Source organism: Vidua macroura, chromosome 21 (assembly GCF_024509145.1).
Source record: "Vidua macroura isolate BioBank_ID:100142 chromosome 21, ASM2450914v1, whole genome shotgun sequence".
In the NCBI taxonomy this organism is placed as follows: Eukaryota; Metazoa; Chordata; class Aves; order Passeriformes; family Viduidae; genus Vidua; species Vidua macroura.
This window is the reverse complement of record NC_071591.1, coordinates 11037860-11095679: the sequence shown is the minus strand read 5'-3', so window position 1 is coordinate 11095679 and position 57820 is coordinate 11037860. Positions and strand designations below refer to the sequence as shown.

The following is a 57820-nucleotide window of genomic DNA, read 5'->3' as shown; positions in this document are numbered from 1 at the left end:
AAACAACGAAGACACCAGCATCTGGCACCTTGCTCCTCTTCTTTGAGAAATGACAGCTGCATTTTATTCAAAGGCTCTGGTAGCAGGAATTTAACACTAGAAAATATTTGAAAGCAGCTGGTTAAATTCAAAGAAAATAAGCTGATAGAAAAGTGAAGAAACCCTGCATCACCAGCCAAGAAGAAGCTTTGGTGGATCCTCAGAATGGACAATCTTCTCTGCAAACACTTCAGAAGTTCTGTCCTACCAATGGAGAAGGGCAAGTGAGTAATAAAGACGGAGAAGATGACATTTCCAGACAAAATAACTCAAACATCACTGCAGCACCCCATCTGCTACTTACACTCCCTTTGGTGCCTTCTAGTTTTCACCAGACGATGAGAAGAAGAGAACGTGCCAGGCTCTGCAGAGGTGGTCAGAGGGATAACAGATAAGTAGGTCCCCTCGCAGTGTAGGAGATATACACAAAAGCTGCACTAAATGCCAGATTTGGTTGATGTCTCAGCAAACTATGACACAGGGCAGACTGAATGCAATTTTTGTGCCGGAAAATCACACCTCAGAAATACACCTCTCTGGAGGAGTCAACAAGACATGGGTGTTGGACATCCCCATGTCACCTGGAAAGAATCTATCAAAACTCACAGGGGACAAGCTGGCATAGATTAGGGAAGAAGATCTCACTAAGATAAATCACAGAATGATTCAGGCTGGGAGGTCATCCAGTCCAACCTCCTTTCTCAAGCAGAGTCCCTCAGAGCAGTCACTCAGGATTGTGTCTAGACAGGTTTTGAGCTCCTCCAGAGATGACTCCAGAACCTCTCTGGGCAGCCTGTCCCAGTGCTTGGTCACCCACACAGTAAAGAATGGCTGAGAAAGGGAAGAAAGTAACCCAGGGAGGTCACTGTGCTGACTGACAGATATCTGGTGAAACATCTCATCCAGGTTCAGTGAGTGCCAGAGGGGGCAGCTTGAGGAGATATTAGAAGATCAGAGAATAGGACAAGGCTCCATGTAAATCTCAGTTGAATCCTCACCTTTTCAGGGAGGTGAAGGTCCAGGTCTGGCCATGCAGCCCCAGCAGGGACATGGCCTGAATACGGGAAGAAGAGAGCAGGGTGAGAGGGGAGACTGGGAGGACAAGGAGGCTTGTCAAAGATTTAAGATGTGGAACAGCAGAAGGAGAACAAATAGAGGAGATGATCTTGCATCACCCGCAGCCATCAGCTGCCAGTCTCAAACTGCTCCTCAGCCATCAAAGGCTGTCCTAGCACTTCCTTTGCCCCAACACCCCTCTGCTCTCTCCATCAGTTTTTGGGACCCTGGTGTCTGGGCTGATCCCCACTGCACCAGCCTGGTCCCCACCAGCCCTGGTGTGTTCCCATGGCCCCTGGCTGAGCAGCTGAAGATGGAATCAGTATGACGAGCAAGAGGGAGAGCAGAGGCGAGTGAAGCTCCTTGCTGCAGGATGCCACCATTGCTGAGTAGGTGCCTAAACACAGGAAGTCCTTAGGAACATTCAGGGAAGAAAAGTCCCTTTTTATCAGATATATGATGACATCTGGCCAGATTTGTGGGGGGGATAAAGGAGCATTGGATGAGCAGCAGAGATAGATACAAGCTTGATGGAAGGGCTGAGGGACTATGGAGGGCTGCATGGGGACCCACTGCCTGCTCTGCACGGATGGGATTCACACCCAGGAAACACTGAACTGTCAGCTTGTGTGCCCTGGGACCCCAGCTCCAGCGGGGTTTTTCTCTGTGTGGTGCCCAGGGGCAGAAACCACCGGCAGCTCTCCAGGTTTGGCTCCAGAGGATTCAGACAGCCATGTGCCACAACAGCTTGCAGTGGAGCAGAGAGGTCCCAAATCTGAATCTCGCCCTGCCTTGGCTCAGCCTCAGCTGTTGGATGAGCTCCTGGGGCTCCCAGGGAGCAGAGACCTGCAGCCACTGCAGGGCAAGAGGAGGATAGGTGGTGGATGGTGCGGGTGGATGCAGCCCTCCAAATTCCAGCCTCACTCTCAGTGGCTTTTCTCCATGCATCCTCTCTTGCCCACAGGATTCCCAGCCTCACTGCACCCTTTGCCTTACCTCTGCCTGGCCTGGTCCTGCCCCTCTGGGAGGCACCCAGGAGGCAAAATCTTGTGGCTCTGAAACAGCCCTCACTTGGGCAAGCTCAGCTGGGATCACTCCTGGCTGTTCACCATCCACAGCCCCCAGGAGGAAAACAGGAGGGACCAGAGGGCCCAGCACCCCAGGTTCTCCCCAGACAGCTACACCAAGACCTGGGGAGGATTTCTGTTTATTTGGCAAAAAGCAGGGACTGTGTGCTGGAGGAGCAGGGGCTGTGTCCCAGTCCTGAGAACAGAGCTTGGAAGAAGGATGGTAGAGCAGGAGCCTGGAGCTTCAGAGCATGGGTCTTGCATTGCTTGGCAAGAGCATCCACAAGCCAGTCTGCACTTTCTGGAAAACAGGTGGGACAGGTGGTGTCTGGGTGAGGCAAGGAGACCAGTGGGACTCTCCATTAGGATCAATGCATTCTTCTCCAGTTCTCCCCAGATTTGTACGGTGAGGCATCTCCAGCAATGGATTTCTACTAACCCCTACAGCTGTGTGGTGGGAAAGCACAGGCTAGGGGGGCAAGAGCAAATATGGTTTGCATGGTGAGACACCAACCCACTGTGGCCAGGTTTGCCAGTCCACAAGCCCAGGGTCCCTTTGGCAGGAGCCAAGTCCTGGCCCTCACTGCTCAAAGGGCTGGCAGACATTTCTCTAGTGGTTTCAGCTCACGTGCCCATGTTGAGTGCCAGACACTTCCCACTGGGGGTCTCTGGACACTGCTCCTTGGGAGTCCCTGGGTACTGCTACCCAGGGGTCCCTGCTGTAGAGCAGTATCCAAAGGAATGGTCCTACCTGTGTGCAAGGTCCTGCACCAGTTCAAAGAGCTCAGCCCCAGAGGAATTCAAAGAGTTCTCGGTGGCCCTTGCCTTGGGGGCACCAAGAGGGTCGATTTCCAGGAGAGAACATTGCAAACACCGTTTTGCACTGTGGCAACTCACCTACAGTTCACCAAGTCTGCATTCCTCTGTGGAAACAAAGGGAAAGCCTAAGTCTGGCACTGTGGTCTGAATAGTCCCATTTAGCACCCAAAATAGACTACTCAGAAGGAACTTGTGGGTTTCTTCTTGCTCAGTGTGCCTAGCCAGAGCACTGCTGGCTGCCAGCACTCCATCCTGCCAGCTCAGACCACAAAGTGGTGGTACTGATGGGCTGAGCTGGTCCCTGCCTGCATGTCCCTGTATTGGCCCTGGGCAGTGCTCACCCTGCCTAGGCAAAATCCAGATTGTCTCGTCGGTGAAGCCATTCAGCTTAGCAAGTCTCTTGAACAGCAACTTGATTTTGGGTCTCACCCACTGGGTTCTGCCTAAAGACAAAGACATGAGTTAGCTCCAGGCTGTGCCTGACCCTGCATCTCTGGGGAAGCTGGTGAGTGTGTCCAGCTGAGGGTGGGATGGGTGGCAGTCCCTGGGAGAAGGCTGGAGGCACTGGTGGAGGTCCTGGACAGCAGTGGTGGCCAGGCACATGAGACACCCCACCCAGGGTACAAGATGAGCCAGAGGTCCTGACACCAGCACAGTGACTCCTCTCTTGGTTCCTGTCCCCACTGATTCTGTTCCGCCTGTGCAGCAGGACCCCCACTCTCCACCCTTCTCCACCAAGCAACTTACCCAAGGCCATGGACTTGCAGCAGAGAGCTGGGAGCCAGAGGCCCAGCCTCCCCTGCCACCCCAAACCACTGCTCCTTCCCTGCCACACAGGGAACACATGGTAGTCCCTGCCATGCTCCTGCACCTCACCCAGGGCAGGAGTGGAGAGAGAATGTCCCCTGGCTCCTGGCCTTGCAGGACCCTCAGAGCAGTTCACCACTGCTGGCTACGCACTGTAAAGTCTCAGCATGTGCAAGGTCTTCCCATCTTTCTCTCTGGTGGCAAAGACAACCATGTAGGAACTGCTGTCGGTATCCACCAGCCGCACCGTCTTATTGCCTCTGTCTGCAAAAGGATGTGGAGAAAAATTAATTACCTCCTCCTGGAAACCCCCATGCTGCAAAGGGGCTGTTAAAGATCATGAAGCCCACCAAGCCTGTCTTTCCTTGATATCTCCCCATCCTGGCTTTCCCTCTTGCTAGGGCTTCTCTGAAAGCCTGGAGAGCCCACAGACCACAGCAGAGCAGAGGGATGGGGAGGCGAGGGCAGAAAGGGCTGTGGCTGGTCAGTGCAGGCTGTTGGCCAGTGTCAGACTGGTCCTTGGACTGGGAATGGTGGAAAACCACTCCTGCTCCATCCCCATGGAACATCCACTCACAGCCTCTTTGCAGAAGGAACCTGCTTTTCCCTAGGGTTTAAGCTTGGTCTCAATGTGTTTATCCCAGAGGGAGGGATTACGGGGTCTGCCATGCTGCTGGGCCACCAACCCTGGGGTGTAGCTGGCTCCTGGACGCAGAGGGATGTCCCACCCAGGACACAGGAGGGGCAGGCAGTCCTGAGGGCCATGTCCCCAGGAACAGCCAGCTGCTTCAGACAGGGATGGTGGGACATGCCTCTATCCTGCCCCAAGAGCCAGGCACCCCCACTCACCAGAGCTGTAGTATTCACCAGGGCTGCCTGTTCGCGTGTAGATCAATTCAAACTTCATACATCTCCCAGGGCTGCAGAACAGTGAAGGATGCTCCAGCTGAGGTGAAGTGAATCCCTTTCCCCTCCCCTGTTCAAGGGTTGCTATCCCAGGTGTGAGACTTGCTGTTCCGAGATGGGATGGTGTGGCCAGCGGAAGAGGGGACAGATACCACCCTTGGAACAATGGGTACCTGGGCTGGCAGGGGACAGTGCTGGCACTTCAGAATTATCGATGCCCTCACTCATGCTCTGAGCTTCTGGAATGAGGCTGGTTCTGCTGGGAAAGTTGTAATTGTAGGGTCCCATCCCACCCTCTGTGGTGGCACTGGTCCTGGCCAGTGGCACAGATCCTGCCCTAAAGACGGGGTGCCCACAGCTGCCCCAAGCCCCTGGTGTTCCTGTCTCAACCCCTGCCCAGGTCTTTGGTGAGTGCACTGAGGTGGAGATCCACTGGTGAAGGTCCAGGGAGGAGGTTGGTCAAGTGAAGCCTGTGGAGAAAAGCATGTGGGACTTACGTGGGAATTGCAAAGGAGACCTTCAGGTCACCATTCCCCAGGACCTCAATGCTGGCCATTGCCATCTTCAGTTGGTCCTTGTTTTGGAGGTAGCTCTCGGAGTCAGAGGCCATAGCAGTGATGTACCATGTCCCTGCAATCTGGCAGTGAGAGTAGGCTGTGAGACCAGAGGAGCAGTCTAGAGTGTCCCCTCCTCAGGGACCAAGCCAGGACAACCTCAGTCCATGGAATACCCACATCCCATTCAGGTAACAAAATTCCCTTAGGGACACCAATGCAGGAGCTGGATGACTGTCCTCACCTGGGTGTGTCAGCAAAGCAATGGTGGCTGTAGTGACCCCAGCTGTCCCCAGTACCAAAACACCTCTACAGTCCTCCCCGCTCTGCTGCTGAGTAGAGAACAAATCCTTCCCTTCCCTTCCCTTCCCTTCCCTTCCCTTCCCTTCCCTTCCCTTCCCTTCCCTTCCCTTCCCGGGATGCTGACGGTCACCTTGCTCTCGTCTGGCTCCGCAGTTCCCAGGCCCCCAGCCTGCACACGCAGCAAGCACAGCAGGACCAGCCCCAGGCTCAACCCCACGGTCCTCATCTCGCCTCAGCTCCTCTGACTTCACTGGTGGGATGGGGAGCGGTGCCGGCGCTGTCGGATTTATAGCTCCGTGCTCCCTCCGCTGCCGCCCCGCGCTGGAGCCGTGCCGAGCCCCATGGGAATGCTCTTGGCGTTGGCTTGGGCAACGGGGTGGATCCGAAGGGCAGCAGTCAGCCAAGGGTGAAGAAACCCCTGGGGCAGAGCGGGGCTTGTGCCTGCCAGCCCCAAAACGGGGTTACAGGAACTGTTGCACCACTGCTGAAATTTGGGATTTCCCCCGTTCTTTTAGTTGCTTGTGAAAGAAAAAAGCGAACGGTTGTTTTCCAACGGGCTGCCGGAGGGCTGCCAGGAGGAGCGGGATGTTCTTCCCGGCACTGGCCCCGGGGCAGCCCCGTTGCCCAGCTCACCAAGGGCCTCGGTGACCTGTTCTTCTGGCCGGGGTGAAACGTGCCCCAGGGCAGCTGCTGGGATCCTGCCCAAATCCAGTCCTCCGCAGGCACAGCCTGACCCGCGGTGCCTGCGCCGGCCTCCCAACCTTTGCTGGGGCACGCAGGGTCTGCCGAGTAGGCTGCACCCTGAGCAGAGCCTGCTGAAGAAGGGGTTCGTGTCGCTGTGGGAGTGTGTCCCTCCTTCCCAGAGTGTGATGCCCCCTGTGGCCTGGCTCTACCAGGCTCCTGGGGTCACAGCCCAACACCTGCCTGGGCACTGAGGGACTCCGGGGCAGGGAGGGAGAGGGGGGACCAGAGGCTGCCTTCACTCTGCAGGAGGTAGAGGCAGATAAAAACTGTCCTTGGGGCTCATGGCAGCATGGCCTTGCTTTGGTGAGATAGGGGACCAAGGGAGATGGCAGGCATGTGGGTCCCAGTCCTGCCATAGGCAGCCCTGGTGCCACCCCACTCCCAGCTGGGTGGTCTGGGAGAGGACTGAGCAGGGAATGGGGTTTCCCGGGGGTGTCTCTGCAGGCAGCACTGACTGCTTAACCCTGTCTGCCCAGAGCTACTGACCACCCAGCTAGGCTGTGCCAGCCCCTGTCCACCCTGGCTCCAATCTTCCTTGCCCTGACAGCTGCTCCCCTGTACCTTCCCCATCCTCTGCTCCCCATCCTCCCCATGCTGGGCACAGCAAACATCACATCTAGGGAGCTCCCTAAAACCTGTGGGGGCCTGACAGGAAGGGTCAGCTCCAGGACTGCTGGGCTCAGGGTGCCTGGAGACCCTAGCAGCACCCTGTTCCCACCAACAAAGCACCAAGCTCTGGGGCAGCTTCTGCATTTATTTATTTAGGAGGTTGAGGGTGATCCTGGTATGGAGCAGGGGGTCTGGCAGAGCCTGCAGGATGGGAAGGAGCACCACGGAGTGGGGTGCAGAGCTCATCGTCCATTAGGTCTGGGGGACCTAGGTCCTTCAGCTGCAGAGGCAGGACAGGCAGATGACTGGTCAGAGCAGGGCAAAGCCAAGATGACAGAGCCCCAAGGCCAGTGGGGGATCCCCTGGGGCCTGCAAGTCCCTGCTCAGTCCAGGCCATGCTGAAAAGGGAGTCACAGCTTTCCCTGGCCACACTCACCTGATGTCCCTGGTGCATTGATCTGTTGGAAAGCAAAGAGAGGGGTGAGTGTGCAATTGGCAGCACCGTGAGCCCCTGCGCAGTCCACATGCAGAGGGGCTGCAGATGCCACCCTGTGCCCTTGGGCCACTCACCTGACTTGGGCAGGATGGCCAGCATGTCCTTGGTCAGGCCCATGATGGGGATGAGCTCCATGAACTTCTGCAGGAGCTGGGGGCTCACGTCCTGCTCCCTTGCTGCAGCCACACACCCAAAGTGGGAGCTGGTGAGTGCAAGGAATCCCAGCAGCCAGCCCCATGCTGGGGGTCCAGGTACTGCGGGGCAGCAGCTGGACCCCAGGGAGGGGCCAAGGGGAAGCAATGAACATGCAGGGTGGACACCAGGCAAACCACAGCTGCCCTGGGCTGGCAGCAAAGGGGCACAAGCCCCTTGGGATCAGCAACCCATTTGCTTGGGGTGGTATGGGATGGCTGACAGGCTTAGGTTGCTGCAATTGGGCTTGCACACTGCAGGGGGCTCTGGTTCAACCCGCAACCAGCTGGAGGTTTCTTTAGTGCAAGGTTTCATTCACCCCAAAATGAATTCCCTAGGTGATGGACATGGGGTGCTGCTAGTGGTGGCCCTGGGTAGTGGGGGGGAGCCCAGCCCCCGCCTGCTGCTGGTGACCCCATCCCTTCCCAGGAGCCCGGTCCCCACTCTCAACGCACTGAGGAGCTGCAGCGCCGTGCTGGGTTCTGCCTCACTGTGCTGGACCTCGTACAGGACAGCATAATGACTGTAGTCTGTCTCCATCACACGCAGATTCCTCTTCTCTTGTGCTCCTAAGGACCCCGGAGGTGAGCGGGTGGGTAACATGGTACAGTCTGAGCCCTCCTGGGCCCTGCTGGGGTACCCTGAGGGGGTTATGAGGAAGGAACCCCAGCTCTATGTGGAGGAGCCAGGTGCCCACCCACCCACAACCTCTCGCTGAGTCGTGGAGGCAGAGGGACCAATCCCATTTCCCACTACTCCCGAGGCATGGGGGCTGGAGTTGCCCTCGGTTTCGGGGTACCCATGGCTCCAAAGCCCCTCTCCACACATACCCATGTAGTGCCCCGCCTGCCCGCTCTGCTGGAAGAGCAGCTCAAACTTTTGGCATTTGTCCATCCTGGAAAAGGAACATGAAAAAGACAAATGTGTCTAGACACCACATGGGAAGGCAGCAGGGTGATGGGCACGGGGGGGAGCCCAGCCTGCCCAGGAGGATGCACTGAGGCAGAACTGGGCAATCCAGAGCAGTGGGGGAATTACTGTGCCGTGGCCCACAGGGAACACGGGGAGCAGGACAGACACTTACAGGGGCCAGACCAACTTCATAGCCAGGTCCCCTTCTGGCATGAAGCTGATGATGGCCATGGATGACTTTATCCCATCCTTGATCTTCAGGAAGATGGAGCAGTTGGAAGCAACGGCTGTGACATACCACACCCCTGCAAACTGCAGCAGGACATAACCGGTGGAATTCAGAAAAGTTGTGGGCACCTGCTAGGGGGACCTGCACTCCTCCATAGGGGACTTGGAAGCCCACCGCAGAAATTTGCCAACCTGCAGTGGATCTGCCACTGTCTGTGGGGACCTGTCACCCTCTTCAGGGACCTGCCACTGTCTGTGGGGATCTGTCACCCTCTTCAGGGACCTGCCACTATCTGTGGGAATCTGTCCTCCACTATGGGGAGCATGACAACCTACTGTAGAAACCTGCCAGCCAGTGGTGGCAGACCTGCCACCCTCTGTGGGGACCAGCCAGGCAAACATGGGGACCTATCACCTCCATCCATGAAGAACATCCTGTCCTGCCCCATGCTAAGAGTACAGGTGCAGAACCTGGCCCATGTTCCTGGGAAAGTGCTACACCCTTGCAAACATCATGGCCCCAAGTGCTGGTGTCCTTGCTGTGGGGCTACTGTTGGCGCTGGACACAGCAGCCAGGACTAACCTGGTTTTGCACAGGCTCTCCTGGAAGCTGCCCTGAAGCTGGCTCAGGGATGGGGCTGGCAGGTGCCCAGGGGTGCAGCACAGGCCCCGTGCCCCAGCCAGCTCCTCCAGCCCAGGCAGGATGTGCCAGGCAGCACCCTGTGCACTTACCTTCTCGGTGTCCAAGTTCGGCTGCACGGGGACCTGGGCTCCTACCTGCAGCAGGCAGAGCAGGGCCAGAGCCAGGCTGGGCAGTGCTTCTGTCATCCTCACCCTGGAGTGGATGTGGGTAGGAGAGGCTGCACCCACTTTATAGCCCCCACTTCTGGCAGCACTCCTGCCCACGCTAGCTTTATGCAACAGGTTACACAAGAGCAAGGATAACCTGTGCCCGGCTTAGGTGACAGTGCTGGCCCTGTCCCCCCGCCCCAGTTCCAGATGAATGCAGCCTTGTGTGAGACCCAGCCCAGAGCACACCAGGACCAAGTGCTGCCCTGTGCCTGCTCTGTGTCTGGGGAGGAGTATGACATGCATCCCAGGGGCCCCTCCTGGCTGTTCCCATTGGTTCTAAGGTCTGTCAGCAGTGGGATGGATCCTGCCTCAGGACCCTCAGTGCCAGAGAATGGTTGTGCTGGTGTTCTACACCAGGCTGAGCCACAGCCCGCTGCCCTCAGAAGGGGTGGTGGCTTCTTAGGCTGGTGGCAGCAGGCTCAGACCCCACTGCTGGAGAGGGCCCGAGTTCATGGGATGGAGCCCAGGAGGTGGCTGGAATCAAGCCACACCCAGAGCTCAGACATCCTTCTTCTTCATGTCCATCCTTCCCCAAACTTCTGGAGACCTCCTGATTGCCCATCACCCCATTCCTATGCTGCCAGCCTGCTCTCCAGCAGGAAAACCAAGGCAGGGAGGTTGGGGGAGCCCAAGGGGCAGAGGGGGAGCAGATGCCCCAGTGGGTCCTAGACTCAGGGACCCCTTTTTGTGGGACAGGGCAGGTTCAGTGGCCAGACAGCACTATGGGGCAGGGCTGTGAGTGCACATGGGGTCTCAGCCCAGCAGCTCCATAGCCAGGAGCTGGGGTCAGCCCTGACCACTAACCCCAGTCCCAACTCTACTGGCCATGCTTTCCCCTCCCCATTGCCTTGTTTGGGCCTGCCCCACAACAATCCAGCAAGCAAGGGCTGTTTTTTTATGGGCTTTAATTGAGACAGGGATACAGGTGTGGATTGTGAAGCCAGGGAGTGAAGGTGTGGAAGCCAGGGAGTGAAGGCTGCTGCAGTGCTGGGGGGCCACTGGGGGTCAGATGGGGCAGGTTGGTCACCAGCTAGCGGTGCTGTTGGGGCTCAGGCTGGCAGCAGCTGCTGGGTCTGCCTGGAAAAGATGAGGGATGAGCATGGCTGAGCTGTGGGAGACCAGGTAACACACAGGGGGGACATGGGCCTGGCTAGCCTCACACTGAGTGGGTAGGCACCCCACAGGGCTGGGTGGGGGATCCCCAGTTGGTGTGAGGAGAGCAGCAGCCCTGGGAAGGGTTGTGGAGGGGCTGGGGGCTCTGTGGGGTGATGTGGCTTTAAGCTCCCCCATACCATCCCACAGGGCTGGTCTGAGCCCCAGTGAAGGCAGGACTCACCTAAGCAGCATCTGCCATGCATTTGTCTGCAGGAGGAAGAAACAGGGAGATCAGCTCCTCTGGGGGCTGTGGGAACTCAGCCCCCCTGAGGGATCCTGAATGGGGGCACCCCTTGGCTGGCCCCATAGAGAGGCAGGGACAAGCCAGCAGGGTCTCCTCCTTCTCAGTCCCCCTGTGGTATCTCACCCCCTACTCCCCAACACCATCCCTGTGCTCCCTGCTCACCCGTCTGGGGCAGGATGAGGATCTCGTCGTCTGTCAGGCCCTGCTCCCTGGAGAACTGGGTGAACATCTCCAGGCGTTTGGGACTCAGCTCCTTTGTCCGGCCTGCAGTCAAGAGCAGAGTGAGAGGCAGTCCCCCCACACCCACCAGCACAGGGGCATGGGCAGCCCTGCAAGAGGGTCCTGACCCAGCCATCATCCCCCCAAGGTCACCCCAGCTTGGGAAATGACCCTAACCCTGCCCTTCTCCCATGAGACAGACATCTGGGGGGCGTGGACAGCATGGGGGTCTGGGGGCAGACATACTGTAGAGCAGCACCATGGTGGAGGAACCAGTGCTTTTGGAGATCTGGGTGGCCACCAAGGCGTACTCTTCGTAGTTGGTCTCCACCACATGGATGTTGTGCTTGCTGCCCCAGCCTGTGGGGACACGGGGCACAGCTCAGCCCTGAGCTCCAAATCAGCCACAAGGCAGGAGCAGGGACAGCAGGATTGTGAGCATGTCTGGGGCTGCCTCACGGAAGCTGGGCACTCACGTGGGCTGGTGTAGCTGAACCGCCCCGGCTGCTCTGTCTTGGTGTAAAGACTGTTCCTCGTCACGCACTGGTCACCCCTGGGAAGCAGAGCAGCAGGGGATGCACCAGTGGCCACCCCCAGTACCCCCTCCCCGCTCACCCTCTCCCCATGCCCCATACTTGGGGTACGTGGAGGTAACTTCCAGGTTCCCCTCTGCGGTGGTGGAGATGATGGTGGTGCACATCTTCATCAGGTGCCTCTTCTCCTTGAACCAGTTAGAGTTGGAGGCCAGACCGATGCTGTACCATCTCCCTGTGAGCTGCACACAAACTCCACTCAGCCCCAGCTGGGCACAGACCTTGTCTCACCCATCAGCACCACCAGCCCCAGCCCACACCATGTCCCTCTCCTCTGGCAGCCCATTCCCTACAGCAGGACAGTGTCCCAGGGCTCTCATTTTACAGGAAGATGCTACAGCTCTTGGCAACCACAAAACAAGGAAATCCCTGTTTCATGACATGTCGTTCACTGCCCTTGGGTGTTTCCTTCTTCTTCACCCCAAGCTCAGGGAGTGTGACAGGATTGCCTCACTCTGAGATACCATTTCCATCCCTCTGGGGGTGTGAGGATGGGTCAGGACACTGGGTCCAGCATGGCTCATTCCAGTCTGGTGTATGGAGCCAGCAGTGTGATACTCCTGAGGGGAACTGCCCCCCTTGGAGAGCAGCTGTGCTGGGATCACCCTTGCACCACATCCCAAACCCCTGCCCTTGCAGGAAGTGCCTCCCTCCATGCCCATCACCTCTCTGGGGTGGCTATGTTCCCCAGGACTTTTCCAGGGGAGAAGGGATGTAGGGGATATCCCAGCACAGCAGCCCTTGTTTTTTTGTGGCCCTGGGCTGGGGTCTTTGTTGGGGAGGGGCTCTCATGGCCCATTTCTGTGCTGTCAGACTGAGATTGCATTTCTCACTCTCCCCTGTTAGGATCCCGGTGCATCCACACCCACTCCACAGCACAGCAGCAGCTTGGACCCATGCCTAACCCGGGGTCCTGCCCCACAGCCTGGAGCCTCGATGCTGGATCCCTTCCAGAGCCACCAAACCCAGGTGCTGGGAGGTCCCCAGGATGGGAAGCTGCATGTGCACCAGTGCGAGCCTGGGCCCCCATCCACCTACACCACCCCCTCCCCACATTTTCAGGGCAAGGATCCCCCAAAACACCCCAAACCTCCACAGAGGTGATGCCGGTTGGCCTGGGTCACCTTGTCCTGCTGGAAGTCAGCCTGGACAGGAATGCTGTCCTGGGCGTGCAGTGTCCCGAGCAGGGCCAGCCCCAGGATGCCGAGCAGTGTGGTCTGCATGGCAAAAGCGAGCTGAGGCGAGCTGAGAGCTGGAGGCAGAGCGCTGCAGTGCTGGAGAGTTTGTCAAGCCCCTATTTATCATCAGGCGTTGCGGGGGCCCCCGGGGAGCCAGCCCTGCCCCAGCCCTGCTGTTATGCAAGCTGGAGCAGGACAGAGCGCTGAAGCCAAAGGGCAAGCAGGGGATCCTGTGAATGCTTCCCTCCTGTTAATACGACATATTTGTTACAGGGTGCCAAACTGCTCTGCAGTGAAAACAGCCAGCGGCCAGTGCAATGGCTGCCCTGCCCCCAGCGCTGCTGGGCTGGGGCGGAGAGCAGCCCACGGAGAGGGGCCAGCGCTGCCCCATCCACGCAGGGTGGCCTCACTTGGATCCAGAGTGGGGCTTCAGTGACATGGAGGAAATGTCCAGTGCCTGCCAGGTCCCAGCCCAACCCACAGGACTTGACACCTGCGTGTGCTCCTGCAGGACGCCCTCCTTTGCCTTGACTCAAGTACCTGCATCATCCAAGGAAGTATCTCTGCTGGCCTTAGCACCCTTGGGGTGCGTCCCACTGGTGAACCGGGGAGCCCCATGTTCAGCTCCCTGGGGACCAGCATGCAGCCAGATGCACCCTAGAACTTGACACCCCACCCGCCCCACCACCCTTTGCCAAGAGGGGCTGGAGACGCCCTCCCCCTTGGTTTGGGGTCAGCAGTGGGTGTTAAGGTGCCCCCTCAATCTGGGGACACCCCTGCAGGGTGAGGGCAGGGGATGTATGCTGGGTGCCAGCAGCAACGCCCACGGGTCTGGCAGGGTTTGGGCAGGGCTGGCCATGCCGGGCAGAGCCCCAGCCCCGCGGCGCAGCCCTGCCAAGGTGCTTTACGTAAGGAGCATGTTTTCAGAGCAGCTGGTTTTCCCCTGGCAGCCCCCCCTTAAAATTCCCTTCCCCGCGCCCTGCTGTGAGGCCGCCCTGCCCTGCGCACCCTGCGCCTGCCCGGCCCCGCAGATTTATGAAAACAAAACAAAAGCTGAGCAGGCAGGACTCGACATCACGAGCGCCTGGCTGGGGCCTCGCATGCTGGGCTAGGGCTGTCTCCCCCGGAGCTCACCCTCAGGGTGGTGGGGGGAACTCTCTCCATCGGGCACAGAGGCAGGGAACACCCGGGGTGTCACTGTCATCTGGCACTGCAGCAGGAACACAAAGTCCCCCCTGCTGCCAGGTACCCCCAGCTCCCTACCCAGGTGCCAGAAGGGGGTGCCCAATGGATATCCGGGTGGTGCTCGCCTGTCCTGGGGGTGGCAAAGCTGGGAGCCAGCCCAAGGACTTGGGTGGCAAAGCTGGAGCACTTGGGGGCATAGGGGAACATACCAACAGGTGGCAAGGGGCAGAAAGAGCAGGGCTGGGGGCAGGATGGGCTATCTGGACTGTGGGTCCCCGCGGCGGCTTGACACAGACCCTTGGGCATAACCTGGGTGTTTGCACCCAGAAATGGTTTAACCCCAACGACAGATGGGCTGAGCTGCTATGAAGGGTGTGGAGAATCCTTGGGGACCAGCCCAGCTCCTCGGGGCTCTCCCCTTACTCCCTTATCTGCCTGCCCGGTGCTGCCACTTTGGGGTGCAGGTAAAATGAGCTGGATCCACCACAGCCCAGATCTGTCAGGCTCGGGGGGCGGCCGGGCTGGACACGGCCGCCCCGCACCTGGGTGGTGGGAACAGGGGCTGGTTCTTGGCACATCACGTGGCTTCCCTTACATAATTCCCTGATAAACAACATGTGTTACCAGTTCCCGCTAGGATTGCAAAATGCTGGTGCTGGGGACAAAGGGCTGCTCCCCCCACCGGGGGCTGCGGCAGTGGGGGGGGCTGGGGCCCCGCACTTGCCTGCTGCTGGGCTGCTCCCTGTCCCCTCCTGAAGCCAGTGGCAATGGTTACAGCTCGCCTGCAGTGCGTGGCAGGATGGCCTTGGCCAGGCTCCACACACAGGGAGAAGGGGTCAGATGAGGAGCTGCAGCATTGACCCTGCAGCCCCCCCAGTCCCCTGCCTGTCTCTCTGAAAAGTGCTGGCTGTGCAGGCAGGAGTCCAGCACGGGCAGCAGCTACTCGGGGAATGAACTCTGCAGGGCTGGGGCAGGGGAATGGGGTGTTTCCCAGCCCTGGAAATGGGAAGCAGGATTGTGGGACTAAGATTTCCTCCCCTGGGGTCCCTGAGTGATCTCTCAGCTCTTTGGGGGAAAAGGCAGATGCTGTGCTCTACCTCAGTGCCCCTAAGTCCATGCCCCCTGTGACCCCAGGCACGGTGCTGTTCCACTCAGTGCTGGGCCCTCCCTTGCCCCTGCGAGCTGGACCAGGAACCACCACAATTCTGCCCTACTGTCCCATGGCTGAGGAAGGCTCACAGAGAAGGTGGCAGGGGTCTGCATGCACAGCCCCCCAACACCCCCATGGCAATTCCCAGCCAGGAGCACATGTCCAAGGCACTGGCAGCCCATGGTGGAGGCAGTGCTGGCCTGGCTGGGGCAGACCAAGAGGTGACTGGCCTGTACACAGGCTCTCTTCTCTGAGGCATTTATTGGGGTGTTACTGGCTCCTGCAGGAGAGTGGGGCACAGAGCAGAGGGGGGGCACAGGACAAGGGCAGACGCAGCTGCCAGCACAGCTGGAGGGGCTGAGGAGGCCCAGGGCTGGCTCCAGAGCTGTGGAGCAGCAGTGGGAACTGACAAAGTGTGGTTCAGGTCTGTGTGGCCATGGGCAGCTGGTTGAGGTGAGGGCTGAGCTCTGGGACCCCCTGGCAACTCCATCTGCACCTACAGCTTCGTTTCTGGAAGGAAGAGAAGTGCTGAGGGGCTTGGGGGGGTCCAAGCCCAGCACAGGGCTGGAGACCTACCTCTGCCTCACCAAGCACCAATGACAAGTGATGGAGCTGTCCCCAGGAACCCCAGCCTTCACTCCAGGGTGCCCCTGTGCCAGGACATCTCATCCCAGATCAGCCTTCACCCCAGGAAACACCAATATAGATCCATTGAGCCCAGTCTGACCCATGTGGGGGGTGAGTGGGGTTTGCTTTGCCACAATGTACCTGATGCCCATTCTGAGTGATGGTTTGCCACACAAGGGCACAGGCTCTATTCTGGGGAATGGTCTGGCATGGCCTTTCCTGTGCCAGCCCGGCCCTCCCACATTCCTGGGGCAAGACCACACAGCCATGGTGCAGCATGGATCTGACCCAGTGTGCCCACCCCACTGCCAGGGCACCCAACTGGTGCCCAGTGTGAAACCAAGCCTGGCACATGGGGGTACCCAGCGCATCACCCAGCATCCCCAACTCACCATCGAGGACATGAAACTCATCTGTAGAGTCACAAAACCCTGCAAGAGACAGAGCCCAGGGGGATTACCTTGTCTGGGACTGGCACCCTCCAGCCCCTGCACCCCCAGGACATTGCAGGGCACAGCCCCATCCTTGCATCTTTGTCCCTGGGGTGGCCAGAGCATTGGGACAGAACCCACACAGGTCTCCCTGAGGACCCTGTGCCACCCACCATAGGTGGGGAAGTAGTAGGTCACATCCTCACTCAGACCCACAGCCCTGACGCGCTGCTCGAACTTGTCCACGACGGCGTCACTGACCTTGCTGGTCCGACCTGCATGCAGGGAGACACCATCAGTGGCTTCAGGCCCTACCTGGCCCTGGCCCGAAGCCCCCCATGTCCCTACACAAGGCTCAGGGTGAAGGGGCCTTTCAGCTCAGAGAAGTGGGTTCCCAGTTCCCCCTTCACCCGCTCCCCCACTCCCCCACAGCATCTGGGGACAATTCTCCAGCTAAGAGTGACCCCCATTCCAATGTTGGGTCCTCCAAGGCTTCAGCTGACCTCTCCAGAGTCCAGCACAGGTTTCCCACCCCTGTCCTTCACCTGCCATGAGACCCCGAGCCCCAACCTACCATAGAGCTTAACAGAGATGCTGCGGCCCTTCTGGTAATAGAGGATGACGAAGCTGCTGGGGTCAGTCTCACCCACCACCACATTCACTTTGCTGCTTTTCCTACGGCCTGGGAAGGACGAGAGAAGATAGCCCAGTTAGTCCCAGTCAATCCTGGTTAGCCCCAGCATCATCCAGGGACTTCATTTCACCACAAGCCGGGTGTACAAGGGGTGAAAATCAGAGCCAGAGTGGGAGAACCCCACAGGCACCAGCCCAAGGTGTCACCTGTGATGGCATCCAGCACTTAGGGACCCAAGACATAAAATACTGGGAGTGCACTGGGAAGAGGGGCATTGGTACCAAACCCTGCTGAGACCAGGACTGGGGAGCTCCAGCAGCCTCCTGCCACCCCAGACCAGTCTCCCTCACCCTTCAGCAGGAAGTGTCCGGGGGCCTGGGCGGGAAGGTAGTGCTGCCTGATTTCCCAGCACATCCTGTCCCTGCATAGGGAGAGAAGGAGGAGGAGATGTCAGTACAGGCTGTGGAGGATCTTCCCGGATCCCTGCCCACCCTGCCTGCCGAGGCACACATGCTGTCTGTGTCCTTGGGACTTTGTTTTCTCCCCAGGGAAAGATGTCCCAGAACACCGGGGAGACATTGTGAGAGATGCTGAGCCCAAAATCTGCTGAGCCCAAGGAGTCCCTGCCACCTCCCTGCAATGCTGAGCCTGCTCAGGACCTCAGGACTCACCAGGCTGGGGAAAGTGCTCACAGTTGTGCTGAAGGTTCCCATCCTCAGACATGCTGCCTCTAGGATAGTCCTAAGAGCCAGTCCTGGGCTGGGCAGCCTTGGAGCCACCACATGTCTCAGTTTCGCCAGCCTGGCTGTCCTCACACTGACCAGCCTGGGCACCCCCAGCTCAGCTTCGGCTAGTGGATGTGGGGGTGGCAGGGTGTCCATCATGACCAGGGCGCCCATCGTGGCCACGGCTTTGACTACAAAACTCCTTGGAGGGTATCCCACCAACACCTGGCTCTGGGGCAGCTCTGTCCTCTTTGGAGTCTGTGGCCAGGGCACTGGCACTGCTTTCAGAGTCCCCATCCTAGGGCACTGGTCCTGTTCTGACCTGCCTGCAGCATCCCTGTCCCTGCCCACGGCCCCTGTGCCTGGCATCACTCACAGCTTCCTGAAGGTGCTGATGGCCAAGCTCTGCCCATCCAGGATGGTCATTGTCACTGTCGTGGCCTCCAGCTGGTGGCTGTGCTCTACCAGGTAGCTGCAGTGGGAGGCCATGCCGACCAGGAACCATTTCCCTGAGAGCTGCATGGCACAGGGTGGCACCATCTACAGGGCCATCAGCTTGGGGTGCCACCACTCAACCACCCTGAGCACCCTCCCCCTCACTTGGCACCTCTGCCCACAGCCTGTTCCTTAGGAACTGTTCCTGTTCCAGCCTTGCCACAGGGCACAACTGCCCTTCAGGTGCTGGTTGGTGGGATGGCAGGGCAGAAGGAGCCTGGCATGGGGACAGGCTGGGGGTATGTAGGGGATGTCCAAGGCACCTGCCCATGGCTCACACTGCCCACAACACTGTGGGCACCCCAGTGCCACACTGGGTGTGTCCTGGGCATCACATTACGCTGCAGCCCCAGCTTGGCCCCGCCAGCAGAGCCCCGAGCTCAGCCCAAGCCCCAGAGTGAGGGCACCTGCACCGGCCCTCCGGCAACTCCAGATGGGTGAGGACGGGGGTCCCTGTGAGGCTCCGGCCCCAGCGTCTGCTCTGTGGGCAGCTCTGCAGGCAGTGCCGGGACTGAGCTGGGCTCTGACAGCCCTGGCTCTGTGTGTGGGGCACTGAGGGGCTCGGGCTTGGGGGACGGGCTGGGAGGCTGAGGCTGGGGAGGACAGTGGGGGTCAGAGGGGGACACGGGACGGGCTGCAAGGGTGGGCCTGGGGAGGAAGGGCACAGGGGGTCAGCGTTGGACAGGGATGCAGGAGGATGGGCTGCAAAGCTGGGTCTGGGGGGGACACCGGGGGTCAGCCCTGCAGGGGCACACGGAACAGGAACCACCGCGGCTCCCTGCGGCCTACCCAAGAGCGGGGGCAGCGGATGCCCACAGACCCCTCTGCCCAACCCCTCACCTGGTGGAGGTTGAGCCCCTCCTGAGCCACCACTTTTTCCAGCGCACTCTGGGGAGGGGGCGGCCGTCGCCTCTGCGCCGCCCTCTGCCCCCGCGCCATAAGGAGCAGCCCGAGGAGCAGGAGGGTGCGCAGGGCCGCCATGTGCTGGTGTGCGAGGCTGGCGCTGCCGGGAAGCGGCGGGGCCAGGCGGGCACGGCCGGGAGCCAAGAGCCCTTGTGGCGGCCGGACGGGGTCATTGCCGGGGTCAGCGCGGGCCGGGCTGGAGCCCAGAGAGCGGGCTCGGACGGGGCCGGTGGCTGAGGAGGGGCCGGGCGCGGGGACGCCCGGGCTGGGCGGGGCCTGCTTGGAACGGGGCGTGGCTTATCGGGACATGGGCGTGCCCCATGGGGCGTGGTCCATGGGGGCGTGGTCTGACCGGGCGGGGCGGGGCCGCGCTGCCGTTGCAGGGGCACTCGTGAGCGATCGCGCTGCTCTCGGCTCGCTGCGCCTGGCACGCTGCGGAGAGCTCTGTGCTCGAGCCGTCGGGGCTGCGGCCGGACGTGCCCAGTGATTGGGGAGCGCCGGGAGCGCCGGCCGGAAGTGGCGCGGTGGGGCGGGGCCAGCGGAGCCGCTGAGGTGCGGGGGGACAGCGGGGACACCGGGCACGGCTCGGGGGGCACCGAGCATGGGGGACACCGGCCAGTGGGGGACACCGGGCACGGCTCGGGGAGAACACCGGCCATGGGGGACACCGGCCAATGGGGGACACCGGGCACGGCTCGGGGGGAACACCGGGCACGGCTCGGGGGGCACCGAGCATGGAGGACACCGGCCAATGGGGGACACCGGGCACGGCTCGGGGGGAACACCGGCCATGGGGGACACCGGGGAAACCGGCCACGGCGAGGGCGGGACATCGGCCACGGGCGCCACCAGGGCACCGGGCACGGCACGAAGGGAGCCGCGGGGAGGACTCGGGGGAGCCGCGGGCTCTCGGCGAGTGCGGGTCCCCGTTCCGGGCCTGACAGCAGCACCCCGCTCGGTTCCAGGCGCGGCGGCAGAATGACACGATGGACGCGGGCTGCCCCCGGCTCCCAGACCCCGTCCTGTTTGAGATCTTTCTGTATCTGGACCACGCTGACGTGCTCTCGGTGGGGCTGGTCTGCCAGCAGTGGCACGCCGTAGCCCGCGACGAATTCCTGTGGAAGGAGCTTTTCTACCGCTACTACCGCGTGTCCCGGGATGTGCCGCGGCACCCAGGTGCGCTCCGGGGCGCGGGGCTGATCCCGGGGGCGGCACCTCCGTGAACCCGGGACGGAGTCTGTGCTCCCCCTGCTCTGCCCGCCGCTGTCGGATTGGTGGAACCCCTGAACCACGTTGCCTCAGCTGTGTCACGGTGTCGTGGGCTGAGATGTGCACGGGAGGGGCTCTGGGTCTGCCCCTCAGAAACGAGGGTCTGAAGGGCTGAAAATGCTTTGCCTTTCCCTTCTTTTCACAGAAAGATTTCCTGAGCTCTCTAGGCAGGTGCTCTCTGTAGCTGCTGTCCAGGGAGAGTCCGGGAGTCTTAGTGAGTCACCAGATGCTGCTGCATCCCAACCTTCATGGGATCGGTGGAATCACTGTGGGCTTGGCCTTTCCGGGACTTGGCAGCCCCTCTGCTGCAGCTCTGTCCATTCTCCAGCTGGACCAGGCACTGCCACAAGCACCGTTGGCTGTGCAGGGACACCTGTGCCTGTCTGCAGGATATGTGGCTCTGTGGCAGCACTGGGGACATGTGCTGAGTCAGCAGCTGCCCCACAGCACCAGGGCAGGTTGGACTTGATCTGGGCTCACAACAGGAGCTGACAGAGCCTGGCAGGGCTGTCCCTGGCCGAGCTGTCACAAGGCTTGGGGGTGGCAGTCGTGTGATCACAGCTCTGCTCCCTGCTGAGCATCCAGTGCTGGAAGCAGTTTGGTGCAGTTTGGAAGGATGAGTCAGCTCTGTCACACCAGCTGAGACCTGGCAGCAGAAGCCCTTGCTGCCCAGGGGGGTTTCTCTCCAGGCAGCCCATTCCCGGTGCGTCGCAGGGTGCGGGAGGGCTGTGCAGGGGGCCTCCAGCTGTGGCTGAGGGAATTGGATCCTGGGCTGTGAGTTGCAGTGGCTGCAAAAGGGCAGGAAGAAATGCCAAGGATCAGGCAGTGGGAGGCGATCTCCTTGCAGCAGGAGCACCGCTTCAGAAGGGCACTCGGGGGAGGTGGATGTCGATGGGATTCCTCCAGGCTGTGTGACTTTGCTCTTGCAGACCATAGGAGCTCCATGGGGCTGAGGATGTTCGCTTTAGGGTTTTTCTGAAGTCTTTTGACCAGGCTTGTTCCCTCCCAGCCTTCTGGAGCTGCTTAGTCAGCTGCCAGCCCTGTTCTTGAGCACTAATTAGGATCAAGCAGTTGGTGTAGCTCAGTAACGTATTCAGGCACCTCCCTGGCTGCTGGAGCTGTGGGCACCCTGCACAAGGCAGCAGGACAGGGACAGCTGGCAGGCGTGGGCAGGGGCTGGAGCATGAGTTTGGGGAATATCTCTGCCATCCTGGCTGCCCATGGCAGCCCCATGGTTAGAGGAATGATATCCAGTGGGTCTGTAAGATGAAATGTTGGGTTTGCTTGGCCAAATGGGGCCTGCCCAGGCTTTTCCCAGCTGGATGGGCTAGGACCAGGAGGTTTGGAGGGGGTTGAAGCCTCGAGCAGCAGTGGGATGTGCTGGCAGCAAGCTGGTCCCTGCCTGCAGTGTGTTCCAAAAAATCCTTCAGTCCTGTTCAGTGTCACTAGGAAAGTTGCCCCTTGTCCATATACATGTCTAATCCTCTTTGCTTCTCTGGGATTTGCTGCTGCAAGAAGTCTGTAGGCTGCCTGGCTGGGCCCTTCATTAAAATTTTCTTTATTTGTTTTTTATTGTCCATCAGCAAGACTCCCGTGAGTGTACCCCAGGCTGTGCTCAGCACACTATGCCCAGCTTCTGTTCTTCTCTTTCATTTTTTCAAGTCTCTTACCTCATGGAGATGGTTTTTTCCTGGTCCCAGACCCTTTCTGGAGTCATCTTAATTCTATATTAAACAAGACAGAGGTAATTAGTGCAGAGCTGGGTATGGTGAGGAGCAGCTTCCTAGCTTCCCTCTTGTCCCACCTGGTTGATTTGGTTGTGCTGGCGCACGTGTTCCTTCTCAGGACTGTTTTGTCCTGGGCAAGGTTTTGGTCTGACAGCCAGCACCTCTGCCCAGGCTGTTCCAGCAGGGGCTGTGCTGCTTTGGGAAGCAGAAGTGTGGTGCAGAGCTGTGTGTGTACTGGAAGAAAGGGGTTTTTGTGTGTGGGAGGAGGGAAGCTATTGAGGAAAATGCTGAGGGCTGGTGGCTGAGCTGCAGCCCTGGATTGGTGACCCAGCAGAGCTCCCGGCCTTGCTCTCAGGAGCCAGGATTGGTTTATTAAAGCCTGATGCCGTGTTTAGCCCAGCTCTGCTTCCCTCCACTCATGCTTCTGTCCCATGTCCCTGCTCTGTGCTGCAGGTGCCGTCTCGTGGTACGATGAGTTCCAGAGGCTCTATGACACCATCCCTTGCGTGGAGGTGCAGGCCCTGAAGGAGCATAGTGACCAAGTTTTGCACCTGAGCTTTTCCCACTCTGGCTGCCTGTTTGCATCATGCTCCAAAGACTGCACGGTCAAGGTAAAGTGGTAGGTGCCCTGTACAGCTCTTGCAGCCTTGGTCCAGTGGCCCTGAGCAGCCTTTGGGAAGTCTGTGGAGAGGTTTGACCAGATGTCCCTGGACTTGATCTGGTTCCTGTGGGTGTTGAGCTGTCTTCTAAGCCATAGAACAAATGACTCTTGCAAATGTAGCCTTGAGGGCTGTGTGTTCCAGCTCCAGCATGAGTGTGTGTGGAGGTGGCCGAGGTGCTTTGCTTTCTAGGTGCAGATCAGTGTCCTGTTGTGCCCTGGGTCTGATGAAGACTGGGGAGATAATGATCCACTGCAGTGGATCATGTCTTCCCTGAGTGCTTGTCCTGGGAGGAATCTGTCTGAACATACTGGAAACCCAGCTGTGATAGCACCATTCACTTCCTGAACACCTTCTCCTCTGGCCAGTGGAGCAGCAGTTCTCCATTTGGCCCCTCTCCATTTTCTGTCAGGGGAATGGACAGGGATGTGGTGAGTGGGAGGCAGTTAAATGGGGTTTTTGATACTGTTTGTTTTTCATGTCCTGGTGAGTACTGGCAGAACAGATAAAGCAGAACCACTCTGAGCCTTCTCAGCAGCTTCCTGACTGTCCATCTCTCTGTAGATCTGGAGCAATGAGCTGGACATCTCCCTGCAGCACAGCTCCAACATGAGGCCATACAACTGGAGCTACACCCAGTTCTCTCAGTTCAACTCTGATGACTCCCTCCTGCTGGTATCCGGTGTCTTTGTGGGGCCTCACAACTCCTCCTCGGGGGAGATTGCTGTGATCAGCATGGGTAAATGGGGCTTCCCTGGGGCTCCCTGGGGCATATGAGTGCTGGGTGAGGGAGTTCCCTTCTCCTTTGGGTGGGCAGTAGCCTTGTCTCAGCTCGTCCTGACCCCTGACCTAAAGGGTTCCAGTCACAGTTCTAGAGGGAAAACCTCACAGACAGCCTTAACTCTATTTGGGTCATACAGCAGCACTTCAAGGCAGTGTTTTGTGTATGTACCCTCACTTCTCTTCTAAGTGCCAATCTGGGCAAGGGTTATCCACATCACTCATCTTGAAGCCCCTGCCTCTGGCATATGTGGTGCTTGGCATATAGCTACAAAAACTCGGGATGGTTTGGGTTGGAATAGATCTTAAGGCTCAGCTTATTCCAACCCCCTTCCACTGTCCCAGGTTGCTCCAAGCCTCATCCAACCTGGTCTGGGACAGTTCCAGGGATCCAGGGGCAGCCACAGCTGCTCTGGACACCCTGTACCAGGGCCTCCCCACCCTCCCAGGGAACAATTCCTTCCCAATATCCCATCCTTCCCTGCCCTCTGGCACTGGGAAGCCATTCTCTGTGTCCTGTCCCTCCATCTCTTGTCCCCAGTCCCTCTCCAGCTCTTCTGGAGCCCCTGTAGGCCCTGGAAGGTGCTCTAAGGTCTTCCCAGAGCCTTCTCTTCTTCAGGCTGGACACACCCAGCTCTCTTAGCCCATCTCCAGAGGAAAGTGGCTGCATCCAGCTCTTGGGTCACCTTTGTGGCCCTAGTCTCACCCTTAGGTCTCACAGGGCTTTCTGAGGTGTTGTCACCTGAGCCTCTTTCACTTCTGCTGCAGCTCTGTGTATGAGGCTTATCCCCACTGTGTTATCTCACATCTTTGTGCAGAGTCCCACAGTACCAGCAATCAGCAGTGCAGCAGGAAGCAGGAGTGCACAGCTGCCTTGGCTGGAGAGGCCCCAGGCTGCAGGGATGGGAGGGAAATTCTGTATGTGTTTAACTCGTTCTTGTCCCCAGGGCCTGCTCTGGGCCCCGCTCAGGGAAGGGGCGGGAGGTTGAATTGCTCTGTGCTCTGGCTCAGTGCACTGCCCTGTTATTTTGGTTTCCTTTGTGCAAGGTATCATCACACATCTCTGGAGAAAAGAGAAGTAATCAGTCTCTGTAGCAGTGGCTGGGAGCTGGATGGGGGTTGGCCTCTCCTACAAAGACCTGGATCCACTTCCTCTGTCCCACACGGTTTCTCCAGGGCTCTTGCTGGAAGTCACTGCCTCACACTCATGTTTCCCTTCCAGAGAACTTCACGCTGCTTTCCAGGGTGAGGAATAAGCCCTATGATGTGTTTGGCTGCTGGCTGAATGAAACCAACTTGATATCAGGCAATCTGCATCGGATTGGGCGCATCACCTCCTGCTCGGTGCTGTGGCTGAACAATGCTTTCCAGGTGAGCTGCCTTCCTTCCAGTTTCACAGGCCGTGCAGCTTCCTGCTGACTCCTGGGGGAGGGAAGGATGGCTTAATCCTCCTGTCCTCCCTGTTTGTCTCCTCTGACTTGCCCTCAGGATCCTGAGCTCGAGGCAACCCTTGCATGAGGTTTCTCCATACTCAGTGTTGTGATGCTCACAACAATATTCTAACTCTGCCCTCAGATCTCATTAACTTTTGCTACATTATTTAGGCTGAGGTGTTGGCTGCAGTGCTCCACAGCGTGCATTGCCCAAAAGCAGGGCCGCTGAGGTCCTTGATAGTCTGAAGCTGGTCCTGGGCCTGCTGTAGCCTGGCATGTGTCCCAGCAATGGCCCTTCTCCCACTTGGTAGCTCAGGGTGTTCGTGTGAGCTGGAGGCCAAGCTCATTCCTGCCTGGCTTTGCTGAGGTTTCTTGGGCCAGGTGCTGCCTCTGATTCCATGATGAGACTTGGAGAGCCGAGTGTGTTGGGCTCAAACTGCTTGTTCACTCCCTAGCACTTGGGCTGCTGAGTCGTATTCCTCATATTTTGCCTCTGTTTCAGTGCCACACCTGCAGATCCCCATGTTTTGTGATTTTAACAAGATGCTGACCCCAGGTAAAATCCTCTAGTAGCAGAGAGACCCTTCCCACAGCCACATCTCCATGCTACACTGAGCCATTACCCCAGCATTACACCTTCCATCCCTGAGAGGCCAGGAAGGACCTTGCCCATAACAGGGGTGTGGGAGTACAGCTGCAGGCTGGGAACAGTGAGGCAGAGAGGGACCTGCTCTGTGTGTCTGGAGCAGATACTAAGCTGCCCCTGCTGAGGGATACAAGCACACTCCAGGAGCACAAGGATTCTCTGCCGCTGCTGTTGTGGACCAGAGGGATCCCACTTCATGCTTATCACAGAGGCCTGTTCCTGAAATCCTTGTCAGTCATAGAATGTAGAGTATCCTGAGGTGGAAGGGACCCACAAGGATCAAGTCCAGCTCCTGGCCCTGCACTGTAAAGCACCAGGTGGCACCAGCTGATCACCTCAGTGTATGGTGGTAGCAGGGCTGCCCAGCTGCTGTGCTTCCTTGCTCCACTGCTGCCTGCCTGCAGGAACTTTTTCTCTTGCTCTGTCTCCATCCAGGATAGGAAGGAGCTCAGTAGAGCTGACAAGCCTGAGGCCTGTTCTTGTGTCAGTGCCCCACACACGGTGTGGAGGGATCCGTGGGGGCTGGTGTCACTGCGCTAGCTCAGGTCTTGGTTTGAACTGTGGGAGTGACTTGCGGTGGTTCCTGCTTACTTCTCCCCTCTGCTCGCAGGGCATTGAGTCTGAGAATGTGAATGTAGTGAAGAGACTGTTCAAAATCCAGAACCTGAATGCCAGCACCATCCGGACTGTGATGGTGGCTGACTGCAGCCGGTACGATTCCCCAGATCTGCTCCTGGACTACGAGGAGCAGCTGGCTGCTTCCTCCACCTGCCCAGTCTTTGATCTCGGCAGTGACAGTGAGGAAGAAGGGGCCAAGCCCAAGCCGCCTCCAGAGCCAGCCGTACAGGAATTGCTGGATGCCGGGGGTGTGCCGGCAGAGCATGGGCTGCAGCAGCTCTTTGATGGTATCATGGAGGGCCGCGTGAGGCCTGCCATGACTGAGACAGAGCTGGAGACAAAGGTGGCCGAGCTGTTTGTGCGAAACAGAACTAAACCACCTGAGCCAAACCTGCTCCCCACAGACAGCAACAGCAAGACAAAGTACCTGATCTTCACCACAGGATGCCTCACCTACTCCCCGCACCAGATCGGTAAGGCTGGGTCTGAGCCTGGGACAGCCAGGACTCCCTGGGGGCCTGGGCTGCAGCTGCACTTGGGATTTGGGTCAGGAAAAGACTTGGTCTTTCTACTGTCTGTCTGTGAGGTGTGAGCTGGGGTTTGCTCTGGGTTCTGAGAGGCTCCATCACTGAGGGGAGTTTCACCTCCTCCACTTGCCTGAGGGTTGTTTTGTTGCTGCCAGCATGACACGTGGCCAAAGTCATGGCAAGGGCTGAGCAGAAAAGCAAGAAGAAGCTTCTGGTTAAGGACACCAGCCATGAGCAGCAGTGGTTGCAGGGGCAGGACAGCAGTTGCCCTGGAGGAGTATGTGGAGGGTCCTGTTCTCTTGTGGGGGTAGACAGGGCTGGTCTGAGCAGCATGGAGTTGATGTGTGAGTCATTTGTGCAGTGCTCCTGCCCCTTGCCTGCCTCCCCTCTGCCGTGGGTGGGAGCACCCTTATGTGGGCATCCAGCCTCAGTGAGACACTTGGGACTGGGGAGGTTTCCAAGGGGATTATTCACTGCCCCAGGCAGCCTTTGTGTGGTGAGTGAGGTTGGGCAGGTTGCAGCCTCCTCCATTGTACTCATGGGGTGCAATGTGCAGTGGGTGCAGCATGCGCCAGGCCGTGGCATTGCTGATGACCTTGTCCTGTGTTAGGATGTCACTTGCTCTCACCTCGGACATTCTGTTAAGACAACAGGTCTAGCAGAGCCTGAATTTACAGGAAATCCTGCAGGGAGCTCCTCAGTGGGGAGCAGGAGTAGGGAGACTGGCTGTTTCCCCAAGAGACCCTAAATCTAGCAGAGAGGTGGAAAGTGCCAGGAGTGTGGGGAAGGAGGGAGCTGTTCCCAGACAAGAGTGCTGTGAAGCCAGACAGTTTCAGTTCTTTTCACTGCTTGCACAGTTACAGCCTTGCTTTTTTGCTCTCCTGACTTTTCCATGACATGGTCCCACACCAGTACAGCCCAGTAAGGCGGGGGAAGGCAGTTTCCAGTTCCTGTAAGCAACTTAGTGTTTGCCCACCTCAGTTAGGAATATGACCTGGACTGAATGAGCTCTGCTTCATGCTCCTGCCCGTGGGCTGGGTTTGCAGACAGCCAGGGTGACTCAGCCCTGGGCTGAGCTGAGGTGGCACCTGGATTCCCTGGGCTGAGCCAAGGCTACCTTGCAGACTGCAGCCTGCCACACACCGAGGCCAGCCTTTGGGCTCCTGAATTCCTCTGCAGCCTCCCAGGGCTGAGGGATTTGTGTGAGGCCTTTGAGCTCTGTTACTCCCTGGCTGGCAGCCAGCACTTGCAGTACACACTGCTGCTTGGAGGGCTGGGCACTGGCTCAGTTCCTGTCCCACCATGAGTCACTGCAGTGTCATTTGCCCTTTGGTTTGTGTGCAGAACTGGCCCTGTGCACCTGCTCTGTGCCCACAGGACCTGAAGGAGCTCACTCTGTGCTCACCTCTCACTCTATGCAGTGCTGCTCCAGTGTGAACTCCTTGAGTTCCCATTTCTCATGATGATTCCAGGTTGAGCACCCTGTCCTGCTGACTCATGTGTGTTTGAGTTTGGAACAGGGAGCATGGTGCTGTGGAAGTGAGGATGAAGATGCTGGTGAGCAGCACCAGTGGGGTGGAAGAGCACCAGTCCTGTCCCAAAGGTCCCAGGCTCAGGGGCAGAGATATTTGGAATGGCCTTGGACTTGAGCTGTAGTGGAGTGTCACCTGTGTCTTGCTGGGCTGCAGGAGAGGGCTAAAATCAAAGGTGTTGTTAGCAATTCCCGCAGAGGGGGGATGGGATGGGATGGGATGGGATGGGATGGGATGGGATGGGATGGGATGGGATGGGATGGGATGGGATGGGCCACCTTCCAGCTCCCCCTGGACCTGCTGAGGATGAAGTCTGTGTGTGCCCAGGAGCTACTGAGGCTCACAGGGATCCTCCAGGAAGCCGTTGGGGATGTTTCATTTGTGGATCTTGTTTGTGTTTTGGACCTTGGCAGAGCTGGAAGGGGATAGGGCTTGACCCATCACTTGTCTCATTTAGTCAGGAGGTTCAGAAGCTACAAAGCACTTGAGCACAGTTTGTGTTTAAATGTCTATTCTTTGAACTTTCTGGGACAGATCCCCACATGACAGTACTTGACAGTGTCAGGGGAAAATCCTGCCACAGCCAGTGCATCTGCTGGGCTGCTCCAGGCTGGCTACTGCAGAGAATGGGCCCAGCCCAGGGAATCATTTAGGAGAAAAACCCTTCTACAACTGGCGTGTCTCCTGGGCCAACACAGCTTCCATGTGCTCCAGAGAGGGGCTGAGGCAAGGTTTGGCTGTACCTACAGGCACTGGGATCTCCCTGTCTGGGGTTGGATGTGCCAGGACCTTGCTCATGGGCAAGATCCTGGCCCAAAGCCCACCTGGTGAGCTGAAGGAGCCTGGCCAGGACAGCAGCCCTGTCCCAGACCTAGCAAGCTGGTTCTCCTTTCTTAGCCGCACCAAGGGAAGCCCCTCCCTGAAGCCTGGGAGCTCCCCCCACCGTGCTGGCAGCAGCCTGTGGAACTGCCTCCCTCTGCTTTCTGTCCCACAGGGATTAAAAGGATTCTGCCCCATCAGATGACGACCGCAGGGCCAGTGCTGGGGGAGGAACGGCGCTCGGATGAGTTCTTTGACTCCCTGGATCACGTCATCGACATCCACGGGCACATCATTGGCATGGGCCTCTCCCCTGACCACCGGTGAGCACAGAGGGCTTCAGCAGCTGCCAGGGTGGGCAAGAGCTGCTCACAGGCTCTGTGGGGTGACCAGGACATGAAGTGGTGGATGGATTGGGTGCCTGCTGATCCAGGTGGTGATGGTGTGTTACTGCTGAACTTTGCCCCCAGCTGTGGCAGGAATGTGTTCCTGAGCCAGCTCAGGACAGGGTGACACCTTCTAAGAGTGGAGGAGCTGAGGAGCTAAGAGGCATGCAGGAGCTTGGAAGGTGACACCTTCTAAGAGTGGAGGAGCTGACACCAATGTGTCTTGTTCCTGAGGTAGAATTCTAGGATGGTTTGTGTTGGAAGGTAGCTTAAAAACCACCTAATCTTCACCCCCTGCCATGGGCAGGGACACCTTCCACTATTCCAGGCTGCTCCAAGCTCTGTCCACTTGGCCTTGAACACTTCCAGGGATGGGGCAGCCACAGCTTCTCTGCGCAACCTCTGCCAGGGCCTTCCGACCTTCATAGGGAACAATTTCTTCCCAATATCCCGTCTAACCCTGCCCTCTGGCAGTGGGAAGCCATTCCCTTTGTCCTCTTTCTCCATTCCTTGTCCGAAGTCCCTCTCCAGCTTTTTTGGAACCCCTTTAGGCCTTGGAAGGGGCACTGAGGTATCTCTGTAGCCTTCTCTTCTCCAAGCTGAACACTCCCATCTCTCCCAGCCTGGCTCCAGAGCAGAGAGGCTCCAGCCCTTGGAGCATCTCTGCGGCCTTCTCTGGAGTCCAGCATCTCCACATCCTTCTTGTGCTGGGTTCCCAGAGCTGGAGGCAGCTCTGCAGGTGGGTTCTCACCTGAATGGAGCAGGGAGGCAGAATCCCCCTTAATGTGCTGCCCAGAAGACAGCCCCATCCTTAAAGATGGTTTCAGTGAGATTAGAGAGGTGTGACCTGACCCCTAGAGTCACCTTTCAGGTGCAGTGGTCCTTTCCAGACATGGCCAGGAGTATTCCAGCAGCCTGTTCCTGTTTCAGCCTGGATTTCAGTGAGCTGGGCTGCAGGTTCCATCCCTGCTGTGCCATGGGGCTCTGTGAGCTCTGGTGCAGTGCAAGTAACCCCTCCCTGCCCTCCCCAAGGTACCTGTATGTGAACAGCCGGGCCTGGCCACGGGACTGCGTCATCTCAGATCCGATGCAGCCGCCTCCTATCGCTGAGGAGATTGACCTGCACGTGTTCGACCTGAAGACCATGAAGGAGGTGAAGCGAGCGCTGCGTGCACACCGGGCCTACACACCCAATGAGGAGTGCTTCTTCATCTTCCTGGACGTCAGCAGGGACTTCGTAGCAAGGTGAGGGGGTGGGCAGGATCCTGATCCTGCATCTGGGAAGGCCTGGGCCTGTTGCTATGGCGAGACCAGGTGAGCAGAACACTCCTGTGTGTAGGAAACAGAGCAGGGAGTGGGATTGGAAAGAACAGAGGGACTGACTTGGGAAGTGCTGATAAAGGGTGGCTGCCCTGGTCCTGCTGTAAATCCCTGAGGAAAGGGTAAATCTGGGGGCTGTGGTGTGTTTGGTGACAGGTGGCAAACGCCCTTCTTGGGGCTGCCAGTGCTGTGGGGTGAGCTGAGGGGCTCTGGATCCCAGAGGGAGTTGCCTGCACAGGATGAAGCTCCTGGAGACAGGGGCTTGGGTACCCTCTGCCCCCATTCCTGCAGAAGGACAGGGGTGGGAAGGGCAGGGTGTTGGGGCTGCTGGGCTGACACTGGGACCAGTGGGACACCCTGACCACTGTCTCTCCACCCCAGTGGGGCAGAGGATCGACACGGCTACATCTGGGACCGGCACTACAACATCTGCCTGGCCAAGCTGCAGCATGACAATGTGGTGAACTCAGTGGCATTCAGCCCGGTGGAGCAGGAGCTGCTGCTGACAGCCAGCGATGACACCACCATCAAGGTGTGGCGGTCCCCACGGGCTGTGCGCATCCGGCAGGCCAGGAGGCCCCGGCCCAGGAAACTGCTCTTCTCCTGGCTCTTGAACCAGAAAAGCTGAACCCAGGTACATCTGCTCCTGCAGCTTCCTCACTGCAGCACCTCCTTCTGAGCTCACAGAACCCTGAGCCCTGCACGGAGATGAGGCACACAGATCCTATGGCTGAGCCAGGAGGGGCCCTGGCAGCAGGAATTGCCTCCTCCTTGAAGCATTGGCTTCAGACAGGACATAAGAGCTGGGGCCCTGTTGTGGTTCTGTTGGGCAGCAGCTGAGCTGGTCACTGCAGGGTGGGCTCCCACAGCTTCTCACCAGCATTGCTACTTGGGCATAGCTCTCTGGGCGAGCTCTGGGCACAGGGGACACTGAGGCATGTCCAGCGTGGGTCTGTGTAAGCTGGGGACGTGGCCAGCCACACTGGGAGCCGCCAGCTGCAGAGTGCTTGGCAGGAGCCACGGTGCATCTGTGCTGCCTGACTGCAGGACTCTCTTTATATTGGCGTTTTATTTATGTGTGTTTGTCCCAAAGCTCCACAGGCAACTCGTCTGGCTGCTGCGGAATGTCAAGTGCCTCTGCCCCATAGCACGTCTGCCCAGGAGGGCAGCAGGGACTGGGGGCAGCAGGGCCAGGGCTGGGAGCCTGACTGGCCCCAGGGTCTGTGTATTGGTATTGCCAGTTTCCAAACTTGGTGGGGGGAGGGCTGGTGGTCACATGGCTTTGCCTGTCTTCCTCTGAGTAGCACTTCAATAAGCTATGGATCGGGAACGTATTTATTGTGGGGGATCTGCTGTCCCTTTCTGGGGTACCTGTGAGGACAGCTTACCTCCTGCCTATGCTACCCAGTCGTGGCACTTTAGGTTCTTTTGGTATGTTCTCTGTGAATAGGTGTAGGCACCCACAGGTGCTGCAGGTATTCATTCACCTGCAGGTGATGGGGATGGAGCCCTCCTGCCTGCAGTGACAGCTGAATAAGCTGCCTGTCCCTGGGGCTCACCCGCCATGGAGGGGGTCAGCTCCTCCAGGACCCCATAGGCAGTGGGGAGGGTCACTTGGAGTTATTATGGACTCAGTGGTGTTCACTGTCTGTCCCTTGAGCTTCTGTCCCTGTAGCAGGTACCCAAATGTCAGAGTCTAAAATTAAGCTCTTAATATTGACCTGGCCTAGATGGGGCCCTGAGGAGCTGCTGTCGCTCCTGGAAGCAGGGCTGGGAAGGAGCTGCAGGGGGAGGCATTTTGGGGCCCCCTGGAAGCCCCGGGGCAGGTGCCTGTGCCATACCCAGTCTGGGGTCGCTGATAGACCTGGCAGAGGTGGCAGCTTCCATCACAATGGCACTGATAGCTTTAGCAGCCTCTGCAGCAGGAGGGTCAGCACCTGTGTCCTGCTGTGCCCCAGCTTTATCCAAAACCCCCATACTCAGGTTTTCTGTCATGAAATTAGGGGTTCTTTCCTGTGTGTGCACACAGGCTCCACATCCTGCTCTGTCCAGTCACATAGTGAAGGAACAGCCTCCCCTTCCTCCCCCAACTGTGAACTCTCCACCTGTGGCTCGGTGCAGCAGCGAGCAAGGCACTGAGGTGTTGTTTGTACTGAGTTTTGCTCTTCACTCTGGCATTGAATAAATACTCTGCTAAAGCATCTCTGTGATGTGAGCTTGTTTCTCCAAGCACTGCTCTGCTGAGGCAGAGCTGAGGCCAGGACTGTCACAGGGCTGGGCTGGAGCACTGCAGGAGCTGCTGCCCAGCCTGTGGTTACCTGCCCTGGCCGGGGGAGTGTAGGTAGAGAGCTGTGAGCAGCAGGAGAGAGGCAGGGGATGGCTGAAGAGCAGCAAGCATCCATGGCAGCCAGGGCTGAACACTGCAGGCTGCAGGACAGGCCAGGGGCTAGATCCCTCCTGGATTTATGTTTTTCCAAGCACTGACAGGCACGGAAGAGGTAAGCAGAGAGCTCTCCAATGCTGTTTGGCATTCCTGTGCCACAGCAGCCTCCTGAGCTGCAATGCCACCGTCTCCTCATTGCCCTTTGCATCTCCCTGGTGCAGCAACTACTGTGGTATGAAGGGGGTCTGGGGGCTTCCCAGAGGGGACAGACGCCCATGGTCATCCCTTGGGTTTGTCTCTTCCATACACAGTGAGTAGAGGCCACCAGGCTGCTGCCCCCACATGGGTTTAGTCCCTGGCCTGGTGCTGCAGCTTGAGAGGGGTAGGAACAGGCATCCTGCAGGCCCTGGGCTCCCAACAGCAGCGAAGGAAAAGCAGGCTGTTCTGGAGGAGCTCAGAGCTGTTACAACCCAGGAACAGGAGTATTGGATTTGGCTTCGCAGCAGCAGAACCACTGGAACCACTGGCCCAGCACTGCTGCACTGGCTCCCACTGGCCTTTGGCCCAGTGGAGCTCCAGCAGCCAGACTCCAGCTCCTTCCCTTCCCATTACAGACCCCTCTGTTCCCTCTTTGTTTGGGAATCCTCCTGCAGGGACGCAGGAGCTGAGAAGAGTTCCCAGCACAGAAATAATCCCCCAGCACAGAAACCCCAGTACCCTGATGCAATCCTTCCCCATGCTATGCCCAGGATCCCCTGGCTCATACATAACGATGCTGTTCAAACAGCTTTTATTAGTGGTTCTCACCATACTACACCCTCAAGGAAAACAAATCCTAGTTCACAGTGCCAGGCTGAGATGGTGTAGTCAAAAGGAAAAAAAAAAAAAAAACCACAAAAATCCAGCGGTGGCTTGTGTCCAGTGTTTGTCCATGTGGCCAGAGCTGTGCCCAGGAAGGGGCTGGGCCCCTGCCTGCAGCGCATAAGCACAATTCCTGTTGCCAGCTCCAGAGCTGCTAAGAGCCAAAAAAGGCCCGGACAGCATCAGCAGTACCAGAAGGGTGGGGAGGAAATAGCCCCTGTCAGGAGGGGCTGACAGCCCATCTTTCCCCTCCAGCAGTAAGCCCGTGGCCTGAAGAGCTCAGCCTGAGCTTTGCTGCAGCACTGACTCTCCCACAGACCTTCCAAACATGTGCTGGGGTAGGAGGACCACTTCCCACCCTGAAAGCAGCCCAGACCCCCCCCCCCCATCTGAGCCAGCGTCTCCACAGTCCCTCCTGGCACTACCTGGCCAGAGCCCCCAGCCCTGCTGCAGGCAGCACCCTACAAGCAGACATTCTGATCAACACAGAACAAGCTCCCCCCCACATAACAATTCCCAGCAATTCTATGAGCAGAGCTGACCTTCCTCTCCCCAGACTTTTCCAAATATCCCAGGGGAGCTGCTGTAGATGGGAACAGGGCTCTGCTAGCCTGAATTTTTCTCATAAGGCACAGGGTGAGAGCAGCAACACAGGGCTTGATCTGTCCCTTGGGACAGGCTGGAAGGGGCTTGCACAAAGGGAAGGGTCCTGTGACTCCTCTCCCACCTCAGGCTGTGCTGTCACCAGCTTCTGTCCCCCTCCCCCAACAGCAGGGGCTGGGTCTGTCCTCAGACCCTGCACACACACCTGTGAGAAGACCCATGCAGCGATTCCAAAGGGGGCTCACAGGTCACCCCAGCACCTGTCTGGAGAGCCTCTGGCCAGCACAGCAGCTGTGGGTGCAAGAGGTTCAGCTTGGGCCAGGGTCCAGCTCAGCCTGCAGGGCATTGGGCACCCCTGAGTTCCTGGGCATGCTCACTGCTCCAAGGTCAGGAGGGTTAGAGGCCCCTGAGTTCCTGGGCAGCAGCAGGGACATTCCAAACAGTCCCAGGGGCAGGTCAGGGCAGTGCCAGCACATGGCGGGGGACAGCCAGACAGGGCTCCCTGCCAGGGCAGAGCCTGACAGTGTTCTGGATCCCTCAGGGTGGCTGTGCCAGAGCCAAGGTGTGAGCAGACCTCAAGCCTGGCAGGCTCTGCAGCCATCAGACCTGGGCTGGGCACCTGGCAGGAGCTGCTGGCAGTGGAGGGCCAATCCCTGGCAGCCATCGAGGACATTGACCATGCTCCAGCCCCACTGCCTGAGGAGCAGCGCAAGAGCCAGCCAGGGTCCCTGATCATTGCAGGGTGTTCACAGCTGGTTCCTGTCACCAACAAAACATCTCCTGTGGCATGTTCAGCCACTGACAGGGATGTGGCAAAGGAGGCAACAAAGCTTTGAGTCCACCCTGGATCAGGGCCCATCCAGAGCTACCCATGGCCACAACAAAGCTGCAGAGGGCATGATGCAGGGATGCAGCAGCCAGTTTTTCTCCACTAACACCAAGAGAGACCTCCTCATGGTTGCTGAGCATGTGCTGCCCAGAGGGAAGGAGCCCAAGGACAGAAAGGGGACAGCACACTTCACTTCTCCAGCCCCCAGATCCTACCTAGGTGGCTGCAGGTTCAATGTGGGGCTGAGTGAAGGAAGAGCTCCAGGGTGCTGACACCTGGAACCAGGTGGCCCTGACTCCTGAGCTCAGGGATGGGGAGGAACAGTGAGGGAGGCCTGCTGCTGGTGACTGCGGGCACTGTGAGAATGCAGGGGCTGACAGTACCCATCCCAAAGCCCAGACAGACACAGCAGTGTGGCCGCAGATGGACATGGAGCTCAACAGCAGCAGGAGCCTGGGAAGGATGGTGGAGCTGTCCCATGGTGGGAGCAAAGCCAGTTCAGAGCCTGTGTCTTTGCCTATGAGCAAAGACAGCTCCCAGCACAGCACCCATCCCACCCAGTGTTGCTCGGCCCACATGGCAGAGAGGGGGAGGGCTTGGAGCTCTCAGGGTGCACACTGAGCTCTGTGTCACCCTCCTCTCCTGGCAAAGGAGGGACAATCTCCACAGTAGATTCACTTGTCCTTCCCCACAGGCAACCCTGGTGCTGCCCCATGGTCCCTCCAGGCCAGCAGCACCTCCTGCCCCATTCCACACTCCAGCACACACCACCCATCATACACCCAGCAAGGGCTGGACTCAGGACTCCCCTGCCCTGCAGCTGGGCTCAGCACTCTCCTAACACACCAACAGCATCAAACCAGTCTGTGTCTCTCTTGCCCAGCTGGCACTGCAGCTGTCACACACCCTCCTTGTCTCCCAGGGTGTGGAGCAACCAGCAGTGCAGAGCCATGGCACCCCACAGCGCACAACTTCCAGGAACACGGAGATCTCAGAAGGAAATCCTAGACACCTGAGCCAAAATCCACAGGAGGTGGAGCTCAGGCAGGGAAAACCACTTTTTTACTACAGAGAGCTGTGGATGTCGGCTAAACTGGTAGAGCAAGAGCTGCACTGGTTTCCACTGGAGTCCAGACAGCAGCAGTTCAGACACCCAAGTCCCTGCAGGGAATCTTCCATATTCCACAGCCTGCCAGTGTCCACCCAACCCTTTCCTCAGGAAAGAGGGCTCCCATCAGACACCTTGTTTCCACTCAGAGCAAAGGTCCCTTTTCAGGAAAGGGCTTTTCCCCTCTCTGTGCCCCCTCCTCTTGCTCTAAGACCCGCCTGAAGTGCAGCACAAGCGGGAGATGCCCTGGGCAGTGCTGGCTCCATGCTCTCTGCTCCAAGGTCAGGAGGGTTAGAGGCCCGTGAGATCAACGATGGCTTTAATAAAGATGGCATCATCACGCACGTAGGAGTTCTTGGCTTCCATGACAGACACAGGGCAGAACAGGGGGCAGCCACTGGCAATGTTCATCTCCGTGACAGGGCGCTGGAAGGATGAGGACGTCACGTCAGGGCGGAAGGCGTCAATGATGTGCTCCCGATTATTCTGGTCCAGAAGCATCAGGGTGACCTGTGGGGAAAGGTGAAAGCATAGGGGAGTGGCTGAATAAAAGACACCTGAAAGCCCTGCCCAGTGACCTGCTGTTCCGCATGCAAGTAGCAGCAGCCACAGCCACCCTGTGCACCTGCAAATCAGAGAAACACCTCTGAGTGGGACCAGCAGAGAACATCACCTCAGTAATGTCCTATAGAAATCCTCCCCATCCCCACATCTGCCTGTCACTGGAAACTTCCCTGTGGCAGCACAAGTCTGACTGACTGTCTGTCGGACTGACTGAAAACCTACACTCTGCTCTCAGAACTGACACTGCACTCAAGTACTTCCCTGAGCCAGGGCTCTTGTCCTCTCTGCATCTGCTTGTGCCCGCTCACTCAGCCTCAATGCGTTCCACAAACCTGCAGTGCCCAGGAGCTGGGATCTGAGCTCCTGACAGGGAGTGAGCACCCGCTGTCCCCGAGCTCTGAGGCCACCACAACCTTCCCTTGCCCTCAACCCCTGCAGAGGCTCTGTGTGGTTCCAAACAGCCCATGTCACCCCCTTGGCCCACAGCAGAGCCAGTGCTCTCAGCACACCTGGGGAACCCCCAGGGCAGCCAATACAGAGTCCTTCCTCTGCCTTGCCAAGCGGGCTGGAGTGACAGTACCGAGAAGCTCGAGTGGGCACCAAACCAGGCAGGCCATGGATGGACACAGCAGGCTCTGATCCAGACCCACCTTCTGGTTAAAGGGCCACCGCAGCAGCGCGTCGTTAGGTCCCTTCATCACCACAAAAAACAAGGACAGGTGGGTCCCGCGGCCGGTGCCATCCCCGTTCAGGTACACGCGCAGACACATCTTGTAGCCGTACTTGCTGGTGTAGAAAGCTGTTAGAGAAGTGTGGAACAGGCACAGTGAGGGTCCAATACAGCACAGCCTGGGACCAGCAGATCTCTCTGAATTCTGAGGAGAATCAATCTGGAATCTGGGAGAAGCAAGGTCTGGGCTGCACCAGAGGTGGTCTGGAAAGCCCAAGGCCAGGCAGTGCAGCCCCTGGCCTGAGGAGATGCTGTGCACAGAGCAGCTGTCAGTCCCCTGGTTGTTCCCTTGCTGCCAGGGGAGATCTGCCCCAGAGCTGGGCCAATCCTCCTGCACCCCAGTGCTGAAGGAGCTGTGGTTCATGGCAGTAACACCAGTGAGCAGGAACAAACCCCTCCATAAAGCACCTGGCTGGCAGCAGAGCATCTCAGCACTCCCACTGTGAGCTGGTGCCTCTGATCCGGGCAGGGGCTCAAGCAAGTGAACTTTAGTTCTTATTTGGATCCCCATGGCATGGCTTGGGCACGGCCGGGATGGGATGTCAGGCACTTTCCTTCCCCAGCAGTCCTGGGAATGCCTGTGGTGTGACACCAGACCTGTGTGAGGTCACAGCTTGGAAGGGGACCTGCCACACATCACCCTCCCACAGTGGCACAGTGCATCTGGGACTGGTGAGGCTCAGCAGGCACAGGCAGAGACCAGGGGTCACAGCCAATATTTTACTGCAGGACTTGATGCTTTTCCCAACAGGCAGACTATGAATAGCAGAGACACTGTACTCTTCCACAGGGTGAGGAGCAAGAAAACGGGTCTTTGTCACTGCATCCCTCTTGGAAATCCCCAGCTCATTTCCTCTGCTCCTTTCTCCCCACCTGCTTCACCCAAAGGCTCTCAAGACAGATAATCCCTTTGCTAGTCCAAGGAGGATATCCCCACTGGCCCCTCCGGGCCTTCTCAGCACTCCCATCACCCTTTGAATGTAAAACCCATCGAGGAACAGAAGGAAAGATGGCTCCAGAGTGGTGGGAGTAGCCAGGGAGAGGGAACATGCAGCTGGGCATCCTGCTCTCCCTGGCTCAGGCAAGGAGCAGAGCAAGAACCCAGTAAGGCCCTCCCCCTTCCCCCCCAAGACTGATGGGCTTCACCCTGGCTTGTCCCGGGTCAGGCCCTGAATGAACCTTCCTTGTACAACTTGCTGTTTTTAACTCAAGATTTTGCCATTTGTCAAACCCTCTGGCAATCACTCTGTCCTCACAACACTGCAAGCAGTATCTCCACTTCCTTTTCTTTAACACAGATATCAGCTGGTATTTCCTTGCCTTTACATTTAATGCAAACCAAACAATTACAGCCAATTCCCTTTCTCATCTCATCCACAGCCTGCACATCTCTCCTCTCAGCCCTCTCTTCCCTCTTGGAACAGCACTGCTCTGCATGCTTCACTCTCCAAGACAAAACACCCCCTTCCACATGGAATATTTTTTTTCTCAGCCTGGCCTTGCCAGCATTTCCCAAGCAAAGGACCTGCCATGAGACTCACGTGCAGCTGAGATGCAAAAGATTTTGGTGATTTTGCACACCTGGAGAGAAGATGGCAGGAGAGCGGCCTGTTATCGCCTCCTGACGCTTCCGGGCAAACTCCGTTATCTTCCAGATGAAAACCCCATCGTAGGTGGAAGCCTCCATGTTGCGGATCTTCTCCTCCATCTCAGCCATGGCCAGGTCTTTAAGCCCAATGCTCCTCTCCAACTGCCGGACCTGCTCAGTGGAACACATGGTGCAGGTTAGAAACACGCAGGCTCTGGGGCCTGGGAGAGCTGGCACACCCTGACAGACCCCGTCATCCCCTTGGGACTGCTTCCTAGTGAGAGACCTCCTCCAGAATGGACAGGGAGTACGGGAGGGAGAAACCAAGCAACACAAGCCAATTCACTGAAGCTTCCTTCTGCACCCTGTCACTCTGGAGAAGATCCATCAATACAGCTTAGTGTTTGAGCTGGGAACTTTTCTGTAGCCAATACAGGAAATAAAACTCCTTCCAAGGAGCTGCTCCACTGGCTGAGCAGCACAAGAAGTGAGGATGGGGAAAAAAATCCCCAATAACTCAGCATTGTAACAAAACTAAATTGAGAAAGAAAAGAACCTACACCCTCTGGAGGGTTCGTCCCTGCCGGCTCACACAAGGTTACACCAGATCAGTTGCCCAGAGAGCACAGGTACGCTGCAAACTGCACAGCTCCAGGTGCCAGGAACACTAGGAGCCCTCCACAGGGACTGTGCTGGAGCAGACTGGTGGAGGCAGCTCCTTCACACCTCCAGCAGCTTGCTGCAGGCAGCAGCACTGATGGCACTCCTTTGGCAAAGGCAGCACTCCTTTGGAAAGATCTGGAAGGTGAGCAGCCCCACAGATTCAGTGAGATGCAGCAAAAGGAGATGCAGTGAAACACCGGGTGCTCTGGCTCATGTCAGGAAACTTTGCTGAGGAAGAACCTCTCGGTATCTTGCCCAGTTTGATAATTAACAGAGATCTGATGTTTTACACAGGTCAGTTAAATTCCCAGTTTTTCCAGGGAGCTGATGAGGGTTGGGCACAGGCACAAAGGGTACTTTAGTTCTGCCTTCAGATTTGTGGAATTTCAGGGCCGAGTGGTGAAGCTCTGCTAGCTCATGACACGGAAAGGGAACAGGAAACGGCCTCTGCTGGGAGTGCTAGGAAGCCCAGACAAGCAGTTACCTTGTTGCTCAGTGTTTCGATTTTCTCCTGGTCCAGCCGGTGCTGGCGACTGTAAGCTTCAGCTGTCAGGGACACTCTCTCCACCTCCCGGTTAAGCACACAGACAATGTTCTCAAAGGTAACAGTTTTCCTCTCAAGCGCCTCACACCTTCCCAAGAGCTCCAGGGACCGGGAGAGCTCCGACTCTGAGCACAGTGAGTTTGCTGCCAGAAGTGGGGAGCTGTTTTGTGATGAGGAAGGGACAGGAAGAGGTTTCAGATCCCCAGCACCAGTCTTGAGGCTGAGCACAGAGCTCAGAAGCATGTAGAGATGCTCTGCCAAACACTTCCTTTCATGTTCGGGGAGCTTTTCATTTTCCACCTGCACGAAGAGAAATACATCTCCCATTCAGCATGTGCAATCTACATTGTCACCACCCACAGAACAAATTCCTCCTATCCAGGTCACAACATCAGCTTTAAATTTATAATTTACAGGGAGAAAAAACAAAGAAAGAATTAAAGAATATGTGGTTTGGGTTTTTGTTTAGTTTTAGAAATGTTTCAAATCACATACAATGAGGGATGCTACATGCTGCCCCCAGCTGTACTAGTCTGTTCTGCCTTCCTCTAACCCTTCACAGAAAAGCTCTGTCAGATGTACCTAGCAGCAACAAAGGACAAAGCCTCACATAATCTCCTGGAGGAGGCATTTATTTGAACCAGTGGGACCTGCAAAAACAAAGTGACATAGAGAAATGGCCTGGCCCCAGTTCTTCACTTACAGAATCACTGTAATCACAAGTCATTACACACTTGCTTGGATTTGAAGAGACCTTAAAGCTCATCCTGTCCCACTCCCTGCCTTGGGCAGGGACAAGCCCCGTCCAGCCTGGCCTTGGGCACTTCCAGGGACCCAAGGACAGCCACAGCTCTCGTGCCAGGGCCTATCCACCCTCACAAGGAACAATTTCTTTCTAAAAATCTCATCTAAACCTGGCCTCTGGCAGTGTGAAGCCATTTCCCCTGAAAGAAGCATAACCACCACAGTTCCAAAGCACTTAGGGTGCTCTTAAAGTAGGAGGAGATTTCCTTCCACAGGAATTTAATTCCTGGGATGCCCAGACTCTGCAGAGCAGATGATGTGGAGCTCCATGTGCAATGGGTTTAATCAAATACCTGAAGGAAAACAGATGTGACAGTTTGGGCAACAGCAGTTTGCAGGTGAACTCTAATGCTGGGACTGAAAAACCCCAGGGTAACCCAAGAGAGGAGCCCTTACCACCTCAGCACAGCCCACAGCCTCGAACCGGCAAGGTACTTTGGATCTGCCACACGTCTTCACGTGGTCCCGAAACTAGAAAGGCAGGAAGGAAGGCAGTGTTAGATCTTATGCATCCCTAGTGTTCCCTTTCCATCCCACTGACATTTGGGAAACACATCCAAGCTGAAGAATGCCCAAGCTATGGCTAATCACCAGCTGTCACAGTGCCCACTAAACCTGGGCTCTGCCTGCCATCAGGTGTGACTTTCACCAGAATACAAATACAGCCCTGACACCTGAAGAAAGCCTAATTTCTCCTTCTCTTGATGGCTGGGAGGTCTCACTGCTCACCTGCACATGCAAGAGTGAAAAAGCAATGGGTACAGGTACAAGCTGTGGATGCAGAATGATGAGCTTCCCTGAGGGCTAAGGAATGGGAGGCACAGGCAACAACCCCATGAAACAAGGGCACATTCTTTTTGGGCCCTTCACATGACTCTGCAGCACGTAAGGGTGTGCTACAGGTTGGAATTTTTACCTCCATCCCAGCATTACATTTCTGCAGAGAGGTGCCACTAACCCCTCAGCACTGAGATGACTCGTTCAAGTTCCCACACAGCACATGATTAATCCAATGAGCACTGTCACAGCTTCAGCCAGGGTTTAGTACACCACTCACCTTCAGATACCAGAGCTCTGTTCTGAACAACCACCATATTCCCTCCCCACTTAACTCCTACATCTGCTATAACAGATGCCAATTAAAACTGATTTTAAACCACTTTTTTTAAATCCTTCTAGATCCATCTGGCTTGTGTAATGAGTCGGGTTACTCAGAGTTAACATGGCAGCAAATAATCAACAAGAGTTTGGAGAAATAAACATGGGAGTTAATATTTAAACAGAGAGTAGATCACCCATGGGGACCCCATGAGCTAGCTTCCTGCAGGGCTTCAGCTCCCACCTGCAGATAAGCCAGGCTGTACCCCAAACCCCAGCCTGCAGATAAAGTGGGCTGCACCCCCACCCCTAGCCCCTCCTTATGCTGCCCATTTGGGAGAAAACTTTTGCTTCTCTTTTTGCTGCCTCTGCTCCTCTGCCCTGCTAAAGGGCTTTTTCCAACACTGCTACTAAAAATATTTGCCTGTAGCAGGCAAGATGGTTTCAGATGAATGTGCTTTTTGAAAATGTTTCCCAAAACTTGAATTTTTCAGACTTTTGAGCCTTGCCCCAGGAGCCAGCAGCCTGGAAATGCTATAGGCATGGATTCCATTAGATTATTACTTAGATAACAATTAATGTAGCTGGAGATGGGCTCTCTTTCCAAAATTGCAGCAGTAGTTGATGCAGTTGCTCTACACAGAACATAAACCCATGAGTGTGCTTTTCCCACAGAGGCTCTGCTCCCATACACGGTTCCAAGGGAGGTAGCAGTGGCAGCACCAACACTGACCTGCGAGTGCCCCTAAGCCACATTACCTCACACCCATCCTTATGGAAAACTCACATTCACATTAACAACTGCCACTCAGTTGTTTCCCCCCACTTCATTTCCTAATGAACTCTGTTCCTCCCTGCTGCCAGAGCTCAGCTCATCAGGACACCAAATACCCCCACGGCACAGGGTCGGATGGATACCTTCTCCCTGGGAATCTTCTTCCCACAGCCTTCACAAGTCAGCGGGAATTCAGGGCAGACTTCATCATGAGCCTGTGAAGGAACATACAGGAGATATTTGTCCTCAAATAAAAGGCCCATGGAGGTTCTGTGATGGGCACAATCCCACAAGGGTGGGTTTATAACTTATTACAGCTGAACACTGGATTTACCAACCTACACTCAGACCTTGGTCACGCTGACCCCTCTGAGCTGTTGACTCATTGTGTGACCTCCAGGCTACACCAATTTTTGGTGCCTACGTAGCCTCAACCTCTATTTAAAATATGCTACAATGATTTTTACAAAAATCAAATTATTGCTTTGATGGCCAAGATAATCAATGGGAAACTCCATTTATGGCTCTGCCAGAAGACACGTCGATGCAGGTTGAGTGGAGTGAGCCACTACCTCAGCAGGATAATTTGGGTAGTTTTTCCACTGCAATGGTTATCAGTCAGCTAAGGCATAGGTTCCGTGACAGCTAATCACATGCTGGGCTGAGCTGTCTGATTGTATCTTACCATTTGAATTAGAATACCATTTTTCAACCAGAAAGAAAAATATTTTTAAACTGATTCATTTACCAGTCCCTGCATACAAGCAATTGCCTCTACAGCCAGACTCAGCATTGGATGATGGCCAGAGAGGTTGAACAAATGACCAGGACAATGTGATCCTCTGTCCTCAGTAGACTCTTTGGCAACAGTGCTGGCTAAATGGAATGCTGGAATATGCCACTGCTTCTGTGCCATTTCCACACTCCTTAAACCTTCTTGTTATACACCCACCAGTTGAAACAAGGCATTGGAAACACCATGAATATGCAGATCAAAACTCAAAATATAAGAGCACTGAAGTCTCCCGCCATGGTAGGGACAGGAAAAAAAAAATCCAACCAGGAGCATTTGTAATGCAGCCATCTGAACCCAGCTGTTTGAAAACTTGGTCACAATGAATCTCTCTGTTGCCTTCTAGGGGAACACACACAAACCTCACCCTGTCACACATCAGGAAGTGGAAAGTGAAACCAGCAGTAACTCCACCCCGGCTTCTTGGTCACTCTCTCCTTTTTATGTTTTAAGTGAGTAACTTAAGCTCAGAGCTTCACTGGGTGTCCCTGGAGAGATGACTGGCCAGCCAGCGGGGTTTGGAGGGCACTGCTGCTCACACGGACACTGCTGCCCGCAGGGATGCTGCTGCCTGCAGAGGAGGAGGAGGAGGAGGCCAAGTGCCTGCCTTTATCCCACTCACTCAGAGGGACTGAGCCCTTTTTTCTACCCACCTACTGCTCTCATGTTCTAGAAACACCCAACAGCATCTACCCTGTGACCCACAAAGCACCGGCAGAATAGATGGTCTGGTGGAAAGAAGGAAACTTCACTGCAGAGGCAACTATTTTAAAAGGGAGTATTTTAAACTTATGGTCTCCCATGCCAGCATGTAGGTGTGAAACTACCACCCCCTCCACACTCCCCACCTCCCAGCATTTATTCTCCATCTGGATTCCCCTCTGCACCGCGACATAATGCCCAAGAGTGGGCAGCCCTGCCTGCAGCATGGGAAGGAAACCAGCCCCGCTGAGCTCAAAGAGCAACTGTTCTGTATGTAAATAGTTAAAGACACCCAGAAGCTTCAGCCAGCACAGATCCAAACATTTCTGTATAAACAGTTTCAGGCTCTTCTGGAAACCCCTGTTCCTCCTGCCCCACCTGGGTGTCAGAACAGAGATGGATGGTATCACTCCTGGAAGAAATCCAACCCACTCTGGAGCCAAGAGCATGGGTTGGCACTCGAGCCTGAACTGCCACACTCCACTCCCCCAGCAATGGGGCAATACTCTTGTTTATATTTTTCCTAAAGCCACAGTTGCAGCTTCTGCTACAGGGATAAGCACCACTCATAACCATGCACTTGCTCGGAAAGTTTTTGGGAGCTCTAGAAAGCCATCCATGGCTGTGAGTGTGACTAGGCAAGAGCAGGTACTCTCCCAGAGGGAACCAGAGTGGAAATCAAGCTGGACAGGCATTGGAGAGAGGGGACAACCATGGAAGAATTTAAATGGAGCTGGAAGACAATGGTTCACCCAGCAAGGCACACACCAGCCTGCAGCATCCAACAGCAGGAGCAGGAAAATCAAATGGGGCAGAGTTAATAGCCTTCAGCAACACGTGGCTCTTCCCACTGAATTATAACCAAAGCTGCTGATTGATCCACACATCAATTTCCTTCCCTAATAATAAACAGTGACACAACCCCACTGCAGCCTGCCCATCACCCACCACCATCAGACAGGTCATTCTCTGGGAGCTCACCAGAAAGGTTAGAAAATCGGACACCACTGCCCACGGAAGGACCAGGGCAACTGAGAGGATCAGAGTCAGGGACTATGTCTGACGGAAATCAGAATCACAGAATAATGGAATGGTTTGGGTTGGAAGGGACCTTAAAGCCCATTTCATTTCACCCTGCTACTGCGGGCAGGAACACCTTCCACTATCCCAGGTCATTCCAAGCCCCATCCAACCTGGCCTTTGACACTTCCAAGGATAGGGCAGCCACAGCTCCTCTGGGCAACCTGTGCCAGGGCCTCACCACCCTCAAAGGGAAGAATTTCCTCTTAACATCTAATCTAAATCTCCCCTCTTTTAGTTTTTTCCTGTCACTATCTGTCCACAGAAGAAGTCTCTACATCTTTTTACAAGCCCCCTTTAAGCACTTACAGGCTGAGGTATCTCCAGAGCCTTCTCTTCTCCAGGCTGCTCAAAGGTGTCCTGTGCAGGGCCAGGAACTGGACTGCATGATCCTTGTCGATCACTTCCAGCTTGGGATATTCTCTGGTTCTATGCAATGCCAGGATGAGCTGCTTCCCTACTTCTCCCTCAGCCAATAGGGAAAACTGCAGTTTAATCTGATCACCATTTCACCTCAGGGCATCGCTAAATTCAATTTCAACTCTGGAAGAGGCTTCTGCTGGAAATCATTATTTCCATACTCTGGTGGCAGAGCAGGATATGCCCCTGCTGCCCAGCTGCTCCATCATAACCTGCCACATCCACACAGGTCCAGGTTTTTTTTTGGAGGTCTTGTAACCATGCTTGGAATCCATCAGCACAACACTGGGCTCCCCTTCCAGTGAAGGGACAAGGCAAGCAGCTAGCAAATGCCACTGTTGAAGCAGCTGCTATTAGATACCTCTGCCAGAGCCTGTGGGAAGGTCACAGCAAACGGCAGGGCTGACAGAGGGACAAGGGACAGCAGGACAGGCTCAGAGTGAGCTGAGCACTGCAGCTCTCTTGCAAAATCCTCTGGTCTTGGAAACTCACTCCATTAGTCTCCTCTGAGCATAATAACAGTAACCATAAGCAGACAGCTCAAGGGCTTGGCAGCTGGAAGGGAGCAACAAAAAGAAAGCAAAATGCCAGGATGGCAAAGGAAAGCCATCTGCCATGACACAGGGCACAGCGGTGGCTATGAGGGCTTGGGTGGTCTCCAGCCCCAGCACTGCCATGTGCAGCACTTGGCTTCTTGGACACAGTAGCCTGGCTACAAGGAAAAGGTTGGGCCCATGGAACTGTAGAGAAAACACTGAAAATGGGTCTCCAGTATAAAAGAGAGAGTTTTAGGGGAACCTGAATCCTTTGTGCTAAGAAGCATCAGTTGCTTTGTGCACCTCTGTCAGTTTCCCAGGGGCTCCAGAGCCTGCAAGATGGGAATGTGCCACACAAGGCAGGTGCTTTGGGATGCCCTGCTCCTCTGAAGTCCCCATGCCCTTCTGTGCTGCAGCTCCACCTGCCAGGGAAGTCCTAAGTTGGTTCTATGCCAGGCTTGCTCGAACCTTTCCCCATACAGGTGAGTCAGGCTACAGGGTGACCACACACCCAATCCTTGTGCTTCTGCATGGAGCCCAGCAACACAAGGCTGGAAAGCAGGAGCCCAGTCTGTAATTCCCACTGCCAAACAGGAATAGGAGCATCACACAGGCTTGTGCCAAATACAAACTACTCCCTTGCTGGGACATGCTGTTGACAGATCCAAGCAAGTTCACTTGGCATCACTTCAAAGAAACTGTCAAAACCAAAGATGAACTTTGCATCACCAGGCACTGTTGGCTCCAGCTGGGCAGGCAGTGAGGGCATGGGAACCCAAGACACCCTCACTGCTGCTCAGTGCCCTGGTGCCCACCTGAGTGAGGACAGAAGGCAGCAGAAGCCTTGTGGGGGTTCCTGTAGGCCTGGCTCACGCCTCTGTTCAGACCCAGGGCAGGAACTCTTGTTTTCAGTGTTGAAGTTTTATTCAACTGTTCGGGCTGATCAGAGAGAGGTTTCATTTGGGGATTGCTGGCAGAGGGACACCAAGGCAGTGTTTCAGGTATTGAAGACAAGTGTGGAGGCAAGAGTGATTTCTTAGGGCAGAGGAAAGTAAAAAATGCATTTGAAGCAGCAGCAGGTTTTCTGCCATTTTTTTTAATTAGGTTCTGCCATTCTTGGTTGCTTTCAACTATGAACAAGCATGAAGTGGTGGTATGCTCCAGGATGCTTTTTCCAAATCCCTCCACAATTCCCCCAACTGCATTCATGGTGAGGGGTTTCCTCACAGTGTAGAACCATATGAACCACACTTAGCACTCAACTCCACTTCAAACCTTGTGACTTACAGCTTTTCATTCTCCAGGAAGCAGATGTCAAAACTATTAAATTTTGGGCCACCACAAGAAGGCTGAGCTGGTTTCAGAAGTGAAGAGCAGACCCTCTGCAGCCAGGGCTTTCCAATCCCCTCCCACACATGCTCTCTGGCACTCCCGGTGGCTTTACCTCCCACCACAGGTTTGGACGGGAAATCACCTCGTGTCTGGGCAGCCAGTTACACCAGCTACTGTGGCTGGGATGTGTTTGTGGGCCTCAGCTCCGGCTCTGGAAAGTATAGGTGTGTTTGATCCCTTTTCCAAGAGCAGAAGGTCCTTCTGGTCACCTCCATGTGCAAGTCAGGGATTCTCTCACCGGAAAATTGTCTGGTCCTGCTGCTCAGGCTGGAGCTGGCAGCAAACTGCACTTCACCACCAGCCCAGAATTCAGAGCCAAAACCTTCAGAAGAAGCTAATAAATGCTCTACTGGGTTTTAAAGAGAAGGCTAGTCACCCTGCTACAGCAGCACCACGTGTTCCTGCCACAGCACCTCAAGCATTGTACCCCACACAGACAACAATGATACAACACTCAGAGAACAACTTTGTGGAGCAGGAGACAGGTGAACGAGCTTCAAAGACCAAAAGCTCTTCTCCAAGCAATGTGCAAAATCCTGAAGATGAAGTTTCAGCCTCAGCTGAAAATCACCACCAAAACCTGTTGGGGCACTCCCGGGTTGCAGCTGGGAAGGAGGGGCATGACACAGTGCACACCCCTGGCTCAGGGCCCCCAGCAGCACTTTTGAAGAGGGAGTTTTCCCTAGATGAGGTGCAGTAGGGGCTCTACAGCATCTCCTAAGTATGAACAGTGGGCTGTCACCCTAATTTTGTAAGATTTTCTAAAGCCTTCTGAGTTTACATTATTGTAGAAAACTTTCTCACGCAACTTTCTGTAAACAACCTATTGTTTTGCATTCCTTCATAGAGGCAGAGAAATTTGATGTACTGGTAGTTTGTCCAGTGTCATTGGAGAGGTGGCACGTTCACCCTCCAATCCACTGGCACCTTTTGAAAACTATAAATGATTGGAGCCAGAGGAAATAAATTAGTCTCTTCATCATGACCATAGCTGTGGTGTGTTGTTTTTCCTTGTGTCCTCTGGTGACAAGTGGGCAGAAAGGAATGCCTGGTTATCCTGTTCTCCTGATGCCAGGAAGCCACATAGCCCAGAAGGGGCTGCAGACATCCTTTCTGACACCACAGGCTTTTGAGTAACATCACTTGGGTTCAGAGTTTTGCACTTTCTGCAGCCTTCCAGGTTTCACTTACAAAGAACTCTCTAAAACCAAAGTGACAACAACAAACTCGAGGAAAGTGCATTCCCTCCAGCATGGATTAAGCCAGCTTGTTCCCACACCTGACTCTTGCTCAGCCTCAGGAGCTGAGCTGATCTGAGCCCCACAAAACTTAGTTTAAACACTGATGTCATGTTTAAGCTTAAAACTTAGCTCTCCTTCCTAAAATTGGACAATTTTATTTCTTTATGTCTCAGTTAATTCTGCTTCCAGCTGAAGAGGGCTGAGTTAAATCTCCTGTCTGGGGGAACCAAGGGGAATGCCAAGGCTGACCCCGGGTGTACCCCTCCTCAGCCCCCTCCTCCCATCCCAGTCCTGTAGGGAGGACACAGGAAGGGAACTGGTGGGATGAAAAGCGTAAATAAAAGGTGTATGAAAACTGACAACATGTTGATAAACAGGAGAGAGACGTGGGCAGCTAGAGGTACTGTAAGGTGGGAGGAAAAACACACCAGAACTGAGGAACCACAAACTCCCTCTCCTGGATATCACTGGGACCGTTTTTGAGGTTTTTCCTTTTGCTTTAATGGGCTGGGCTTAGTTTCTGCAGCCCTTCTCAGACTTTGCTCTTGAATCTAAAGGCTCATGCCCACAGCCTGATTTTCGAAATGTACATGCAGACAGACTCATCAGGAAACAAAGTCACTAATAAAAGGAAAAATCCTTCAGCCCCCTCTAAAACTACTTTATCCAAATGCCACAAAATATTTAAAAAATGCAGCCATAAATCCAGACTTAAATATTTCATATGGTCCACACAGCTTGAAGCAGAGTGCAAGTCATGTCCAAGCAGACTGCATTCATTCCATTTTATGTTTCCCTTTGAGAGCCAAACTTTAGTTCACTTGAATAGAAAGCAAAACTGAAATCCATTTTACTCCTTTTCTTGAGGCTTAAGCTTTCCAGCTGCAGAACATTTTTCCCCTGTGAGTACCTCGATAAGATTAGCAAACCAGAAGTGACAGTATCTCTTCATTTGCAAGGGGAGCCTCTCTCAGCACAACGCACGATTTTAAAATTAGCAAACAGTGAATTCACTCTGAGGGACTTTCCATGTCCTGTCAGAAATAGCTCTGAGGTACTTTCCAGAGTGGGAGTGCTGAGAAGCTGCAGGACGTTACCCACAGTGCAGTTACAGATGCAGCTCTTCTGCACCAGGCAGCTCTGCACTGTGGCCCTGAAGGCTGGGTTTAAACCTTAGCCCAAGGTACCATGAGGCTCTGGGCTAACACAGCCATTCAATGCCTCCTTTCCCAGCCCTCTTCACCGACACACATGGCTCTGGCAGCGTGGGGACAGCCAGTCCTGATTAAATGCCACAGCTCTTTGGCAGGCATATGGGAGGAGATAACACAAGCCAGATCTTGCCTCCTCCCACCAGTTCCTAGGAAAGAGCCAGCTTTTCCTGAGAGGGCACAAAATAACCTCCTTCCTTAGGCTGAATGCCACCAGGGCAGGCAGGAGAGGTGACTCAGCCCCTGAGAGGAAACAGCCAGCACTGCTTCAAACCCCCACACCCCCTGTACCACACAGGACTCCCCGAGACTCATAAAAACCCCTGGCAGGGAAGATGTCACAGATACAACAGACTCACAGCCCACGCACTCCAGGGCCACACCTCTTATCAATCATCCTTTGTCCCAGCAAACGCCAAAGTGGGGCTTGGGAAGATCAAGTGGAGAGTGAAAACAAGGCACAGGCTCATCCATATAGGAGCTCTTCATCAGCTGTGTCCAAGGTTCTGGGGCATTACATGCTCCTGCAGCCCTGATCCCAGGACAGCTCGCTGCCCTTCTGAACTCCCAGTGGGAGCTCTGGCCAGACTCAAACACACTAACACTTGTCAGAATACATAGAGAGAATCATTGACAGTGGAAGATTTTTGCTGAGCTCTGCAAGAACATGTTAAGACTTTTTTTAAAACCAGAAGAAAAAGTTCAGCACGGCTCATCAGCCACAGCACAATCAGCACTGGAAGTTGCTGACAGATAATTTGGTTTAGTCTAATGAAGATGAGCTCACTATAATAATTGCAGAAGACATCGGACTTCTGGGCACCAGCAGAAATTAAAGCATGGAGCAAACAATCTGCAGACACCACCAGGACAGCCTGAACCTCAAACCTCAGGGTACCCTGTTCCTTGACATGCAATCCCCAAACTCTGTGCTGTGGCAGTGTTAAGCTTTTCACCTGACACTTCTTCAGTCCCACATCCACACCATGAGTCTCTCACAGATGTACAAATGGGGATTCACAGCAGCAGAACCATTCAGCACCAACATCCTCATCTCTTGGACTGAACTCTGAGCACACAGCAGAAGGCTCAGACAGCAGAACAAGGAAGCAGAGCTGCAGAAGCATCTCTCTGCTAACAGTCAGAGGCACAGTCTGGGCAGAACACTGAGGCCTGATGCACAGCTGTTGCTTCTTCCTTCCACTTTGCAATGGCATCATCGAGAGAATCCCAATGTTAGCCTGGACAGACCAAGGTTAAACCTGCTCCTGAAACACATCTCAGTCACTGCCAAAGCTCTGTGAACCACCAGGCTATGATCTTAATCTGGAGTGAGTGTTAGAGGAAAATAAAATGTATTCCTCTTATCTCAGGCCTCCTGTGTGGTGTTTCTGCCATTACAAGAGGGATGACAAAATTGTCTTTCATGAGCCAAAAGCTTCACATAACAGTCACACGCTACAGACCAAGCATCCCCAGCCACGACTAAAACCTGGATTAAAAAGCTAGTGGGCTCCTCGAGGAGAAATGAGGTGAAAAAAACATCCTGTCCAGCGGCCTTGTGTCCCAGAACAGCTTGGGGTGATGGGTGACCAGATAGTACCCACTATCCAGTCCCACTGCCCTGGTAGCTCTGGAGACAGCTAAAATGGGATCAGGTCACTTTCTGTGAGCTGATGGAGTCTGAAGAGTTTTAGGTTCACATAATGCAGAGAAATTCACAACCATTTCATGGCACAGCAATTTCTTGACAGTCTTGTATAGCAGAAAAGAGCTGCAAAGAGAGCAGGTGGTTCCCACCATGGAAGGAACATGCTCACAAGCAAATCTGAACTGATCTCAGTCCAGCCTGTGCCCTCAGCAGGGCACACAAACCCTCACTCGCGACTCAGGGAACCTCTCCAGCTGACAGTAAAGTCCAGGGATTTGACAACTTTCCCCCACTGTCAGTGAGCACACACAACACCCTGAGCCTTCCCCAAAAACAGAGGGAAGAAGGATGCAGATGTGCCAAGCCTTGCTTTGGCCTGTACCTCATACTCTTTGATGGTTCCCTTCCAGGTGCAGCCGCTGTTGATGCAGACAGCAGGCAGACTCTCCACTTCCCGCCGCGCCGCGTTGTCTGGGAAAGCCTGAAATGGACAAAACAAGCAAACCGCAAATATTACTGAGGGGTTGCAGTTTTGATCAGGACTTTGAATTCTTTCTGAAAACTCCTCCCAGACCAGTTGCCCCATCAACCCCCAGAGCTGTGTTAACAGCAACCAAATCGCTGTGATAGCTTTAAGTAGGGCACCACTACACACATGTGACCTGGATTTCAGCACCGAGGAGTCCAACACAGTAATCACCCTTCTCACTGCTGAAGAAAAGGGTTCCAAGGAATAAGGAGTTCTCAGAGCTCGTGTTTTAAGCAAAAACTGTAACTGGTATTACTGACACCACTGATCTCTTAGGTTTCTTTCAATGCATTTTTCCTTACCGAACTTGTTTCCAAAATAGAAATTCCTTCTTCATATATTCCTTCCTGGATACAGCTGGCACACTTTTGAGGTCCAGCACTATCAGACAGAAAAATAATAATCAAACACAACAACAACAAAAAATTATGATTTAACAATAAATGGATTTCTGGTAACTTTATGAAATGACAGTGTTTTCTTATTTTTAAAGCAACACATTGAGTCTTTGCTTGTCTGTATTGTTGATGCCTATTTCTATTTTTTTTCTTCTGCCAATTAAACATTCTATTAGGCTTTCCTCACACAAAGGTAGGAGTGAGATAGAACACATGGTGACTTCTCTGGAAGCCAGCTTGTGTTTAAATCTCTCCCATTTTGACACAACAATGAAATGATGACTTTATGACTGTGATGAAGGAGATGGGTGATAGACCTGGACTACCTCCTCAGTGGCAAAAACAGTGCAGGGGATGCTGGAAAAGAGAACTTTGAAGCATCAACAAAGGCAAGGCAGAGATTACACATTCCCTTAGAGAAGAGATGGTGCTGAACCTCAATGATTGAACACAGCTCCCTTACTGAGAAGGTCCTGAAAACAACACTTCTCTCTGCTTTTGTTCTTGAAAATGCTTTTTCAAGTATTTTGCCTTCCCACTGGAGGCACAGCAGTTACCTGATGATTTTCTTTAGGCAGTAGGAGCAGTAGCGATGGCCGCACTGTGCCTGGAACGGCCGCCTGAGGATGTTCTTGCAATCGGAGCACAGGTATTTGACCTCCAGTTTAGTTCCCAGGATCTCCTTTGCAAACCCAGGCTGGTTTAGATCCAGAGAACCAGGTGGAGAAGAGTTTGCTGCTGCCATGTGAACAAAAAGTTCTGGCTGTATCTCCAGAGACTGAAAATAAAAGTATTTTCTCCTGATTATAATTGCATGGGGTGATTTGTCATATAAACAGTGTTACTCACAGATTATTAGACTGTCTCCCAACACAAGTAAACACACTCATGTAAACAACACCACAAGCCTTCCTTCACCTCCCAAATATGGGAGGAAACTTGAATTTTAGAATTAAATCCAGAACACAGAGACAGGAAGGACAGACCTAATAAAACCTCCTGAGTTGACTGAAATGCAGCCTGTTTAGAGATATAAAGTCTTCTTGCTCTAAATAAGGTAAAAAACTGTCTTAAAGGTGATAAGAAATAAATATAATAAACTCAATTCACCAAAAACCTGTTGGCCACCACAACCTACCAATGCCTGCTTTCACACTTGTCAGCTGTCAGGAGGGACCAAAATTCTGCCCAGAGGCAGCTGGTCCCGGATGTTCCTGGAGGAAGCTGGGCACACAGTGGAGCCCAGATTTAGTGGTGGTGCCCAATCAGGCACAAAGGGTTCTCCAGAGGGATGGAAAATGAGGACACAAGAGGCACGAGCAAAGTGGAAAGAAGGCAAAGAATAAAATGCTTTTGTTTTAGCTGCTTATTCATCTCATACCTTCATTCCCTGTGACTACATGCTACAGCCACCTAAAACACCTAAGGAGCACATCCGTGGAATCCCGTGCTTTGGGCTGGAAGGGACCTTAAGGCTCATCTTATTCCACCCCCTGCCCTGAGCAAGGACATCTTCCACTATCCCAGGGTGCTCCAAGCCCCGTTCAACCTCGTCCTGAACACTTCCAGGGATCCAGGGGCAGCCACAGCTGCTCTGGGCACCCTGTGCCAGGGCCTGCCCATCCTCACAGGGAGCAATTCCTTCCCAATATCCCATCCATCCCTGCACTCTGGCAGTGGGAAGCTGCTCCCCCTTGTCCTTGTCCTGCTTCCATGTCCTTGTACCCCGTCCCTCTCCAGCTTTCGTGGAGCCCCTTTAGGCTCTGGAAGGGGCTCTGAGGTCGCCCCGGAGCCTCTTCCAGGCTGAACGTCTCGAGCCTGTCTCCGGCAGGAGCCCCCACGAGCAGAGACATCGCGAAACAGAGAAGAGCCCAGAGCTGCCCCCGTGTGGCCCGGGCTCCTCGCTGCCAGGAGGGCTCTCTGCTGGGCTGGGCTGGGCTTGGCTTGGCCGGGCCGGGCCGGGCCGGGCCGGGCCGGGCCAGGCCAGGCCGGGCCGGGCCGGGCTCCCAGCGGAGCGAGGCCCGACCCCGCCGCTCCCTGAGGGCCCCGCACTCACCGGCCCTCGCTGCGCGCCTGCACCGGAAGCCCCACCAGGCCCCGCCCCCGGACACGTGTGGCGAGCCCGGGCCCCGCCCACCACCAGGGAACAGGCCCGCCCCTTGCAGCGCCCCGCCCACGGGAACGGCCCCGCCCACGGGAACGGCTCCCGAAACCCCCCGACACCATCACCCACCCTTGTACTCCCAACACCCCCACACCGACACCCTCGACCACCCAACAACACCCACCCCTGCATCCCCAGTGCACACCATCATTCTTCCCTGCATCCCCGACACCCCGACTCCGACAACCACCCCACTGTCACCTACATCTGCACCCCCAACACTCCCACATGAATCCCTGTCACCACCCCCACTACCCCACCGTCACACCCAGTCATGCTCCCTGCCACCCCCACTGTCACCCCCTCAGTCACCTCCCCTCAGCTCCTCAGTCACTCCCTTACCCCGTCCTCCGTTACTTCTTCCCCAGCACCACTCCTCGCTAACCTCCCCCCCGCTGTCCCCTGCCATATATCCCTGCCTCAGGCGACCCTGCTGGGAATGAACCCAGATCCCCGGGACGCCCTCACACTCCCTCAGGACTACTCATCTACCCCCTGGGTTCCCTCATCCCTCCTCTGAGCCCACCTCATCCACGTCCCAGGACCTCCTGGGTGCCCTCGTCCGTCCCAGGGGCTTCCCATCCATCCCCTGGGACACCCCTCATGCATCCCCTGCGTTTGCTGGAGGGGGAAAAAGACCGACTGTGGTGCTCAGCCCGGGGCCACCTGACCCACCCGGGCTCGCATCGAGGACAGCCATCTCCCGCTGCACTCCCCAGGTGACCAGCCCCTGGTCCCTTGGAAATGGCCCGGAGCGAGCCCTGGCATCCTGAGGAATTGTTTTAAAGCCCTTTTGGCCATCTGGGTACCAGTGGGCCCTCGCCTACCTGCGCACAGAGTGTCATGGCCACCTCGCGTCCCGTGGCGCCGGCTCGGGGACAGGTGGAGGAGGCCAGCGGTCGGGAAGGATGGGCGGTGGCAGGACGGAGACGGCAGGACGGCGACGGCAGGAAAAATGCCGTGTGGGGGAAATGCGCGGCGCAGCCCGTACTGAGGTCACGGCGAGGTGCTTTTCGCAGAGGAACTTGTCACAGCAGCGGGATTTGTCACCCGGGGTCCCCAGCCTGCCTGCTCCCCTAGCCTGGCTCCAGCGCGGAGGCTCCGGGACTTTCCCGCCTGCTGCGCCGGCAGGGCGGGAATGGGCGGGCTCTCACTGCGGGGAATTCACCCTGCGCCGGGGAAATCCTCGCCCTCAGAGCCGGGCGCAGGGACCGAGCAGTGACACAGCGGCCAAGGTGACTCTCCCGGAAGCCTGGCTGCCAACACGGGGCCGGAGAGGAGCGGGTCGAAGTGAAGGGCGCGGCAGGGCCGTGGGGGGCTCAGGGACACCGAGCCCTTGGCGAGGGGCCAGGTGCTGCTCAGGCACCGTCAGGGCGGGATGCTCCCTGTCAGGGAGCCGGGGACAGCGCATCCCTGCGTGTGTCGGCACCGGGAATGGCACGGGCACAGCTCCCCTGGGATGGACACCGCTTCACCCACTGCACTGCAACAGCCCTTTTCCCAGCACAGCCGCACTGGTCTGGGAACACTGGCACGGAAAATTTGGTGATGTCATCCATCGAAGAAAAGTCCTGTCTGCATTTCCTGAAACGACTGTGACCTGGCAGCAGGACATGCTGTTCCCAAAGAGACAGGAAACCTGCACCAAAGGCTTGCTTGGAACGCCCGTCGCAGGACGGAACCACGGGACTGCTCCCAGCCCTGCTGTTGCAACACCCCGGCTCGACCACACGGCCCAAGGAGAAAATCTTGCACCCCGCTAATGTCCCACTGCCGGAGCTGCTTTCTCCTGTTCCCTGGGAGCCGGGGCCAGGCATGTTGCAGTGACAGATGACAAATGCAAACCCCCCGGGCCGTCCCGGCACCTGATTTCCGAGCAATGCCTGGATCGTCACCGTGACTAGGACCCGGCCACTCGTCCTGTGCTTTGTCATGGGAAGACCCCACAAAAAATCCACCCGGGGAGTTTAACTGTGTCCTCTCGCTTCAGAAATGACAAGAGCAGGAGCAGCTTTTCATGCCTTTACTGTGACTGCGATAGTTTCTGGGTGATTCCGATGTAGTTTAGGGATTTTCATCGAATCACAGAATATCCCAACCTGGAAGTGACCCATCAGGATCAGCCAGCTCAGCCCCTGTCCCTGCCCAGACCCTCCAACAACCCCACCCTGGGCATCCCTGGCAGCGCTGGCCAAACGCTCCTGGAGCTCTGGCAGCCTCGGGGCCGTGCCCATTCCCTGGGGAGCCTGGGCAGTGCCAGCACCCTCTGGGGGAAGAACCTTTCCCTGCTCTCCAGCCTGACCTGCCCTGGCCC

The 57820-nt window shown here is 55.9% G+C and overlaps 6 protein-coding genes and 1 long non-coding RNA gene across 16 annotated transcripts; 1 reads left to right on the top strand and 6 right to left on the bottom strand.

The window, feature by feature from the left end:
* Window positions 1-2295: 2295 nt before the first annotated feature.
* On the bottom strand, window positions 2296-5795 carry LCNL1 (lipocalin like 1). 2 transcript variants are annotated; one of them, XM_053996493.1, is made up of 7 exons: window positions 5682-5795; window positions 5192-5331; window positions 4638-4708; window positions 3942-4052; window positions 3323-3424; window positions 3060-3085; window positions 2296-2463 (listed from the first exon to the last, which is right to left on the bottom strand). In XM_053996493.1, exons 1-6 carry the CDS (start codon window positions 5775-5777, stop codon window positions 3060-3062), a joined length of 546 nt encoding a protein of 181 aa, XP_053852468.1. In that variant the 5' UTR covers window positions 5778-5795; the 3' UTR covers window positions 2296-2463. The 2 variants fall into 2 exon arrangements, with proteins under 2 accessions (XP_053852468.1, XP_053852469.1); XM_053996494.1 differs by having other exon boundaries at window positions 2296-3085.
* Window positions 5796-7036: 1241 nt separating this feature from the next.
* LOC128817750 (lipocalin-15-like) lies at window positions 7037-10082 on the bottom strand. Its single transcript, XM_053996544.1, has 7 exons — window positions 9465-10082; window positions 8677-8816; window positions 8423-8487; window positions 8048-8161; window positions 7475-7576; window positions 7341-7362; window positions 7037-7184 (listed from the first exon to the last, which is right to left on the bottom strand). The coding sequence occupies exons 1-7, from the start codon at window positions 9558-9560 to the stop codon at window positions 7181-7183; spliced, it is 543 nt and encodes a 180-aa protein (XP_053852519.1). The 5' UTR covers window positions 9561-10082; the 3' UTR covers window positions 7037-7180.
* A 390-nt stretch (window positions 10083-10472) lies between these two features.
* Window positions 10473-13055, bottom strand: PTGDS (prostaglandin D2 synthase). The gene is made up of 7 exons (XM_053996653.1): window positions 12920-13055; window positions 11838-11977; window positions 11679-11755; window positions 11449-11562; window positions 11146-11247; window positions 10921-10946; window positions 10473-10661 (listed from the first exon to the last, which is right to left on the bottom strand). Exons 1-6 carry the CDS (start codon window positions 13016-13018, stop codon window positions 10921-10923), a joined length of 558 nt encoding a protein of 185 aa, XP_053852628.1. The 5' UTR covers window positions 13019-13055; the 3' UTR covers window positions 10473-10661.
* A 64-nt stretch (window positions 13056-13119) lies between these two features.
* C8G (complement C8 gamma chain) lies at window positions 13120-19394 on the bottom strand. Of its 2 annotated transcripts, none has more exons than XM_053996652.1 (7): window positions 19061-19394; window positions 18102-18241; window positions 17351-17421; window positions 16941-17048; window positions 16540-16641; window positions 16328-16366; window positions 13120-13220 (listed from the first exon to the last, which is right to left on the bottom strand). In XM_053996652.1, the coding sequence occupies exons 1-7, from the start codon at window positions 19199-19201 to the stop codon at window positions 13150-13152; spliced, it is 672 nt and encodes a 223-aa protein (XP_053852627.1). In that variant the 5' UTR covers window positions 19202-19394; the 3' UTR covers window positions 13120-13149. The 2 variants fall into 2 exon arrangements, with proteins under 2 accessions (XP_053852627.1, XP_053852626.1); XM_053996651.1 differs by lacking the exon at window positions 13120-13220 and adding an exon at window positions 15551-15818 and having other exon boundaries at window positions 19061-19296.
* A 232-nt stretch (window positions 19395-19626) lies between these two features.
* On the top strand, window positions 19627-33040 carry FBXW5 (F-box and WD repeat domain containing 5). 4 transcript variants are annotated; one of them, XM_053996553.1, is made up of 9 exons: window positions 19627-19675; window positions 20089-20299; window positions 22573-22730; window positions 23343-23517; window positions 24781-24929; window positions 26248-26728; window positions 29309-29456; window positions 30552-30764; window positions 31221-33040. In XM_053996553.1, exons 2-9 carry the CDS (start codon window positions 20110-20112, stop codon window positions 31465-31467), a joined length of 1761 nt encoding a protein of 586 aa, XP_053852528.1. In that variant the 5' UTR covers window positions 19627-19675; window positions 20089-20109; the 3' UTR covers window positions 31468-33040. The 4 variants fall into 4 exon arrangements, with proteins under 4 accessions (XP_053852528.1, XP_053852529.1, XP_053852531.1 ...); XM_053996554.1 differs by lacking the exon at window positions 19627-19675 and having other exon boundaries at window positions 19980-20299; window positions 31221-31473; window positions 32869-33040; XM_053996555.1 differs by lacking the exons at window positions 19627-19675; window positions 20089-20299 and having other exon boundaries at window positions 22626-22738.
* On the bottom strand, window positions 21939-22558 carry LOC128817755 (uncharacterized). The gene is made up of 2 exons (XR_008440275.1): window positions 22197-22558; window positions 21939-22116 (listed from the first exon to the last, which is right to left on the bottom strand). It is a non-coding gene; the product is annotated as an uncharacterized LOC128817755 (long non-coding RNA).
* A 955-nt stretch (window positions 33041-33995) lies between the features above and the next one.
* TRAF2 (TNF receptor associated factor 2) lies at window positions 33996-56484 on the bottom strand. 5 transcript variants are annotated; one of them, XM_053996764.1, is made up of 11 exons: window positions 55068-55274; window positions 54481-54623; window positions 53900-54120; window positions 53247-53325; window positions 52798-52896; window positions 43533-43604; window positions 41913-41987; window positions 40653-41012; window positions 39499-39676; window positions 37838-37986; window positions 33996-37133 (listed from the first exon to the last, which is right to left on the bottom strand). In XM_053996764.1, exons 3-11 carry the CDS (start codon window positions 54085-54087, stop codon window positions 36915-36917), a joined length of 1419 nt encoding a protein of 472 aa, XP_053852739.1. In that variant the 5' UTR covers window positions 54088-54120; window positions 54481-54623; window positions 55068-55274; the 3' UTR covers window positions 33996-36914. The 5 variants fall into 5 exon arrangements, with proteins under 5 accessions (XP_053852739.1, XP_053852735.1, XP_053852737.1 ...); XM_053996760.1 differs by lacking the exons at window positions 54481-54623; window positions 55068-55274 and adding an exon at window positions 56334-56484; XM_053996762.1 differs by lacking the exons at window positions 54481-54623; window positions 55068-55274 and adding an exon at window positions 56334-56484 and having other exon boundaries at window positions 41916-41987.
* Between the last annotated feature and the right edge of the window lie 1336 nt (window positions 56485-57820).

What these genes read in the sequence shown, in the direction of transcription:
- TRAF2 (XM_053996760.1), bottom strand. An exon ending in TGCCTAAAGAAAATCATCAG is followed by an intron (nt 53,326 to 53,899) that starts GTAACTGCTGTG and finishes TCTGTCTGATAG; the next exon opens with TGCTGGACCTCAAAAGTGTG. An exon ending in CTATTTTGGAAACAAGTTCG is followed by an intron (nt 52,897 to 53,246) that starts GTAAGGAAAAAT and finishes TGTCCATTTCAG; the next exon opens with GCTTTCCCAGACAACGCGGC.
- C8G (XM_053996652.1), bottom strand. Translation starts at nt 19,201, where the DNA reads ATGGCGGCCCTGCGCACCCTCCTGCTCCTCGGGCTGCTCCTTATGGCG. An exon ending in CGGACACTTCCTGCTGAAGG is followed by an intron (nt 17,049 to 17,350) that starts GTGAGGGAGACT and finishes CGTCCTTCCCAG; the next exon opens with GCCGTAGGAAAAGCAGCAAA. An exon ending in CATCTCTGTTAAGCTCTATG is followed by an intron (nt 16,642 to 16,940) that starts GTAGGTTGGGGC and finishes CCCTGCATGCAG; the next exon opens with GTCGGACCAGCAAGGTCAGT.
- FBXW5 (XM_053996553.1), top strand. Translation starts at nt 20,110, where the DNA reads ATGGACGCGGGCTGCCCCCGGCTCCCAGACCCCGTCCTGTTTGAGATC. An exon ending in GATTGCTGTGATCAGCATGG is followed by an intron (nt 23,518 to 24,780) that starts GTAAATGGGGCT and finishes TTTCCCTTCCAG; the next exon opens with AGAACTTCACGCTGCTTTCC. An exon ending in GGCCTCTCCCCTGACCACCG is followed by an intron (nt 29,457 to 30,551) that starts GTGAGCACAGAG and finishes GCCCTCCCCAAG; the next exon opens with GTACCTGTATGTGAACAGCC.
- PTGDS (XM_053996653.1), bottom strand. Translation starts at nt 13,018, where the DNA reads ATGCAGACCACACTGCTCGGCATCCTGGGGCTGGCCCTGCTCGGGACA. An exon ending in CACCATGGTGCTGCTCTACA is followed by an intron (nt 11,248 to 11,448) that starts GTATGTCTGCCC and finishes TCTTGACTGCAG; the next exon opens with GCCGGACAAAGGAGCTGAGT. An exon ending in CCTCATCCTGCCCCAGACGG is followed by an intron (nt 10,947 to 11,145) that starts GTGAGCAGGGAG and finishes TTCCTCCTGCAG; the next exon opens with ACAAATGCATGGCAGATGCT.
- LOC128817750 (XM_053996544.1), bottom strand. Translation starts at nt 9,560, where the DNA reads ATGACAGAAGCACTGCCCAGCCTGGCTCTGGCCCTGCTCTGCCTGCTG. An exon ending in CGAACTTGGACACCGAGAAG is followed by an intron (nt 8,817 to 9,464) that starts GTAAGTGCACAG and finishes GTCCTGCTGCAG; the next exon opens with TTTGCAGGGGTGTGGTATGT. An exon ending in GCAGGCGGGGCACTACATGG is followed by an intron (nt 8,162 to 8,422) that starts GTATGTGTGGAG and finishes CGGGGTCCTTAG; the next exon opens with GAGCACAAGAGAAGAGGAAT.
- LCNL1 (XM_053996494.1), bottom strand. Translation starts at nt 5,777, where the DNA reads ATGAGGACCGTGGGGTTGAGCCTGGGGCTGGTCCTGCTGTGCTTGCTG. An exon ending in GTCTCCTTTGCAATTCCCAC is followed by an intron (nt 4,709 to 5,191) that starts GTAAGTCCCACA and finishes ACTGTTCTGCAG; the next exon opens with CCCTGGGAGATGTATGAAGT. An exon ending in TGGTGAATACTACAGCTCTG is followed by an intron (nt 4,053 to 4,637) that starts GTGAGTGGGGGT and finishes ATCCTTTTGCAG; the next exon opens with ACAGAGGCAATAAGACGGTG.